The sequence below is a fragment of the Asterias rubens genome, chromosome 3 (genome assembly GCF_902459465.1).
Source record: "Asterias rubens chromosome 3, eAstRub1.3, whole genome shotgun sequence".
Taxonomy (NCBI): domain Eukaryota; kingdom Metazoa; phylum Echinodermata; class Asteroidea; order Forcipulatida; family Asteriidae; genus Asterias; species Asterias rubens.
In genome coordinates, this window is record NC_047064.1 from 160119 (window position 1) to 232207 (window position 72089).

Below are 72089 nucleotides of genomic sequence, written 5' to 3' on the forward strand. Positions count from 1 at the left end.
TAATCTTATTGCAGGATGAAGTAATATTTTATGAATCAGATTGTTTTGGTATGTTTTGTTGATTAAAGTTTGGAGTAATTTACCTATAAGATACAAGTTTGTGTGAAATGTGTACATATTTCATTCCTGTCCATCCCAGAATTTAACTGGGTATACCTAGACACTCCAACAAATGTATGCTCCTATTCCCAACCCCAACCCTAACCCTGGTGTGTAGTTCATGAGGGGTTATCTGAACTTTGTTGGAACACTGTGTTGCTGGGTGATGGAACATAGAAGTGTGGAATTTATAGGGTGTGAACAGTTTTAGGGGTATATTGGAACAGCTTTTTAAACCATTTCAAACAATAGTCAACTTATCACTCATGAAAATAGCAGTTCGACCCCAACATCATCCAAGTGCAGTACAACCAAACTTAAATTTAAATGTTGCAGCACTTGTTGATTTGTGGTTTTGTAGTATGCTCTTTGCAATTGCTATGGTTTTATAACACTGTAAACTTTAATTTTCAAAAAAAAGAACAAATAAGTGGTGGCCAAACAAAGCTTATCATTGAACCAAGATTGCAACCAGCATATAAATACAATTTTTTGCTTTTAAGATGTAATAATTATTGTTTATCAATGACCGCTCGAGGGCGCCCTTCAACAACATGACCCAGAGCCGTATATCCATGACCTTTGCTTGCACAATATGCAGCACATGCATTGTACAGTTTCCTCAAGGACAGATACAAAAGAGGCGGTGGTACTTCAGCACACATACACAGATGCATTATCATAATGACATAACAATTTTAATCACACAGCACATTCTACTTGGAACCACTGAGTGTAAATTTTTTCACGGTTGCTCATTGAAGTTAAAACCCCGAAGCTAACAGCACCAGCATGTCTGTTTTCAGAAGGTTGTTTGGTGGTAAGTTGTTATTCTTTATTTATTTATTAACATCCATTTAGCGCAGGCGGGCGGCTAGAATTTGCGCCCAACATAACAGCAGACACGTGTAATTTAAAATCATTTATTTAAAATAATTGTTTCTACACTTCCGTCACGTCATGCCCGTCCGTGTGATGGTTGTGGTTTCATGCAAAATTATATTGGGCAAATAGGCCATCTGATTCTGATCTCCCTCCACCATATTGCCCAGTTACCAGCATGGTAGGACCTACTTCTAGAAACTATATAAAAAAGGCTAGAAACTATAATATTAATAAGGCTCCCCTTCATCAGCATGCCCAGGGGCAGGAGCCTTATAAGTTTATTAATTAGGCCTATAGTTTCTAGAATTAGAAGTACCAGCATGGCCACATACGGGGGACACCTTGACCTTGTGTTGAGCTGTGCACTCTCTTTTCGTCATCTGTCTCATCACAGTGGCCATATGGGACTGTGATGAGACCGATTTACAGCTCAACAAGGTGGGCTAGGCCTAGGCAGGTGGGCTACCTCCAATTCAATTGTTCCCAGTCAATATTTGTCTCAGTTTTTGTAACACAGACAGGGCATCTGGATGGATAGAGGAAGGAAATACAAACTTGTCAATAATTTAGTTGAAATCCCTCTTACAGACGTCACTTTGCACAACATTCCACTCGACCCTCCAGAAAACACAATCTTCAATTCCATCAAATTCGTCACACAACCAAAACAAAGACTTAAGAGGTACTGTTTCCTTCGATCCTCCATCCATGAGTCCATGGTTGAAATGGTAGAACTGTTCCTAGCCCTTACCCTCCTCCCAACAGCGGGAGGAGGGTTACATTATTGCAACTAAACTGTTCCATGAACAAAACCATGGAGGAAGGAAATCATGTATAACAAAGGCATGACAGGGATTGTGGCATATTGTACAGTTTGGCTGATGTAATGTATGGCAATTGTTGTAGGGGGAACCGTCATGGTTTAGTCGAGTAGTAAATTTCACTAGTCGCCCAGGCTTGTTGTTCAGTGTGTGCAAAGTCTCTTTGATTATATTGCTTTTAAGTTAAACCACGTTTGGCTGATCAATGTATTTTTCTGACATGTTGGTTACAAAAATAAATTATGTTCTCTATCCCTTTTTTTATTTTATATATTTGTACTACTTCTAATACCTTATAATTTTTTTTACTTGTGTTGAAAAAAAACATTATAAAGTGCCCAACAGGTGCCCAATTTGTATTTAAGTGCATACAATTTGCTGAGTTTGCTATGTGCTGGGTTTTCAAGGTGCTGATTTTGTTGGTGCCCAGTGTGTTGTTTCTGAAGTGACCAGTGAAAATGTGCCCTTGAGGTCTTGACAAAATGTTGGATGGCTGAAGGCCAATTGAAGCAACTGACCCGTTGTCATTGGATTTGGGCCCTTGGTCACTACCCCCATCTTGGTCATTGGCTTGGTGCCCATGGTCACTACCCCCACTTTGATTTTAATGAATCGCTGTGAACTAATCCAAAATAAGTAACTGTACATTGGATGTGTATTATGTAAGCTAAAAGTCAACACAAAAATAGAACAGTGGCAAATAGAACTACTGGAAGGGGGAACATGTCTCATTGCAAACAGGAGCCCGGTAGCGTTATCTGCAACATGCCAAACCGGAAGCTCGTCTTTTCTTCATTGTAAAACCAAAAACAAGTGAGGTGTCAAGGGATGACGCAACTTCACATTGGTCGGAGGATCAAGCCGAAACCTGGTATTTTATGCAACACTATAGTAAAGTGTTTTTTTTTTGTTAGTTTATCTTGCACCATGTGTATAGAAAATAATTGATATTTGAATTCTCGATAGTAATATTGGTTACTAAACAAAAATGAACACGGACAAACAACAAAGTAGTGGCATGCAGAGCTCGAGCAGGTTAATGTGGGAAGACCAACATGGGTATAATACATAGATGTGTATGTTGCACACTTAAACGACCTTTCATCGGTTAACTTTGGATCTGCGTCCGTTCACAAAAGGTGGATCAATGCGGGACCGCCACCACAATAAACATGTCTGCGGTTAATCCTTCGGCAGGAGCATGAACTCGTAATATATTTATTGACCAAACCCACAGCGGACGAGCCGCCAATTACAGGAAGGCATAATACACAATTATAAATTACACAATTCTGGATCCAGTGGGAACACTGTCTTATAGTTTATCCAGTGTATGTCCTCAATCCTCCAATTAATGTTCTTTTTTGTCTGTCCACGGGTCCACAACAAATCTGTTGGTATATCTTGTAAGATTAGAATACTTGAAACTGTGATTTAAGCTAATAATTGGCCAAGTCCTTTAGAATCCTTCACTTGGTCAATTGGATTGAAGGAATAAAGCTGTCGTAAATTAATATTTGATAGATTGCAGATGTCATTGTTGTTAAAACCAATCATCCATATCCCTTGACACCTTTATATAAACTATTCATGCCCTGACAATATTATGTAAAGTTAAAAGTTCATGAGGAGTTTAGTTTTATAATCGTTTGCAGGGTCCAACTCCATAGTGCTGCTTTAGAAGCACAACAATGAGCTTCTAGCATATATTACAAAAATAAATGCTTACTACAATAAGGTTACATTTACAAGCCAAAATGCCATCTCACATCATCACATGTGCAATTCGGTCATTTTTGCTAAGCAGGGATATTAAAGCAATGTTTTCAGCTAAGCAGCTCTATCAAATGTGGCCTTGCCCTGTATGCTTTTTGAACGGGCACCAAGACATTTTGTTCTTGGTAAAGGGTAAAGGAAATTGTGTTAGCACTGTTCTAGCACTTGCTTGAGTTCTGTGAGAAGAAACTCTCGGAGTAGACTATTATTATAATACTGATCTGATATCTTTTGTATGTATATTGTAACTCTTGAAAGTTTTTAGTATTACATGTGTAAGTGTTTGCACACATTTGTGTAAGGGTTAAAACCAAGTAATATACAGTTGCAATACAGTTACAGCATTGAGCTTAGTTTCATAAGTCGTTTCAAACTCATTTCAAAGCTTTCTGTTCATAAAGAGTTCAGTTTTGTAAAAATCCATCTATTTATAGTAGTGAACTGAGTCTGACAGACCTTTCAAAAGAACATTTTTTGGCACTTAACCTAAACACTGACAATAGTGCATTCACATCCCAAACACTGATATAGTGCATTCACTTACAACAGTGATGCAGTGCCCTGGTGTGTGACTTGGAATCGTTGTTGATAATTTGTGTAACCTCAGAGCAAAGATTAGAAAATTATGCAACTGAGTGCGTTTGTAGATCTGTACAATTAAATCTTGCATTTTCATTTGAAAGGGGTATCCTAGGTAGCAGCCAGGGGCAAATAAATACTTTATGAGGCCTAGCACACCTGCAAAGGGAAGGCATTTGTTACAGCTGCAAGACATGCTTGCCTTAAATAAACTGGGTTTTTTTTACAATTTGAATCTGAATTTACTGTCCCATACATTCATGAATGCATTTTTCAAAACATCAGGAGCAGTTAGCAAACAGGTGGACTCGTGGAGCTAATTTAAGCGTACAAACCAAATAAATTGTGTCCACGATGAAGACCTAAGTCTAACCCTGGTTTTAAAATAACAAGTAGTTCTTCTATGTACGTATTATCACACTCAAGGGGCGTCTCAATATGCTCATTTGATTTACAACAGCTCCCAGATGTATGTTTGACAATTGAGACCCGTGGGTTCTTAATTGTTAGAGGTTGAGAGATATTGATGTATTGTTTTTGTTTTATTTGAATTACGAGTGACTAACATTGCATTTTATATTAATTTGTTGACCCTTTAGATCTTGTGAGTGCAGTAAGGAGTCAATCAAGTCAATCACCACACCGTGCATTGTCTGCATCTGTAACAGCAACTCAAGATGAACACAATCTTCCTAATACTAAGTATGTCTTCTTAATAGTACTATTCAAATCATTTAAATGGCTTTATCGTCCTGATAGATCTTCCACAGCACAGGTTATATTTATGACAGTTTGCAGAGTGAAATTTTTGAACTTTATGACTCATTTTTTTTCTGGCTTTTGACAGTCAGGAATTACCCAAATTTGACACAGCATTTTTTTCTCAGAATTATGTCCTTTGGATGTTGACAAATTTGGCCTAAAAGGGTAGGCCTATTATATCTAGTGGCAATTGTCACCATTGTAAAGTGTGGTGTAAAAAAGAGACTTTTCATTTTTCCCCACTCACATGTTGACTCTGTTGGAAAAATGGAACATCAGAAAATTGAATTTGAGATAAATTCTCTAGCTCTTAAATTGAGATGTGTAACCGGGTTCTTGTAGTGGAATTGCAGTTAATTGGATGTTCAACTTGAGAAGTTTGCTCTCAGTTGTGGTTAAGTGTCTTTTTTTAAAAGGAAAAACATTCCATGACTTGATGGACCCAAATTAACACCACAACTTTAATGTACATTGTACATGTGTGGATTACACACAGATTCAAGACTAGTCTTATCTGGACTTAGAACGAGAATAGCCTTTTAGTTTTCAATAACTCCTGAAGCGTCCTAGAACTAGTAAGTTAGGACTACTTTGTGAAATTTACCCCAGTTTTTGTTTTCTGTCTAGAACATATTCTCGGTATTAGGTGTGGTATACTCCACACATATAAATGCAGAAACAGGGAACTTTATTTTAATTCATTTAGTTGAATCTGTTTATTTCTGTATCATATATTAATTTGTTAAAATGCTCTTTCATTTGTTCATTGATTTATAAGGGTTTATTCTATGTCTTCTCTTGTTTCTCAGGCCAGCCAAGACTGGCATCATGCTTCTTAACATGGGTGGTCCAGAGACTGTTGATGAAGTACATGACTTCCTTCTCAGGTTATTTCTGGACAAAGATCTCATTCCACTCCCAGCACAAAAGTAAGATACTAAAGTAGGATTTAAAACTTGGCATGGTGGAAATACACTATGGAAAGGTTTGCGGTAACACCATGTAATGACTCTAAATGAGTTGGGTTGGTTCTGAAAAGAACCATTGATTTCAACTCCACATTTCGATCAGTATGCTCTGATTGTCTTCTGAAGAAAGCTGGACTGTGATCTGTGGATGCGGATACTAAAGGTTTATCTAATCACTCTGTGTGCTGGAAACTAATAATAATTAGACATTTTAAACTTGTCTACCTGCTCAGGTTCTCAAAAATTGGTAAATATCAAGAGTTAAATCAAATCAACAATAAACATAAAAAGCATTGAATAGATCAGGATTGATAATAAATACTTTATTTGAACGTCCAGTTTAGACAGACACTAGTCACTAACATCAAACTTTCACGGACAGTCTATTCAAATTATAACAGCTGAGATTCTAAATTGTGAAACACCAAAACTGTTCTTAAATGCCCTGAACACCATGATGTACATAAAGGTTAGCCCTTATACTCTTCAGAAGGTTCCAGATTTTTAACTAAGTGCCAAATATCATGTAAACAGTATACAATTGTTGCACGCTGTGACGGGGTCCATGGCGTTTTGTACACCCGAGGGGGAAAATGGCACCCGAGGCGAAGCCGAGGGTGCTATTTCCCCTCGAGGGTGTACAAAACCCATGGACCCCAGTCACAGCGTGCAACAATTGTTTTGTTATACCTTTGTTTAATTGTTATTCCTCTTCTCAAAGTTTTGTTGTCATCTTCAAACATTATTACGACGGACTATACATTGTTTATTAAGCAGACGAACAAGAAACAATTCCCTCGAACCCGCGGTTGTTTCGTACACGGCGCAGGAAATCGACCAGCGCTGGGAACGATCATGGTGATGTACACCGGTGTACGTGTACATCACTTTTCATGTTACCTGGCTAGTCGCGCCATGTAACATGCGTTTTTGTTGCGCGTCACGTGATTGGTTCTCGACCAATCAAACTTCACAGTTTGTTACCGAGGTATAACAATGCTAATTGCTTTATGGATGTACATGTTTGGATAAAACCTGAAATATTTTGTATGCCATTTCTTTACACAGCAAACTTGCCCCATTTATTGCTAAACGTCGAACACCAAAGATTGAGGCACAGTACAAGAAGATTGGAGGTGGTTCACCAATTAAGATGTGGACCAACAAGCAAGGCAAAGCTCTGGTTAAACTTCTAGACAAAATGTGTCCAGAATCAGGTTAGTATTCTATTTATATAACAGGTTATTGCCAATTTGTATCTGTTGCAGTATTTAGGGAATACTTTACCAATTTGTATCTGTTTCAGAGCTTAGAGAATAATTTGCCAATTTGTATCTGTTTCAGAGTTAAGAGAATAATTTGTCAATTTGTATCTGTTTCAGAGCTTAGAGAATAATTTGTCAATTTGTATCTGTTTCAGAGCTTAGAGAATAATTTGCCAATTTGTATCTGTTTCAGAGTTAAGAGAATAATTTACCAATTTGTATCTGTTTCAGAGCTTAGAGAATAATTTGTCAATTTGTATCTGTTTCAGAGCTTAGAGAATAATTTGTCAATTTGTATCTGTTTCAGAGCTTAGAGAATAATTTGCCAATTTGTATCTGTTTCAGAGCTTAGAGAATAATTTGCCAATTTGTATCTGTTTCAGAGCTTAGAGAATAATTTGCCAATTTGTATCTGTTTCAGAGTTAAGAGAATAATTTGCCAATTTGTATCTGTTTCAGAGCTTAGAGAATAATTTGCCAATTTGTATCTGTTTCAGAGCTTAGAGAATAATTTGCCAATTTGTATCTGTTTCAGAGTTAAGAGAATAATTTGCCAATTTGTATCTGTTTCAGAGCTTAGAGAATAATTTGCCAATTTGTATCTGTTTCAGAGCTTAGAGAATAATTTGCCAATTTGTATCTGTTTCAGAGTTAAGAGAATAATTTGCCAATTTGTATCTGTTTCAGAGTTAAGAGAATAATTTGCCAATTTGTATCTGTTTCAGAGCTTAGAGAATAATTTGTCAATTTGTATCTGTTTCAGAGCTTAGAGAATAATTTGCCAATTTGTATCTGTTTCAGAGTTAAGAGAATAATTTGCCAATCTTGTATCTGTAGCAGATGAACTAATTTGCCCACTTATATTCATATTACTGACCCCTATACATGTACTGTACATGTGTAGCATGTTGATAACTACACTTGAAATTTTCTTTTTTAGGAAAGTTTTTGGTGATGTGTACATGTATGAAAATTAATGTGCTTTTAACTATTAAATTTATTGGTTGTGTTCTCGTCTACTTTTATACATAATTTTTTACCATTTTTATTCAGGAATTCTTATGTGCATGCAATTTTGCTGTCTGTTTGTGTTGTTCGTATTATTTTATGCAAATCTGGCATTGGTAATCATCATCATCATGTTTTAAGCAGGCATGCAATTTTTCCTCGGATCAGCTGATTTCCCCTTTCTTTTTTATCTCAGTTTTATCATTCAAAGTTGAACAATACTATTCAATTGGGGTTGAACAGTCTGTTTTTGTTTGGCCTGTTCTGGGTTGGCATAGTGGTAGCCTTCTCTTCACAGGTACCTTCAAGCTTACAGGTTACAGTGCAAAGCGAACCTTCCATGTCCGAACATTCCTTCATCCCCTTCTCTTCACAGGTACCTTCAAGCTTACAGGTTACAGTGCAAAGCGAACCTTCTATGTCTGAACATTCCTTCATCCCCCTTCTCTTCACAGGTACCTTCAAGCTTACAGGTTACAGTGCAAAGCGAACCTTCAATGTCTGAACATTTCTTCATCGCCTTCTCTTCACAGGTACCTTCAAGCTTACAGGTTACAGTGCAAAGCGAACCTTCTATGTCTGAACATTTCTTCATGGCCTTCTCTTCACAGGTACCTTCAAGCTTACAGGTTACAGTGCAAAGCGAACCTTCAATGTCTGAACATTCCTTCATGGCCTTCTCTTCACAGGTACCTTCAAGCTTACAGGTTATAGTGCAAAGCGAACCTTCAATGTCTGAACATTTCTTCATCGCCTTCTCTTCACAGGTACCTTCAAGCTTACAGGTTACAGTGTAAAGCGAACCTTCTATGTCTGAACATTTCTTCATGGCCTTCTCTTCACAGGTACCTTCAAGCTTACAGGTTACAGTGCAAAGCGAACCTTCAATGTCTGAACATTTCTTCATGACCTTCTCTTCACAGGTACCTTCAAGCTTACCGGTTATAGTGCAAAGCGAACCTTCTATGTCTGAACATTTCTTCATGGCCTTCTCTTCACAGGTACCTTCAAGCTTACAGGTTACAGTGCAAAGCGAACCTTCAATGTCTGAACATTTCTTCATGACCTTCTCTTCACAGGTACCTTCAAGCTTACCGGTTATAGTGCAAAGCGAACCTTCAATGTCTGAACATTCCTTCATGGCCTTCTCTTCACAGGTACCTTCAAGCTTACAGGTTATAGTGCAAAGCGAACCTTCCATGTCTGAACATTTCTTCATCGCCTTCTCTTCACAGGTACCTTCAAGCTTACAGGTTACAGTGCAAAGCTAACCTTCCATGTCTGAACATTCCTTCATCCCCCTTCTCTTCACAGGTACCTTCAAGCTTACGGGTTATAGTGCAAAGCGAACCTTCAATGTCTGAACATTTCTTCATCGCCTTCTCTTCACAGGTACCTTCAAGCTTACAGGTTACAGTGCAAAGCGAACCTTCTATGTCTGAACATTTCTTCATGGCCTTCTCTTCACAGGTACCTTCAAGCTTACAGGTTACAGTGCAAAGGGAACCTTCAATGTCTGAACATTCCTTCATGGCCTTCTCTTCACAGGTACCTTCAAGCTTACAGGTTATAGTGCAAAGCGAACCTTCAATGTCTGAACATTTCTTCATCGCCTTCTCTTCACAGGTACCTTCAAGCTTACAGGTTACAGTGCAAAGCGAACCTTCTATGTCTGAACATTTCTTCATGGCCTTCTCTTCACAGGTACCTTCAAGCTTACAGGTTACAGTGCAAAGCGAACCTTCAATGTCTGAACATTTCTTCATGGCCTTCTCTTCACAGGTACCTTCAAGCTTACCGGTTATAGTGCAAAGCGAACCTTCAATGTCTGAACATTCCTTCATGGCCTTCTCTTCACAGGTACCTTCAAGCTTACAGGTTACAGTGCAAAGCGAACCTTCTATGTCTGAACATTCCTTCATGGCCTTCTCTTCACAGGTACCTTCAAGCTTACCGGTTATAGTGCAAAGCGAACCTTCCATGTCTGAACATTTCTTCATCGCCTTCTCTTCACAGGTACCTTCAAGCTTACAGGTTACAGTGCAAAGCGAACCTTCCATGTCTGAACATTTCTTCATCGCCTGCTCTTCACAGGTACCTTCAAGCTTACAGGTTACAGTGCAAAGCGAACCTTCAATGTCTGAACATTTCTTCATGGCCTTCTCTTCACAGGTACCTTCAAGCTTACAGGTTACAGTGCAAAGCGAACCTTCTATGTCTGAACATTTCTTCATCGCCTTCTCTTCACAGGTACCTTCAAGCTTACAGGTTACAGTGCAAAGCGAACCTTCAATGTCTGAACATTTCTTCATGGCCTTCTCTTCACAGGTACCTTCAAGCTTACAGGTTATAGTGCAAAGCGAACCTTCAATGTCTGAACATTTCTTCATGGCCTTCTCTTCACAGGTACCTTCAAGCTTACAGGTTTCAGTGCAAAGCGAACCTTCCATGTCCGAACATTTCTTCATGGCCTTCTCTTCACAGGTACCTTCAAGCTTACAGGTTACAGTGCAAAGCGAACCTTCCATGTCCGAACATTTCTTCATTGCCTTCTCTTCTTAGGTACCTTCAAGCTTACAGGTTACAGTGCAAAGCGAACCTTCTATGTCTGAACATTCCTTCATGGCCTTCTCTTCACAGGTACCTTCAAGCTTACAGGTTACAGTGCAAAGCGAACCTTCCATGTCTGAACATTTCTTCATCGCCTTCTCTTCACAGGTACCTTCAAGCTTACCGGTTAAAGTGCAAAGCGAACCTTCAATGTCTGAACATTTCTTCATGGCCTTCTCTTCACAGGTACCTTCAAGCTTACAGGTTATAGTGCAAAGCGAACCTTCAATGTCTGAACATTTCTTCATGGCCTTCTCTTCACAGGTACCTTCAAGCTTACAGGTTACAGTGCAAAGCGAACCTTCTATGTCTGAACATTTCTTCATCACCTTCTCTTCACAGGTACCTTCAAGCTTACAGGTTACAGTGCAAAGCGAACCTTCCATGTCCGAACATTTCTTCATCGCCTTCTCTTCACAGGTACCTTCAAGCTTACCGGTTATAGTGCAAAGCGAACCTTCAATGTCTGAACATTTCTTCATGGCCTTCTCTTCACAGGTACCTTCAAGCTTACAGGTTATAGTGCAAAGCGAACCTTCAATGTCTGAACATTTCTTCATGGCCTTCTCTTCACAGGTACCTTCAAGCTTACAGGTTACAGTGCAAAGCGAACCTTCAATGTCTGAACATTTCTTCATGGCCTTCTCTTCACAGGTACCTTCAAGCTTACAGGTTACAGTGCAAAGCGAACCTTCCATGTCTGAACATTTCTTCATGGCCTTCTCTTCACAGGTACCTTCAAGCTTACAGGTTACAGTGCAAAGCGAACCTTCCATGTCTGAACATTTCTTCATGGCCTTCTCTTCACAGGTACCTTCAAGCTTACAGGTTATAGTGCAAAGCGAACCTTCAATGTCTGAACATTTCTTCATGGCCTTCTCTTCACAGGTACCTTCAAGCTTACAGGTTACAGTGCAAAGCGAACCTTCCATGTCCGAACATTTCTTCATGGCCTTCTCTTCACAGGTACCTTCAAGCTTACAGGTTACAGTGCAAAGCGAACCTTCAATGTCTGAACATTCCTTCATGGCCTTCTCTTCACAGGTACCTTCAAGCTTACAGGTTACAGTGCAAAGCGAACCTTCCATGTCTGAACATTCCTTCATCCCCCTTCTCTTCACAGGTACCTTCAAGCTTACAGGTTACAGTGCAAAGCGAACCTTCCATGTCTGAACATTCCTTCATCCCCCTTCTCTTCATAGGTACCTTCAAGCTTACCGGTTATAGTGCAAAGCGAACCTTCAATGTCTGAACATTTCTTCATGGCCTTCTCTTCACAGGTACCTTCAAGCTTACCGGTTATAGTGCAAAGCGAACCTTCTATGTCCGAACATTTCTTCATGGCCTTCTCTTCACAGGTACCTTCAAGCTTACAGGTTATAGTGCAAAGCGAACCTTCAATGTCTGAACATTTCTTCATCGCCTTCTCTTCACAGGTACCTTCAAGCTTACAGGTTACAGTGCAAAGCGAACCTTCAATGTCTGAACATTTCTTCATGGCCTTCTCTTCACAGGTACCTTCAAGCTTACAGGTTATAGTGCAAAGCGAACCTTCAATGTCTGAACATTTCTTCATGGCCTTCTCTTCACAGGTACCTTCAAGCTTACAGGTTATAGTGCAAAGCGAACCTTCCATGTCCGAACATTTCTTTATGGCCTTCTCTTCACAGGTACCTTCAAGCTTACAGGTTATATTGCAAAGCGAACCTTCCATGTCCGAACATTTCTTATATATTAAATCATAACCATCATGATAATAATAACATTTGAATTGTTTGTATTTGCAGCACCACATAAATACTACATCGGTTTTCGATATGTTAAACCCCTGACAGAGGATACTGTAGCCGAAATGGAGAGGTAAATACTTACAGAATAACAGTTGGTAGTTGAAACCTTCTTTGTGCATTTTTGTTAATTGGATTAATAGTCAAATCGAAGGTGTCCCAAATGGACAGTTAGGTAGGCTCATTATGTGGTCATAACTCCCAAAACAAATTGTGTAATGTCTACCATTAGCCTATTTGATATGAAGATGGTAATAGGATCTGAGAAATGATGAATCATTTCAAACAATGAATGATTTCTGATGGTTGATGTCTGTTAATGAATATGTACTACCCTGTCATCACCTAGTAACCACGTTGGGCCAGTAACCCCACTATGAAACAACTGTTGCAGTCTTGTACGTTTTGTTTACAATAATATGATGTTGAATGGTTTAACTATAAATGAAACACTTCAGGTCTTGTAAACAATCATTTCTGGCCATATTTCAGTTCTGAGTTACAAGTAATGTAGTTAAGAATATCTTAGAAATTCAAGCCAGTTATCTAGAGTCTTAATGATTTGTTTCACAATATTTTCTGACCTGTTTTGTATAGAGATGGAATAGAGAGAGCCATTGCCTTCACCCAGTACCCTCAATATAGCTGTTCAACCACTGGAAGTAGTCTGAACGCTATTTATAAATATTATGCAAAGCATCCAGAATTAGTAGCCAATAGCAAGATGAGATGGAGTGTGATTGACAGATGGCCAACCCACCCAGGACTTGTAAAGGTTGGTTGCTACACATTGCTCTTAAATCACTTCACACCGTCCTGACATCTAATAATGCCTGATTGTTCAAACTGAATTAAAGAGACCTTTGTGTCGGTTTTAGAAATGTTCAGAACATCTATTGTTCAGTTGACTTAATGCCCAGATTTTCTGTGACCAGCATGCACTGTGCATGCACTCAAGGTGTGACACCATGTTTGACCTGTACTGGAATTCATTCTCAAAATCTCCCTTTTACTGGGAATTATCCAGACCTTCATTTCATTGTGTGACGATAGCCTGACAAACAAGCATTTTGAGTGATTAATAGGATACCATAATTGTTTCCCTGTCTCAATAGTTACTTGTCATTGGATTTAGTGTAATTTGTAATTGTCTGACTGTATGAAAACAAGCCTGGAATTTATTTTTTGGATATGCTGAATGGCAAGGCGATTTTCGTTTTGCAAAAGGCACTTCCATTGGAAAATCTTATTTGAAGGGGCACCAATGCCAGCCCCAGGGGCAACGTAGGCCATGGCCCTCTTTGCCTGCTTGTAATTCCAGGCTTGTGACAACATTCAAACAGTCTTGATAATGAATTTGTTGGGGCAAGTAAAGTTGTCTGCTTACCGTGCCTTATTTCCCTTATTGAGGGTCATTCTAGTTAGCAATATTCACAGTTTGAAAATCAAATTAATTTTTCATCAGGCATTCACACAACTAGTCAAAGATGAACTTGCGAAGTTCCCTGAGGAGGTTCAAGATGATGTAGTTATACTCTTCTCTGCACACTCCTTACCTATGAGTGTAAGTTGTTTCTTATCTTAACAATCTTACTAATCATTACTATGGTTTCCCATTACAATGTATGTAAAGTGTTTACCAAGAAAGATTCACAGGTGTTAGGCACTCTATATCCATCCTTCCTTTCATGTAAGAGCAGGGCCCAATTTCATGGCTCTGCTTACCACAGAATTCTGTGCTTGTAGAACCCTTGCAGCACACAATTCTATGATGTGTAAGCGCAGAATTCCGCGGTAAGCAGAACCATGAAATTGGGCCCAGATCTCTTAACCACTAAACCACTGAGTGCTGGGTCCAATTTCATAGAGCTGCCTAAGCACAAAATATTGCTTAAGCGAAAAAATCCTTGCTTAGTAAAATCAGATTACGGCCAAGACTCCACTTAATTGTTGTGCTAACTCAACAACAGCTAAATACCAGTCACAAGCAATGTATATGTGTATAAGGCATGAAATTATGGCCACTAACATGTGTAAAATAAGCGAGCTATTTTCGTGCTTAAGCAATTTTGTTTGCTTAAGCAGCTCCATTAAATTGGCCCCTGGTGAGAGGCCAGTTCCAATCCTGTTATAAACCATGTTAATAGTTAGTATTGCATCAACTTGATTTCATGTATTAATTACAAGGGGGTAGAGAAATTTATATTTTTGTAGTTTTGGGGTAATAGCCAATTCAAAATGGCATCTTGTTGAAGCATGCTCAATAATCAAGTGATGATCACACAGTGCAGAATACAGATTGAGTGCACTGGAGAAATACTGAACAATTGCTGTGTGGTTTTGTATTTGTTGGTACAGGTTGTGAATAGGGGTGACCCTTATCCAGCTGAAGTTACTGAACAATTGCTGTGTGGTTTTGTATTTGTTGGTACAGGTTGTGAATAGGGGTGACCCTTATCCAGCTGAAGTTACTGAACAATTGCTGTGTGGTTTTGTATTTGTTGGTACAGGTTGTGAATAGGGGTGACCCTTATCCAGCTGAAGTTGCTGCAACTGTACAACGTGTCATGGAGGCTCTTGACTTTTCTCATCCTTATAGATTAGTGTGGCAATCACAAGTAAGTAGTACCTGTATATACTATAGATTGTATTAGATCAGCACCTACAATAACAACAAATATTCCAGTTTCCAAGGGAATCATTCTTAACACAAAAATAGTTTTTTAGCTGAATCGTTGTCCTAAAGTTTGTAGTTCTAACCTCAGTAGAATCATACAAAAATGTATGTTTCCTCAATATAAATGTATTGTGCCTCCGGGCATGCTTGGTTATGGGTTTGAATCCACCAGAGTTGTATGACCAGGGATTTTTGCATTGGGTCACTGGGCATGCTTGGTTATGGGTTTGAATCCCACCAGAGTTATATGACCAGGGATTCTTGCATTGGGTCACTGGGCATGCTTGGTTATGGGTTTGAATCCCACCAGAGTTATATGACCAGGGATTCTTGCATTGGGTCACTTGGCATGCTTGGTTATGGGTTTGAATCCCACCAGAGTTGTATGACCAGGGATTCTTGCATTGGGTCACCGGGCATGCTTGGTTATGGGTGTGAATCCCACCATAGTTGTATGACAAGGGATTTTGCATTGGGTCACCGGGCATGCTTGGTTATGGGTTTGAATCCCACCATAGTTGTATGACCAGGGGTTCTTGCATTGGGTCACCGGGCATGCTTGGTTATGGGTTTGAATCCCACCAGAGTTATATGACCAGGGATTCTTGCATTGGGTCACCGGGCATGCTTGGTTAAGGGTTTGAATCCCACCAGAGTTGTATGACCAGGGATTCTTGCATTGGGTCACTTGGCATGCTTGGTTAAGGGTTTGAATCCCACCAGAGTTATATGACCAGGGATTCTTGCATTGGGTCACCGGGCATGCTTGGTTATGGGTTTGAATCCCACCAGAGTTATATGACCAGGGATTCTTGCATTGGGTCACCGGGCATGCTTGGTTAAGGGTTTGAATCCCACCAGAGTTGTATGACCAGGGATTCTTGCATTGGGTCACTTGGCATGCTTGGTTATGGGTTTGAATCCCACCAGAGTTGTATGACCAGGGATTCTTGCATTGGGTCACTTGGCATGCTTGGTTATGGGTTTGAATCCCACCAGAGTTATATGACCAGGGGTTCTTGCATTGGGTCACTTGGCATGCTTGGTTATGGGTTTGAATCCCACCAGAGTTATATGACCAGGGATTCTTGCATTGGGTCACCGGGCATGCTTGGTTATGGGTTTGAATCCCACCAGAGTTATATGACCAGGGATTCTTGCATTGGGTCACCGGGCATGCTTGGTTAAGGGTTTGAATCCCACCAGAGTTGTATGACCAGGGATTCTTGCATTGGGTCACTTGGCATGCTTGGTTATGGGTTTGAATCCCACCAGAGATATATGACCAGGGATTCTTGCATTGGGTCACTTGGCATGCTTGGTTATGGGTTTGAATCCCACCATAGTTGTATGACCAGGGGTTCTTGCATTGGGTCACCGGGCATGCTTGGTTATGGGTTTGAATCCCACCAGAGTTGTATGACCAGGGGTTCTTGCATTGGGTCACCGGGCATGCTTGGTTAAGGGTTTGAATCCCACCAGAGTTGTATGACCAGGGATTTTTGCATTGGGTCACCGGGCATGCTTGGTTATGGGTTTGAATCCCACCAGAGTTGTATGACCAGGGATTCTTGCATTGGGTCACTTGGCATGCTTGGTTATGGGTTTGAATCCCACCAGAGTTATATGACCAGGGATTCTTGCATTGGGTCACCGGGCATGCTTGGTTATGGGTTTGAATCCCACCAGAGTTATATGACCAGGGGTTCTTGCATTGGGTCACCGGGCATGCTTGGTTATGGGTTTGAATCCCACCATAGTTGTATGACCAGGGGTTCTTGCATTGGGTCACCAGGCATGCTTGGTTAAGGGTTTGAATCCCACCAGAGTTGTATGACCAGGGATTTTTGCATTGGGCGACTGGGCATGCTTGGTTATGGGTTTGAATCCCACCAGAGTTGTATGACCAGGGGTTCTTGCATTGGGTCACTGGGCATGCTTGGTTATGGGTTTGATCGCCACCAGAGTTGTATGACCAGGGATTCTTGCATTGGGTCACCGGGCATGCTTGGTTATGGGTTTGAATCCCACCAGAGTTGTATGACCAGGGGTTCTTGCATTGGGCGACTGGGCATGCTTGGTTATGGGTTTGAATCCCACCAGAGTTGTATGACCAGGGGTTCTTGCATTGGGTCACTGGGCATGCTTGGTTATGGGTTTGATCGCCACCAGAGTTGTATGACCAGGGATTCTTGCATTGGGTCACCGGGCATGCTTGGTTATGGGTTTGAATCCCACCATAGTTGTATGACCAGGGATTTTTGCATTGGGTCACCAGGCATGCTTGGTTAAGGGTTTGAATCCCACCAGAGTTGTATGACCAGGGGTTCTTGCATTGGGTCACTGGGCATGCTTGGTTATGGGTTTGAATCCCAACAGCGTTGTAGGACCAGGGGTTCTTGCATTGGGTCACCAGGCATGCTTGGTTATGGGTGTGAATCCCACCATAGTTGTAGGACCAGGGATTTTTGCATTGGGTCACTTGGCATGCTTGGTTATGGGTTTGAATCCCACCAGAGTTGTATGACCAGGGATTTTTGCATTGGGTCACTTGGCATGCTTGGTTATGGGTTTGAATCCCACCAGAGTTGTATGACCAGGGGTTCTTGCATTGGGTCACTGGGCATGCTTGGTTATGGGTTTGAACCCCACCAGAGTTGTATGACCAGGGGTTCTTGCATTGGGTCACCGGGCATGCTTGGTTATGGGTTTGAATCCCACCATAGTTGTATGACCAGGGGTTCTTGCATTGGGTCACCAGGCATGCTTGGTTATGGGTTTGAATCCCACCAGAGTTGTATGACCAGGGGTTCTTGCATTGGGTCACCAGGCATGCTTGGTTATGAGTTTGAATCCCACCAGAGTTGTATGACCAGGGATTTTTGCATTGGGTCACCGGGCATGCTTGGTTAAGGGTTTGAATCCCACCATAGTTGTATGACCAGGGGTTCTTGCATTGGGTCACCGGGCATGCTTGGTTAAGGGTTTGAATCCCACCATAGTTGTATGACCAGGGGTTCTTGCATTGGGTCACTGGGCATGCTTGGTTATGGGTTTGAATCCCACCAGAGTTGTATGACCAGGGATTTTTGCATTGGGTCACTTGGCATGCTTGGTTAAGGGTTTGAATCCCACCATAGTTGTATGACCAGGGGTTCTTGCATTGGGTCACTGGGCATGCTTGGTTATGGGTTTGAATCCCACCATAGTTGTATGACCAGGGGTTCTTGTATTGGGTCACCGGGCATGCTTGGTTATGGGTGTGAATCCCACCATAGTTGTATGACAAGGGATTTTGCATTGGGTCACCGGGCATGCTTGGTTATGGGTTTGAATCCCACCATAGTTGTATGACCAGGGGTTCTTGCATTGGGTCACCGGGCATGCTTGGTTATGGGTTTGAATCCCACCATAGTTGTATGACCAGGGGTTCTTGCATTGGGTCACTGGGCATGCTTGGTTATGGGTTTGAATCCCACCAGAGTTGTATGACCAGGGATTTTTGCATTGGGCGACCGGGCATGCTTGGTTATGGGTGTGAATCCCACCATAGTTGTATGACCAGGGGTTCTTGCATTGGGTCACTGGGCATGCTTGGTTATGGGTTTGAATCCCACCATAGTTGTATGACCAGGGGTTCTTGTATTGGGTCACCGGGCATGCTTGGTTATGGGTGTGAATCCCACCATAGTTGTATGACAAGGGATTTTGCATTGGGTCACCGGGCATGCTTGGTTATGGGTTTGAATCCCACCATAGTTGTATGACAAGGGATTTTGCATTGGGTCACTGGGCATGCTTGGTTATGGGTTTGAATCCCACCATAGTTGTATGACCAGGGATTCTTGCATTGGGTCACCGGGCATGCTTGGTTAAGGGTTTGAATCCCACCAGAGTTGTATGACCAGGGATTTTTGCATTGGGTCACTTGGCATGCTTGGTTATGGGTTTGAATCCCACCAGAGTTGTATGACCAGGGATTTTTGCATTGGGTCACTTGGCATGCTTGGTTATGGGTTTGAATCCCACCAGAGTTGTATGACCAGGGATTCTTGCATTGGGTCACTGGGCATGCTTGGTTATGGGTTTGAATCCCACCATAGTTGTATGACCAGGGGTTCTTGTATTGGGTCACCGGGCATGCTTGGTTATGGGTTTGAATCCCACCATAGTTGTATGACAAGGGATTTTGCATTGGGTCACTGGGCATGCTTGGTTATGGGTTTGAATCCCACCAGAGTTGTATGACCAGGGATTTTTGTCTGCAGGTCTTGGGAGTGAAACACTGGGTATACAATGCTTACCACTCATGGTTTAGGGTTATTCAAAACAAGAATACTATCATGCCCCCTCCACTTTTCACAATTGTTTCCATTGTAACAAATATTAGTTATATTAATAGCTATCCGATAGTCTATCTGAAATGTCAAGATCTGCATTGGTGTTAAGAGAGCTAATTAACTATGAAGGATGTTTTTATCTGTAGGTTGGCCCTTTGCCATGGCTTGGTCCTCAAACTGATGCAGCCATCAAAGGATTAAGCAAAAATGGCCGCAAAAATATTTTGCTGGTGCCGATAGCATTTGTGAATGACCACATTGAAACCTTACATGAGCTGGACTTGGAATACGCAGATGAATTAGCAAAGGAGGTACGTGTATAAAGAGATCTCAGAGCCCCATTGTCAGGGGTTGTTTCAGCGGAAAAGAAAATTCATTTTACTTATCAAATATTTCTTGTAGAAAGGCATGTGAGTTTTCAGATTTTTCCTGATGTTTTTACTGATTGCCCTCATATATGCCTTCAGATTTGTTGAAAGATGTAAAGTTACCGTTACATAGATAAGAAACTAAGCCCTTGTTATGATCAAACCTTCAGATTTCTTGTCTTTTTATGTAGAGCAATGTAAAGCTCTTAATTGCCTTTACTGTGTTAGACGAGCATTTCCTGTTATTGTTTGAGGCCATTGTAATGATCACTGTGTGAAATCTTACACTTTATTTTGTAATTTAACTTTTTATTTAAAAAAAAAAACGTTTTGACGTGTTTTTTTTTAACAAATTAATTTCTAAGAAAAAGTTCCCTCTTTACTTTGTTTTTTCTTTTAGTGTGGAGTTGAGAATATTAGGCGTGCTGCTTCACTGAACGACAATCCTATATTTATAGAGGTGAGTATAAGTCCAGTATAATACATAGCAAAGCATTGTTAAGTTGTTGAAAGTCTGAAACAAAGACTTATGGACTCGGTTTCAAACTTGCAGGTCTAAGCCTCAGCTAAATACATTAAGGACAGGGACTTATTTCAGACTTATAGGTCCTGTATTGTGTGTAAGTTGGGAACTTGGGCCTTTTTCATTCTCTTTTGCATTGGGCTCTTTTGCAAGTATTTGTAAGCCACGGGTACAAGTAGAAGAACATGTATGAGGAGACACCATATGAAATAGTTGAATGATAAAATACAAGCATGGCAATGATAGTTCTTCCAACCAATTTTTTCTTGTTGTTCTCTGTTTTAGGCAATGGCAGACTTAGTAACTAAGCACCTTGCATCAGGTCAACCATGTTCAACACAGCTCTCATTACGATGTCCTGTATGTGTTAACGCTGTCTGCGGACAGACCAAGAAGTTCTTTGCTGATCAGAAACTTTAAATCTAACTTTGATGTATTTTATAAATGCACTTACATCTTATTGCTTCCAAGTTGTTATAATTCCAGCGGCCACTCGTTACAGTCAAGATTTTCTATAGCTTCCCATTTCCAACAAGTGACCTCATTCAAATCTAGCCATCATTATACATAGGTCATGGGAGCAATATCTTTAGGTGAGGTTTGTGGTAGCACCATGTGTGAATTTCCTTCAAGTAGTGTTGGTTCTGAAAGGAACCGGTGGTTGACAACTCTTAAAGTATAGCTCGTTAGAATTTTTGTGTTTATGATTTGAAATTTTGATTCTATTATCGCAAGGCGGTATTAGGATTTCTTTTTAAAGATGTTGTGGGGTTAGTAATTGGTGGGGAAAAGGTTGTTTGTAGGACTAGTTTAGAAATGGACATTGGTGTTTGGTGGTCTTGGTTTTTCTTATTGAATGGATCCTACCATCTTATTTAAAAACATTAAGCATGAATGTTAGCACCATTGGCAAAACACTGAGATAAAAACTAAACATTACCGGTAGTCCTCTTCTTCTGCTAATGTGTGTTTGAAAGAGCTAGGTCAGTATTTGTATTTAATCTCTTTGAAACTACCTCCAACAAGGGATATAAGTCCTTAGGTGGATTTTACAAAGAGTTAAGGCTAGTCTTATCTCAAGTTAGGTCAAGTTACTCGTCTTAACGTAGGACTAGCCATTAGTTTTTAACATCTCTTAGGACTTGTTCTAAGTGCTTTGTGAAATCGACCCCTGGGATCGGGTTACAACAGTTGTGAACTATATGGTATATGTCTCTAAACAGTCTGAACATTTATTATGGTTAGATTTGTTATTTAGATATTTATTTATTTTGTTCCGCATATAAGTTACTAGTATGATGTACACCTGTAGTGGCTGAGCTTTGTTTCGTGGCACCTCTACTCACTGAGGTTGTTAATGGGACACCCTCAGCGCCGTTCATACTGACTGTGAATGGGAAGCGAATTTTGACATCACAGCCCTTTTTTCCCTGAGAATGTTTTGCAAGGGTTGGGCACGTTTCGACTGTTGAATCAAACAGTAAAAACTTGTATCAGAAAGTATGAACCGGGCTTATTCCAAAACTTGAACTGGGTCATTTTTAATACCGACAGCCTTTTTCTTTATTTACTTCTAGTGGTTGCACAGTATAAGTTTACAAACGCACAAACTCATTCAATGAGAAACGTAATACTAGTTATACGAATTATAACATTTATTTTTAAGTAGGATTTGAAACTTTGCATGGTGGAATTTATTCTTGTTATAGCGTTATACAGAAAATCTCAAAACGCTATCGAAAAAGGATTTTTTCTGAACAGTCACCCATCATGGAGCAATAAACTTTATTTTATTGCTCCATGCACCCATGCACATTATGTTCACCACCCCAGTATTTGAATCGTCCTAAATGAACCCTAGCCCTCTGGGGTATCGAGTAGGGTTGTCAGCCCCAAAAAATCTTTGGGCGGATCATTTTGTCGGGTCATAGAGCAATACTCGTTGTAATAGCTATGTAATAGTGGAAACGCAATGATGAGCTGAATAAAGTTGTTTCTATGTCACACGAATAGCGTCCCATTGCCTGTTTAAACCTATAGCGTCACGTTGTGCAATGTGTATTGTCACTCGGTTGTGAAGGAAACAATTAATCAACAAGCAGGTTCACAGTACAGTGTAGGTCAAACCCTGCTTCATAATTTGCCTCCCTCTCTCGTCTTGATTGTGGGAATTATTTCTATGCCAAAATAAAATCAGACGGCATGTAATCTTTCCGATTAAACCAACTATCTGATAATTGTATGGTATAAAACTACAATTGTCCATCTTGAAACCACACGCGGCTTTAGCTTTAGATGTTGTTTATGCAAAACTATGTTGAGGCTTGATGATCCAGACTGCATACTACTGCACAAATTGTGTTTTATAAACAACAGACAGAAGAGTCCAATAATTATGTGAAACAAAGTATTAGTACAAAGTTCCGATGCCATTGATAACGTTATTTCAACATTCACTGATCGTCCCCAATCATACAGAACCAAACCAAAAAAGCGCTTAAATAAGATTTGAAAGCCCAAGAGCACGATAAATCCGTCCAAAAGCGATAAAGCACTACCAGTCATTCTGCGTTAGTCGCCCACCCCATCCCATCTTCCCGACGGTTTTCTTTGACCGGGAGGGTGTCGACGAATCTCGGAAACACCTTGGGGCAAAATTGCAACTTTGTCAATTTTGTACCCCGGAGCAATGTTTTCCCTGTTGTTGGTCAGTGACTAGTCACATTGGTTATCAATAAAAGTAGTACATCGACAAGTAAGTCCATGTGTTCTATTATTGAGAAGGTTAACGGTTCCTTGAACTAGGAATGCTATTGTTTACTTTGGCTGCTTTTAAATAGACAAAAAAGTCCACCCCCAATAATACAACATCGATTGATAGAATGTTACAAAAGTTCAGATCGAATTTACACAAGAACGGTAAACCACGAACCAATCAACAAGTGGTATGATAATCTATCACTGCCTTGTTCAGACATCTACGGTATTTGCAACTGATTGGTTCATACAGTAATAAAGAATTTAAACCTCCATTGACGACAGCTCAGTTTTGCCAGCGGTGGCCTGTTCAGCTCGTAGCTATTAAGTACTCTTTGGGCATAACAGTCGCTTTGGGCATAACAGTCGCAAACACCGAGTAGCAGTGTACTTTTTGATAACCAATCAACATGACTATAGAGTATGATAATATTCTGGCCAAAGTTGGTCCTTTTGGGAAGTACCAGAAGATTATTTGTTTAACACTTTGGTTTGTGGCAATCCCATCTGCATGGCATGCTATCGGACAAGTGTTTTTGGCGGCAAAAACAGACCACTGGTGTGCAGTGCCGGAATACCTATCACTCAACTGTTCTTTCCAACAAGAAGCGGAAGAGTGTTTGGATGAGCAGAAATTCATTACCATACCTTCTACTGTCAACAAAGAAGGAAATGTCATATACTCGAAATGTGAGCGTTATGAGTTTGTACTGGATGTCAACGCAACGTCTGGACACCATGGGACACCAATAGGGACAATTAACTGCGACATTGGATGGGAATACGATCGAACTCAGTATAAGACGACAATCATTCAGGAGGTCAGTTAGTAACATTAATGTATTCAAAACTAATTCAAATCATGCCGTTATTTAGGCATATAAACATGATTATTCGCATTGTGTATTAATCGGGGGATGGTGTTGATTTGTTTGGATTTGCAATAAAAACAGTTAAATATAAACCTCAGGCTAAACTAAGACAAAGCATTGTGTAAGGTTCAGCACACTAACACTTTAACTATTTATTTTAGCCTATATCTTACAGATATCTTGAAGAAAAAAAACACTAATTGTATTAACAAATCTATCTCGCTGTGTTTGTTCCATAGTTTGACTTGGTTTGCTCCCGTGGGGACCTCCCTGGTATTGCGCAATCTGTCTACTTTGCTGGTGTCCTGTTTGGTTCTTTACTATGGGGTGCTATTTCAGACTGGTGAGTGGGGCTAGCATGCTGATCATTATTGGTGTGTCAAACAGTGGTATTATTATAACCGGTTTATCCATTGTTGATAACTCTTTAAAAATAAAAAACTATTATTCCGAACACAAATGCAAATTATTTGTTACATTTAAAGGCATACTTTTGGTGATTACTCAAAATAATTATTATCATGATATTGATAGTAATGGGGAGAGGTTAATAGTATAAAACATTGTGAGAAACGGATCCCTCTGATGTAGTTTTCGAGAAAGAAGTAATTTTCAACGAATTTGATTTCGAGACCTCAGATTAATAATTTGAGGTCTCGAAATCAAGCATCTGAAAGCACTCACACACTTCGTGTGACATGGGTGTTTTTTCTTTCAGTATTATCTCGCAACTTCGACGACCGATTGAGCTCCAATTTTCACAGGCTTGTTATCTTATTATGGTGTTCCATATCTTATGCATATGTTGAGATACACAACTGTGAAGACTAGTCTTTGACAATTACCAATAGTGTCCAGTGTCTTTAATGGAAATCTGTGAACATTGTGTTAGGACTCGTCTTATCTCGAATTAGGACGAGTAACTCGTCCTAACTTAGGATTAATCTTAAGGTCTGCATGCTACAGTGCAGGGTTGGGACTCGTCCTAAGTCCTAAGATTAATCTTAAGTTTTGTGAAATCGACACATGGGAGGTTATACCGTTTTTGTACTCTTGTGGGACTTTTGCTTAAAAATAAGTCTTCCCTTATCATCCTTTGTTTCAATTATTGGGCTGCTATTGGGTTGGCTTGTTTGTTTGTTTGCTTGCTTGCTTGCTTGCTTGCTTGCTTGCTTGCTTGCTTGCTCGCTCGTTCGTTCGTTCGTCCGTCCGTCCGTCCGTCCGTCCGTTCGTCCGTCCGTCCGTCCGTCCGTCCGTCCGTCCGTCCGTCCGTCCGTCCGTCCGTCCGTCCGTCCGTCCGTCCGTCCGTCCGAACGGCCGTCCGTCCGTTCGTTCGTTCGTTCGTTCGTTCGTTCGTTTGTGTTTATTGATATGTATTTTTTTTTTTGGGGGGGGGGGGGGGCTATTTATATTCCAGGATTGGAAGGCGAACTGCATTTTTCCTGACTCTTGTAATGTCATGCACAGCTACCGTTGCAACGAGTTTTGTGTCCAGCTTCACTTCGTATACCATTCTTCGCTTTATCATTGCCTCAGATGGAAGTTACCTTATCGCATTTGTTTTAGGTAAATAGTTTGACACTCTTGACTCGTTTCAATGCAGTTATCATAATAATTTCCATTTTGTATAATTACAAACCAAGTAATATGTAAACACAAGGTCTATTGGTGCCACTAAGTTAAGTTTTTCTGTTTGAACGCAACATGTTGAGTCCCGACTCTGCAACTTCATAGGACAATATCCTTTATGTCTGCCAATTCCTACTAGAAAACCCAGGTTTTTTTCACGGCATTATGTCGCCGTATACTTTGCATCATATCGCCATCGTTTATATTAAAACTATTGCTTGATATAGCTGTACACTCTTGAGTTATATCGCAATTTAAATAACGCAACATTATTGTTTGCGATTATTATCATAAATAAGGTGAACGCCGTAAAAAAAACTTGAGTTCTATAGGAATTTGAGAGGAATAAAAACTAATTATTATACATTAACATGACAAGGTGAATCACTTATAATCTGTATCAAAATAGTGTTGAACCTCGCTAATGTTTTATTTTGTCTGAATCAAACTGATTAATCACTTTCTTTGTACTTTTTTTGTCGGGACTCCATAGTGACGGAACTTGTTGGACCCAAGAGTCGTACCATGGTGGGAACCTTGGTAGCTGTTTTTTTCTCTATAGGTTATGCCCTACTATCATTAATAGCATATTCAATAAGAGAATGGCGTCATCTGCAAATGGCTATATCGTTTCCACGGTTCATTTTTTTCCTGTTGTTCCTGTAAGTTATTAATCTTGTTATCACTCAGTTATTTGCTAACAGTAAAAACAAACATGATGTCAAGTGCGACCCGACCCACTCTCTCTTACGATTAGAAAATAGTTTCCCCTTATGAACACAATGTTGCTTTCTACTAGTCCATCTCGACCGTATTAAAGAAAGCCGCCACTGTCATTTTGAGAAGAGATATTTGTTTAGGCCTACACATTTTTTTATTAATATGGTTCTAACACCATTGTATCAGTTCAATTGTTCATACAGTAGTTTCGGCTTTCATTTAATTTATTCGGTAACAGGCAGCTAGTTGATGACTACCATTTCTCACCAATTTACCCTGTTTCATAAATTGACTTAAACCTTCAACCAGATTTCTGCCAGAGTCACCTCGTTGGCTGATCAGTAAAAATAAATTACCTCAAGCAGAGAAGATCACTCATAAGATTGCCAAATACAACGGTGTAAAGGTTCCTGATAAACTGATTGTCAACCAAGACACTCCTCAAGAAGAGGTACACTATAATAAACTCTATTAAAGGCAGTGGACATATTGGTAATTGTCAAAGACTAGCCTTCATAGTTGGTGTATCTCAACATATGCATAAAACAAAAAACCTGTCAAAATTTGAGCTCAATCGGTCATCGAACTTGCGAGATAATAATAACAGAAAAAACACCCTTGTCACACGAAAATGTGTGCGTTTAGATGGTTGATTTCGAGACCTCAAGTTCTAAATCTGAGGTCTCGAAATCAAATTTGTGGAAAACTATATAGCACTTCAGAGGGAGCGGTTTCGCACAATGTTTTATACCATCAACCTCTCCCCATTACTCGTCACCAAGAAAGGTTTTATGCTAATAATTATTTTGAGTAAATACCAATAGTGTCCACTGCCTTTAATCTGGAAAGATGAAAAACTTCTTAGTTTATAAGTTTTCTTATAATTATGTAAAGTTTCCCCTATATGAATTTTCATAATCTTTCAGCATTGAGGATTGGGACATGTACGAATTCCAACAGGTGACTACAATTCACAACATCAGATTTGGTCTATGTGTTAACTTCAAACATTTAAACATTTTCAATATAAAGATATCTTTGTTATTATTAATAACAAATGGAAATTCTGTCAACAATTTCAAATTGCGTACTGGCCCTGGACTTTCCTGGCCTAGATACTGACCTCTACCCGCACGTGTGTAATCATAAACTAAAACCAAAACACATTTATTCGACAGGTTACACACAGTTTCTTTCGTCAAGTGACCCAACTTGACCTCTTTAGAACCCCAAACATGCGGAAGAAAACTATGAACATCTTCTATAACTGGTAAGCATCTTTTGGTTCTGGTAAGCACAAGCCGTTTTCGGACCCAAACTTTAGCCTTTGCAGCAGTGTCAGTATCTGACTCCATTTCGTCTGTCAATTTGAGAAGAAAACGGGCAATGCTGACTCAGAAGTAAGCTTAGTCTGTGGTGGGATTCGATATTCTGTCCGGGGTTATTTTAAGGGAGTGCGGATTTAGAGAGAAAGGACATGGTCAAAAAGAACGGTCAACAGTTATCAACAGACTTTCTAAATATAACATTTTGACATTTCAGAGAGGTAGGACACATAAGGCCATTGGTAAAATACTTTGGTATTTACTGCGCGAGTGTTGAAACGATAAGGTTTATATGACATAATAGGCCTTAACCCCTGCCACCGACGAATGAAACACACTTCACATAATATTGCTGCTTTTTTTCTTCTTTTTCTTAAAAGATAAAAATTTACTTTTTGATTTAGGTTTGTGAATAGTCTTGTATACTACGGCCTTTCTCTAGGAACCTCTTCACTTGGTATCGATGTGTATGTTGCTGCATTTGCATTCGGTGCAGTTGAGTTACTTGGCTATTTATCAAGTTGGTTTGTCATTGAGAGATTGGGGCGCAGACTTCCCCTCTTTCTCTACTTGCTTTCTGGGGGAGCAGCTTGTACAATCTCCTCAATCTTCCGTAAGTTACAGTTTAAAACAAAAATCGTGACTTGTTAAAAAAAAAACGATTGAATGTAACATACACAATAATGTATACCGCCTCAAACACGCCTCAAACAACCGGATTTTAACACCAAGCTTCATCACCAGTGTACTTTAAATCCAGAGAAACGTATGAATGGGTCCGCTATTTAGAAGCGCTAACAAACAAAATTAATTGTCGTAACTTAAACAATTTGGTTTGTAATTGTTTGTTTGCTTTTAGTTGTTCTTGTTATTGTAGTTTGTTGTTTTTGTTTACAGAACCTGGTGTAGCGAGGGCCTGTACAGCAATGATTGGTAAATTTGCCATCTCAGGTTCTTTTAATATCATCTACGTATTCTCAGCTGAGTTGTTTCCAACACCTGTTAGGTAATTAATTAGCACTCAAAGATTAAAGGAACATCATGCATTATAAATATTGACATGAAATCCTTAACATTGTGATGACGAGAAGTGAATGAGTCAACAGTAGCATGCGAAATGGCAGCTGTTTAACTAGGAGATAATAATAACCACTAATCTTTCATGGGGGTTTTCATTCAGTGTCTCAAATGAAAGCTTTAATACAACATCATGGCTTAAATAGAATAGTTTTGTCTTTTATTCAAATCGTGTTTTCTAACATCAATATAAGGCAAATTATTGGGTGATGCAACCTTAAGGCGACCAACCTACGTTGTACAATTTATTCCCATTGTTATCATAAATTAATAATAAGTTGAATGCGACTGTTGAATTCTCCGTTGATGTTTATTTTGTCAGGAGTATTGGGATGGGTCTGTCGTCAATGTTTGCCCGTATTAGTAGCATCTTAGCCCCGGTCATTGTTATCCTCAGCAAGCACTGGGAACCTCTTCCTCTAGTTGTCTTCGGAGTTTGCTGTTTAGTAGCGAGTCTCCTATCACTTCTACTCCCTGAGACTCTAAACCAACATTTGCTGGAAACAATGAAGGATGGCGAAGAGTTTGGAAGTAAGTCTTTCTCTGTTTCAAGTGTCGGTGAAGAAAACAAAGTTGTTTAAAGTTGTCACCCCCCCCCCCTGAAAAATACCCCAAATAAAAAGAAACAAAAACATTAATAAATAAGTAAATCAACTAGGCGTCGTGTGTCTTTTGATAAACAGAACACTTTGCTTTTTCGACTCTTATTTCATTTCAGCTCAAATTTCAGACTGTTGTGATTTTTAACTATGAACGATCAGAACAAAAACAAAACCTGTTCCGGCAAGAGTGCCAGACTAAGTTAATACACAATAATGTACGTAAATAAATCTGCCTAGGCCTATGGGTCTGCCATTTTGTTAGTTAATTTCATGTGAAGATCCGGTGCAAACACGTACACCTTGCCTATATACATTTAAGTATACACTATACAGTATGATTTTATACCGTGTGTAGGCCTACACAAGGAAAATTACCCACAAAATGGCGTAATCAAACCATTTAATGGTGATGACGTCACGGTGCATTGGGCCAACAGCTAATTTGTTTTAGAGGAATGCCATCGCAGTAACCAATGCATTCATATTTTACAGTTATTAGAATTTGACATAATGTTTTAACGAAGAGAGTTAACGTACATTTTGAATCCTTTGACTTATCCACAGAGAACAAAGGCTTTGATATGTCAGCCATTTTTAAAGGCCCATTTACACCGAAACCAACACCGTCAGGGAATGAGCTGACAAAGAGAGCTGGGAATTATTCTAAGGTTTCATCTAAGGAAAACCAGTCGACAGTTAAGGAATCAACAACGGTGTAAAATGTGTATACATGTACCTACATCGTGGCTGATCCACAGTCAAGCGCATCGTGCAAGCTCTTTCAATCCCAGCGTGTGGGTTCGAATCCCGACCTGGCTGGTCGCGATGATTGTGTATTTTGAGCAAAATATTTTAACATAATTGCTTTGTCTTTTGAATCTGGACGTAAGTCCCGTTGGATAGGTAGAACATTACACAAAAACCCAAATAACATATCGGGTAAGATCGGGGTTTATCTCTGTGTTTCTGATTTATTCCAAGCACCCTTGTCTAACAATAATATTATTTCCTCAGTCTTCCGTGAACTACTTGCTTTTATGACATTATTGGTTTCTTTGCCAGTTAAATAATTAATACCAACGACGAGTTTGCTTTCAAAAGTGTTTTAAGTTTAGGTAAGAAAACAGGTTGTGATATTATGTATGTAGGGCCTACTTTATTAGGGAAGAATGCCGATGGAATCATCCAACGAACGAATGGACTGCGTTTGAGAGGATTAAACAATGAACTATAGACAGGCCACTTAGGTGAGGATTGCTTGCGCATGCCAAAACCAAAGGGTAAAAAAGTGACCATTCTTATTGCGCTTGACTGAGAAAGGTTTATGGTGGAGAGAGAAGATCGATCATTTTCAACCTATAGAGACGACCCTAAGGCAGTTTTCATACGAAAACTGGGTCCAAGAATGTGATGATTTTGTTGTGAAGTGCATTTGCAGCTGGGTTTATGATTCTGATTTATGATTGCACACTTTTATTGACAAAATAGGCCTACTGAGTTTATGAAGAGATATATTATTTTAATAGGTACAACAAATCGGGGGAAAATAATATTACGTGTTCGAAGGAAATCATTACAAAACAAAAAACTTCGTCCGAATGCAGACCTATCTTGATTTATTGCACTTTCATCATTGACATGTAGGCCTAGGCCTACGGAGCTAAACAATAATATAAGCTTGATTCGAATGAGTTTCAAAACATGATGCAATTGTTTTATTGTCAATGTGTTTTATTGTGCATAATAGGCCTATTGTATTTTGATAGTCGGTTAAAGTTTAAATTAAAAAGAACCCTAATCTAAAAAATTAACTATAGTGGCAAGCAGAAGATTTTGTCCCTATAATCAATCGATTAGAGCGAATTCCAGCACGGCCTGCTCAGGGACATGCTACAAGTGGTGTTGGGCGGAGACAACTTCGATCAAATAGCTCCTGACCTGTTCACCATACTTTGTTGAGCCAAGAACAAGTCACATCACTTTTGCTGATCTAGAGCCTTAAGTTCTCAGTATCCAAACTCTGGAATAAACTTCCAAATCAGGACCCCCCCCCCCCGGCCCCCCATGTCGCCTCTGACAGCCCATTACATTATTAACTAACCCAATTGGGTTCCACCACAATAAATAGGCCAACAATCATGCGCCAAGCTGATTATCTTTTTGTGTCATCACAATCTTTTGAATAATAACGTTTTTCGGGTCATGCAATTAATAGATTGTGTACTTTGGGCTTTGTGCTTCAACTTTTGAGGATGGGAGAAATGCCTCATGGAAACTGGCAGCAAGTCGGTTGTGGTGTTTTTTTTATATATGGTAATTAGCAAATATTCCGAATGGCTGACCAAAAATTGTGTTTCAAGAGGCTGAGAGACTTTAAATTATTTGTTTGAGTATTTAAATTACCTAGCATTGCAATTATTTTCTATGGAAGTTTCACCCACACAGATAAAAAAAAAAGGTGCACCCCGTGGTGGCGCGCGTCTAAGAACCGAGCGCCCTCAAGCGTTGAATGTAAGTGAAGGGTATTGCCAATCGACGAATAATGATTAAATCATTCATTGTAATGGTCTGTATTGTATTATGTAAGATAAAGTTCTGCAATTGCATCAAAATTGATACTCAAAATGCAAGGTAACGATCGTAAACACCTCCCAAGAAATGGCTGTTTCTTGAGCTCAGACATCAGGGAAGAGTCTATGGAGACTTTGGACCAACCTGGCATGCAACTGAAGTTGGTGTTGATTTTCTTCAGACATGGTGCCAGAACTCCGATTAGGATAACACCGGGAATTGAAGAAGTGAGTTCGTGTAACTGTAAAAACTGTTTTGAATGACAACAAATCTTACTTTTCGAATTCCTAAAATAGAGATTTTTAATAATATTTTAAATTAAATCGGGTAATATTTCCGTATCCGGCCATTTCTTTTTACTCATTGAAATTTTTAACAAATCATAATAAATGAAAAAAGGGATAAGGTGTCGCCACTTTTTCACGCATTTTTACAAAAAGGGATGTCTCATTGAGGTAAATTAGATACTATAGTATTAGTATTTCATAGCGAATGAAAAAGTGGTGGCGTCATACGGAAACTTTTTCTAAAAAAATAAGTAAGTAAGACTACATGATCATGGACTAAGAGGAAACTATAAATACATAGTGAACTTGCAGGTACAACCATTGAGTTGGCTCTGAAAAGTGCCGGTTTGGTCACGACGTTTCAAACAGTATACTCAGTAAATCTGCTCATCTTCATCAGGAGAAGACGAAAGAAGAAAAGACTAGGTCAAATAAAACTGTACTTCATGAAAAGCTTCTGTGTTTCTGCAGGCAAATTGGGACAAAGAAATGTGTGTGGAAGAAGATCATCATAAAGTAGAGTATGACATATTCTCTTTGGACGGCAAATCTGGACCTCATCACTCCCCGATTGAACAATCATATCAAGCAAACGCATTTAAAGTAAGTCAAAGTGTAATTATAATATTCGGCGTTCTGGTAATGTAACTAAGGAATTTCCATTTCTTCTGTAACCGATGAATGAAGAGTTCAAGATGACTGAGAACTCAGTTTTTAGGAAAATGTCAATTTGAGGAAAGCCTACTCCAGAACTATGCGGTTTTGTTTCGCTACGAAGAATAGTTCCCAGACGCGCGCCCATATTTTTGTACACAAAGCACGGATCAGGTATTTATTCTTTACAAGACGAACATTTGGAGATAACTCTCCACGTTTGTCCTGGGAAAAAAATACGCACACGATCGGGGACAATCAGCATTTGTAGTGAAGCGGTAAAACGGAGTAGTTTGGGACTGAATTACGGTAAGAATTTATCATTTTTAAGTATTTTTGAGATTGCGGAGTGGATTTTCTGTCACCCACAGGGCCAATGAGAGTTCAAAGGACACATAGCCTAATTTTGGCAAAAGAAAAAAAAGAAAAAAAAGATTTGCATTCAGAAAAATTAAAACTTTATAAAAGAACCAGAAAAAAAGCAGACTCCTACATGTCGTGAGAGTAACGAAAACCGCATAGTTCTACATGTAGGAGTAAGGAAAGTCATGCAATCAGGAAGTGACTGAAAATCAAATCCACATGCAAAGCTCTGTGTCAGAGGTGGGTTTGAACCAGGGTCCACCGAGTTTACAACAACTTATTTTAATAGGTTTTTCATAGGCCTTCTATCAGTTTTCTGACCCAAAAAGACTTTCCTTCATGATTTATTAATACAGCTATAGATTGTCACAAGGAACGTCACAGTTTTTAACCATTTGGCTTTGAATGCAATGCTGGCAAATCTTTATCTTGTGTTTTCATAGGGTGGAGCTACAAGAGGACAGCTGACGGTGTTAGGAATGAACCAAAGTTATGAACTTGGAACATACTTCAAGAAACACTACATTGAGAAATGTAACTTCTTATCTCCAGAGTTCAGTAGCAATGAATTATTGTAAGTAGTGTACAAAATAAGGGTGTCGTCTTTTGACCAGACAAGTCCTTTTTTAAGCCATGTCTTTGGCTTGGCTCTGGCTTAGGATCTGTCTCTCTGTTGAAAGCCCTCATACCAAATGCAAGTGTTTTCTAAATAACCGAAAGCCTAAGCCGCAGCCTACACCCAAGCCATGGTTCCAGAAATGGCCATTGTACTCACTGGGCCACTGCTGGGCCATTTATTTACTTTCTTAAACCAACTCTGCTTTATTTGAAGTAAACAGGCAGCACTACCAAGTGTATATGTAGAGACCAAGCTCAAACAATTACACAAACCATCTCCGCCATTACTAGTACCTATTTACCTCTTGGTTAGGAGAAGCAATTATAGTTGAGCCTCTTGCTCAGTGACACAAGTAAAAATGTCATGAATGGGACATGCTAAACTATATCGCTTGATCTTTTTTGGATACATTTTAGACAGATCTTAGGAAAGTAGAAAAGGGTTTCCTGCTGTTCATATTCTGAGTGTTGAAATGCTGTTTGGGTTTTCTTTCTTTAATTTATCGACTTCTTATCTTTGGTAACCCATTCACAAACAAACAATGTCTCCCACAGGCATCTAAGAATAACACAAACGAATAAAAAGGTCTTACTTGATTTCTATCTGAGAAAATAGAATTAGCTGTTGCAAACAACTTACCAACCAAATCGACCGAGAGTATAAATGCAAAAAATAGTTAATGGCCTGACGTTTCGACCCTAGCAGAGTCTTTCTCGAAGGCTAAATGACAACACAACAAGCATGAACAGGTAACTAAGTGAAACATAAGGCAATGAGAGAAAGAAAGAACAAACTGTGAAATACAACCAACAAGTTGTTTGCAACAGCTAATTCGATTTTCTCATCTATATTCCTCTGTTGCAGTATCCCTTTGGTGATCCTCCTTACCTCCCTGGTTTCTTGTTACATTTTGTCTTATTTGTTGGTTGTATTTCACAGTTTGTTCTTTCTTTCTCTCATTGCCTTATGTTTCACTTAGTTACCTGTTCATGCTTGTTGTGTTGTCATTTAGCCTTCGAGAAAGACTCTGCTAGGGTCGAAACGTCAGGCCATTAACTATTTTTTGCATTTATACTCTCGGTCGATTTGGTTGGTAAGTTGTTTGCAACAGCTAATTCTATTTTCTCATCTATATTCCTCTGTTGCAGTATCCCTTTGGTGATCCTCCTTACCTCCCTGGTTTCTTGTTACATTTTGTCTTATTTGTTGGTTGTATTTCACAGTTTGTTCTTTCTTTCTCTCATTGCCTTATGTTTCACTTAGTTACCTGTTCATGCTTGTTGTGTTGTCATTTAGCCTTCGAGAAAGACTCTGCTAGGGTCGAAACGTCAGGCCATTAACTATTTTTTGATTTCTATCTCTTAACTTCCCCAGTATGCGCTCAACCAACATCAACAGGAATATAAAGTCCCTTTCCTGTGTTTTAGGTGGCCTTTATGGAGACAGCCTCAGCACCAAGCAGAATGGTAAGATTCTCAAGTAATCTTGGCTTTTTACTAGACACTAAAAATATGTCCGGGGGGTGTGTTCAACTTTGCAGAGTTGCAATAAAACATTCATTGTCATTGTTTGCAGCCGATTTCGCTGGCAAAGATATGGTTGGTGTATAATGCACACACAACACTCGGGACATTTTATCATCAAAGAGAAGGGGTTTGCCTCTGTGTTTTGATCAACTGCATAATGCACCCTCTCTCAGCATGTTTGGAGTATAGTATATTTGAACGAATCAGAGTGGAATTTGTGTACTGTGGGCAATAAATGAGAAATTTAAGATAGTTTGGGTCTATAACTTACAAGATAGTTCTCTCCTTTTTCAGAGTTACTTTTTATACTTTCTTTGTTTCCTTGATTTACAGAGTCACCAAGGATTCATGTGGATCATTCCTCAACAGAAATCCTTTATCCAAATTATCAACATTCCAAACCACTCATGGACAACTTCTTCAAGACGGTTAAGAACACTGATGTTGTTCCTGGTGTACGACATGTCCGATTGCAAATACAGGAACTTCTAGAGCAGAATGAGGATGTCCATTTAGATTTAGTGTCAGTGAGAGACGGAATAAGTGCTAGAAAGGTAAAGTAAAAAGTTAAGTTTAGGCTTGTGCAGCAGCATAGCCACATTGGGGGGTGCCTGGGGTTTGTAACGCCTGGTTCATACTTTCTGCGAATGGGATATGAATGTTGACGTCACAAATTTGCAAAGAATTATTCGCAACAGTTGAAATTTGCTCAACACCTGCGAAACATTCGCTGCTAAAACAGCCCTGTGACTTCAAAATTTTGCAGGAAGTGTGAACCGGGCTTAAGCGTTGGATGGTATGTGGGGATTTGCTTTCTCTATAAGCCTACTAACATTTTGAGGTTTTGAAAAAGCGCATACATGTATACATGTATTAAGGGAATAAATGTGTGGTGAAGAGGGTTTAAACTAGAAGTTTAAACCCGCTGGAAGTTTAAACCCGCCGAGGCCTGGTTTTTGATAACTTTTATAGAGACGAAGAATTTTGAGAACAAAATTCTGCTAGTTTTGCCCCCTCGCCACTGGTACGCAATTTATCCGTTATTTTGCTATCCATGTTAATGGAAATTTGATAAATGAAACTTAAATCTTGTTTCTGCCTCTCATAGGCATTTCGCTCACTAATCTCAGTGCATTCACTTAACTTGTCAAGCTCTTTCTTCAGGAATACCGTCGGAACAGGTATTGTTTTCGTCGAGATTTTTATTATTTTTATTATTATTATTATTATTATTATTATTATTCTTGTTCTCGCCAAAACCCCATTGCATTTGTACACGCTCTTTATTTAAGTCTATTCTCCTAGACCATAACTTCAAAAGAGTGAAATCATATACCAAATTGAAGCTTAGAACATAAGCTTTACTCTAAATGTAAACAAAAGTAAAAATCTTAATTAATTTAGCCACGTAATCTTCATTTGAATATAACTGGATGCAGTCGCTTCCATGTTATTGTTAAATATTCTCTTTGGTAAATGACATACAGTATGTACCTATCATGAGTTGTGACTTCTTGAGATGAGTCTACGCATTTGAATATAACTGGATGCAGTCGCTTCCATTTTATTGTTAAACATTCTCTATGGTAAATGCAATTCAGTATGTACCTATCATGAGTTGTGACTTCTTGAGAGGAGTCTACTCAAGTCTCTTTTTCTTGTTTTTCTACCTACGTTCTGGACCACAGCGCAGTCCCTGTTTCTTCGTTTCGTAACTGAGTTCTGGACCAATATACTTTATACACGAAGGTTTAGGGTTTTCGTTTAACGAACGTGCGTATATAAATAGGGATTTTGGACGACGACGACATACCATGGTGTCCACAGAATTACACTAAACTTTACTGTCATTATCTTCAAACTGTTTAAAAACAGATTGAAGATAATGACAGTTGAAAGCTTCCCTTAAAATATTACTTGATGTGGTGTTGTAGTTTTTGAGAAATGAGTAAAAAAATTTCAAATTTAGACTCCGAGGTGGCGTCGTCCAGGACGAACGTGCGTAATTTAAATATGGGTTTTTGACGACGACGAGGTCGTCGTCAAAAACCCCTAAAGGCATCTAATACTACATTTCAACCCTACTTAAAAGTTATAGTCGTTAGCAGTTCATATTTAGTGACGATGTTCGCAAAATCATGAAACGAGAATTATTTCGCCGGATCATATTCCCCTCTGTTGATAGATAGACACATGTAAACCCTTTATTTATGCATTGGCCCTTATAGCCTAGTGGTCATCAGTCGCGATTACATATCTGATACCTGCGAGTTCAAATGTCTGTACGACTACAATATTTTTTGTTATCCCCCAAAACTAAAAAAATATTTATTTTGTGTAATATTTAAGTTAGATTCTTATCTTTATATCGATAGTGTTGCCTTTTCTTTTTCTCAATTGTTAGCCCAACATAACCTGTGTGCATGCATGACATGATGATGTTTGAAAAACACAGTAAGCGGAAAATGGTGATCATAAGCGCAGAGTTTGGTGGTTAAGAATTCTGTGAAATCAAATCGTACTCGATCAAACATCAAACCACCGACCCCAACAAATTTTTAAAATCGTAATTAATTAACCACGTGACCCATATTTGCATATTTAATTGGGAAATCTTTGAAGCACCATATCTCAAGAAGTACAAAGCCGTTTAACAGAGTTATAGACTCCTTGGGGATTGGAGATTAGATTAATTTTGAAAAACCGTGTCCTCAAGTTGACCTCTACTTCCAGGTCAACCGGAAGTGGGACCATATCTCAAGTACTGTACAACCGATTTTCAAACTTTTTAAAGTTTTAGACCCCTAAGGCGTTAAAAATAAACTTTGAAAAACCGTGACCTCAGGTTGACCTCTACTTCTTGGTCAACTGGAAGTGGGACCATATCTCAAGAAGTACACTGCCGATTTTTAGACTGTTGGTAGTTATAGACTCCTTGGGGATTGGAGATAAATTGCAAAAAACCGTGACCTCAACTTGACCTCTACTTCCGGGTCAACCCAAAGTGGGACAATATCGATTTTCAAACTTTTTTCAGTTAGAGACTCCTTTGGCATTGGAGTTAGCATTAGGTTACCATTACCCCATGTCGACCTCTACTTCCGGGTCAACCGGAAGTGGCACCATAACTCAAGACACTATTCAACATGTTCAAACTTGTTTTCAGTTATAGACTCCTTGGTCATTTTAGCACATAATCCAAGCAAAAGAACACGGAACAGCTTTGTGTTTGTTCACAAACACCTAATGTCTAGTTGTAATTGTTTTGATCAAAAAAAATATTTTCATAGGAATTTGTTTAAAAATTGTCTTAAATATAGTCATAACCCACTACCCTAAATTTCACAAAGCTTCAGAACCCTCCAGCTGTCGGGGATAAATTCAGATTGTTTAGTTATTATAAAATACAAAGTAATGATTATGAACAAGGGTATGGCGTCAGAAATCCAAGTTGTATGCTGGTTCAGGGGCCACACATATGCTAACTGTGATTAAACACTTCTGGCTGCGGTTATATCCTCCGTTTAAACACCTCTGTTTGTCAGCTCTCTCACCCCAAGTGTACATATCACATACTGTGCTTGTTTAATACTACTATAAACTGTTTGGTTCCAACCTTTTCTTTCTTTTTGATAGGTTCATGATGTTCCATTGTCGGCAGTTCTAGAACCATTGGCTAGTGTAATAGAAAAAGCAGCAGTTGGTATCACGTGTCACAGTCTAGGCAAAGGTACAGACACTCTACAGTATGCAATTGGACCACTTCTACAGCTGATATTAAGTAATATAGAGAGAGTCACTTCAAAAACATGGTGAGTTTAGCCTATTGACTTATTGCACTGATGTCACATATAAGCTGTTTGTCCATATCCTGCCACTTTGGGAGTTATAAATGCAGGTAAAGATAGTCCTTCTAACTTGAGAACTTGACTCCAATAATAGCGCAGACAAGATTTATCATGTGCCAACATCAGTTTAGGTTGGTCAATAGAACGTTTGTTTACAACCATTGACAAACATTTTGTGATGAGAAGTCGTGGATATCACAAATTGATATTGATACATAGTGAATGTATCGATTATAAAGACAATTTGCCAATCATTGGTTGGCAAATGGCATGAATGGATGTTACAAAATAAAGGTCTGTTGACCCCATTCAACTGACATCAACCATGATAAGTCTTGGTTATACCATTTTGGAGTTGGATCCCTTGGTCTTGAAGTTGGAAATGAACTGGGATCTACAGAGACGATGGGCAGGGGAAAAAGTCAACCTAAATTCCCTACTCATCAACAAACTGCAGTCAGTCTCCAACTTCTAATTACTTATACAGGTGTATGTAAAGACACAGTTTCATGATCACAAATACCAAAGTCTTAACTTTTTTATTTGGCTTTCCCTTTCTCTTTTGCAGTGAAGACAAGATGCACCTGTATGCCGTCCATGATACAACATTGATCCCACTTCTTATTGCAGTTGGTATCTTTGAAGATGCCTGGCCTGGATTCTGTTCTGATGTAATTATTGAGACGTATCAAGATCAGAATGGAGATTGCTTCATAAGGATCTTGTATCTTGGAAAGGTAATGTTCCTCACAAAGAAGATTAAGACAGAATGTTTCAGCTTCTCAAACAAAGAAGATACTTAATAAACCAAATACACAGATCCATTGTCATTTGATTGGTGGAACATGTACCATGTGCCATCAGCTATTTTGCAAAATAATTAATATTGGATAGGCTTGTCCAATATGGATGACTATGGTATACCTCCATTAACTTAATGTGAACCATGTGATTTTTAATAAAATCATATTCATAATTACAATGCCATAGACGATGGGGGCCTTTCAACTGGGAAATGTTCGCCACAATTTATTGGTTTTGTTTGCTCAATGCATGTTTAAAAGTTGTTGTTATTGTTGTTTTGATTGCAGGAGAAGAAGTTGGGGCCAAACAACAACACTCTCCTTCCCATGCAGGAGTTCAAGGATTTGCTGTCTCCTTGTCTTATAAATAAAGAAGAGTTTGAGAAATCTCTGATTAATGTTGAGACATTTTGATGAGTGTTCCAGCCTCAGAGGGGGAGACTCCTTGTCATATGTTAATGAGGTGAGTGAAGTTCAACTCCAGCAACTATTATGATCCAAATATCAAATTTCAATATTTGGAGCGAATTAAAGGTATGGCCATCAGGCCTGATACTTCACAGGGGCAATGAAGGCGATTGCCTTGGTGCCCTTGAAATGCTCCAGTAGAAATTTACAATTTCATTGTAGGGTGCCCTTTACCAAGGAGAGAATGCCTCGGTGCCCTTGCCCTTTCAAAAATGAAGCTAACAGGCCTGTGTCATACTTTGGTAAAGACCCAAAAAATAAACTGTTTTAATTTTTATCTGAATCCTACTTGTTGTAAAGTACCATGCACAAATATTGTTCTAAAGTGCCCTCATTGATTAGACAGCAATAAACGTTTGTTGAAAACATTTGAGTGTCCGAAGATGCAGTCCCATGCAGGGACTTTTGGACATTTATGTGGTGTTGGTTTGAATGCTGTCCCAAATACAGCTAGAGATGCAATTGGTGCCTGTGTCACCACAAGAATTGCTTAGCAATATATGTCAGCTTTTGTTTTTCTTTTTCTTTAATAGACCAGTAACTATACCTTGACAACTGGCTCTGTACTCAGCATAGAAAGCCTGCCATCATTAACACTTATACGTCACAGATTGATTCAACTTGGCATCATTGTTACATCATGAAATTATACTCGGCAATGTTTAAGATGTTAGGAGGATACACTGAAGGTAATTGACTCTGAATGATCATTAAAGAAGTTATGACTGCCAAACTTGGTTTAAGATTCCATCTTTCATAAAACCAATTAATTTAAAAACGTCCTCCATTGTACTACAATAAGCTGCCACACCATGTTACTTTGATTTGTTATGCCTAAGTCGTCACTTTCCTTCTACACAAAGTGTTTAAAGGGAAGGTACACTATTGGTAATTGTCAAAGACCAGTGTTCTCACTTGGTGTATCTCAACATATGCATAAAATAACAAACCTGTGAAAATTTGAGCTCAGTTGGTCGTCGGAGTTGGGAGAAAAGGATGGAAGAAAAAACACCCTTGCTGGGCGAATGTGTGTGCTTTGACAGATAGGAATAAAAGACTTCTAGCTAGAAGTCTTTTATTATTATTTTAGTGAGAAATTACCTCTACTTCAAAATCTATGCTACTTCAGAGGGAGCCGTTTCTGACAATGTTTTATACTATCAACAGCTCTCCAATGCTCGTTACCAAGTCAGTTTTTAAGTTAATATTTATTTTGAGTAATTACCAAACATGTACTTTCCCTTTAAAACTGAGCAACTTATCATAATTATTAACTCAACGGAAATGTACACAAAGTGTTTAATAATCATAAAAACCCAGTCTAAAAAAAGAGGACTCTGCCTTGGTGAAGCACTAATTGACTTGAAGACGTGCCTATTTCATTTGAAAACATGAATGTGATAGTTACTCTAGTACTATGAGGCAAAACTTTGAGGCACAATTTTGTTTATTATTAAAGGATGCTCATATTTTCATTTTTCATTTAATGGACTTAACAATTAACTATTACCTTGAGCCATTTATTGGTCTGTATGACTATCAGTTATTACTGCTGAACATGAACTAAACTGTTGTTAGATGACAAAAATGTGTATGAAAATTGTACGTCAAAGTTATCTTTTTGAGCAATGATTTTAATAACTTACTGCCAGTGTCTTGCAAATAGACTACACTAGCTATTTGTAATGTGCTTTGGATGGTGCATGGACTAAAGCTAAGGGTGAAATTGAAAAGAAAGAAAAGGAATGAGATCAATTGACTTCTTATTCTTGATTTACTTACTGATCAACTGTTGAAATTTATGATAATGATGAATTGAGTTGCATCACTTTCATTTGATCTGTTAGTGAAACGAAAATATGAAGTTAACAACTTGTACAAATAAAAATTAACAAGATTTTTACCTAACTCATTGTAATTTTGATGATACACATAGTTTATTATTGTATTTATTGGTGGCACTGTACCGGTATGAATTCATTTTATAATATAACCACAGAGGGCGCTGTTTAACGGGACCACATTGAATTCATGATGTCTTTCACCCACCTGCAAATATTGATTTTGAGTTTAGAACCAGTAAGAGGGTTTGTTGCCATGTTCAGTGTAGGTGGGGGCGGTGCCAAAGACATAACTTGGAGAGGGCTAGTTTTTTATCAGTTTTAAATAAAAGGATATCATGATGTTTTAAATGCAGATGTTGATGTCTATGTTGCAATTGTTTCTTATTCCTTGTTGATAGTATATCGGTATCAGGTTTGGGGTTTCTTATACAAATTATATGGTATTCTCGCGTCTCTCTCTTGATTAATTTAGAGGGCGCTATTCAGATAGCTCCGTAAAGTATTCTTGTTTCGGCGCTGTAAAAAAATCGTACCAAATCATACCCACTCGATGACGTCACAATCATGATGACATTATTGGCTAAGGGCTAACCTCGAACATACTAATAAGGACAAACTTTGTTGACCATTTGTAGATATGGAAATGAAGAGAAACTCGGTTATTTTTGTATGTAGAAATTGTAACGGCTTTATTTTCTGTCTTACACCTGTCTATTTTGTCCTGTTAGTGTTGTCCTGTATTTTTAATGTCTGTCTGTTTTTTGGGTTTGTCTGTTCATAGGCTGGGGAACAAAAGATGTGCTTCTCCCCGGACCTAGATGTTGCCTTTTGTTAACTGTTTCATCTTTTAATATATTTTATATTTACTTTTATTTTGTCCATATTACTCTGTATTATACACTATTTGCAACATTGAATAAACGTTTATATCTATCTATCTATAAATCGGTGCTTCGAAATCGTGAACAACAAATTCACCAGCTTAGGTTTATTAGTGCGATACCGGTGTTTTGCTAGCTGTGCCCGATTTCAAAACACGTTTATTCGCCAACACACCAGGCTAACAGCAGTCACACAAAGCAAACAAATCATTACTTCTCCCCTCAGTTTTAATAATATGCAGACTTCACTTGAATATCTCAACTGACGTGTTTTGCAACCAGTGTTCTTTGCCAGACATCGGTCTAAGATTTATCTGACGATTATTCAAGTTTGCAATGTTGACAAGTGTAAGTGGTTGTACCGCTTGATTATCTTCTCCATGTAATACTGTTTCTATTACAGGACCGTAGTTAGTCTGTTGATTTTGGTTGAGTCTTATGGATTTAAATCGTATCATCTTTTAACACTATATGTGTTTGCATTCGATCATTCAAGCAATGCCAAATTGTGATCAAATCTAAGTGCAATTTTCTTCAAGATGGCAACAATTCAGACGGAAATAATTCTCAGGTTTATTGATCCCGGTGCCGTTTTGTATAACATTTTGTAGTTTTCTGAGATGTTTGCACTTTCGATCACTTGGTATGACACAACGTCAGTGAGATAATATCGGAGCGGGAAGTTGGTTGTGGCGATTTTCTAAAGACTATCTGTTCATTAGTTTAAACTGACTTGCTTCACTCATTCGATAAGAATGACCGAGTTTCAAAGGAAATCTCTGATACCACCAATGTTGGATTATTAAATTTCGATTTGCATGAACCGTGCGGGACTCATTTTCAAATTTAGTTTTACAATATCAATTCCCAACACTGGTCACAACACTATTATCATCAACACTGAACATAGACTACCGGGTACCAGTTCCATGAAGCCCCTAAAATAGAACAGATTTGAGTCATGTTCACATCTTGGACTTGTGATTGGTATTGGGAGCATATAGTAGGCCTTTGTTTTGTTTTATAAATTGATATTTAACCTTATGTTTGGTGCACTCAATTCTAACATTTTGATAAATAATTGACTCTCTACGTGGAATGTCCGCGACTGTAAGCATTGTTGATTATCGAGTTGCAGCCTTTTCAAATCTACTGAAGTTTGGACAGGAAAGATGAAGTAAATGACAGCTCCAAATCACAACAGAAGTCGGAATTAAATTGTGTTTTGACCCCGTTTACGTGAATCAAAAAGGCTGCCAGCATTTCCGTGTCGTAAACAGTGACAGAGGACATCTTGAAGTAGCATCCTTAACACTAAGTCACGTTCCGTTCAATGTGACATGTTTTTAGCCCTTGTCCTCCGTTACCATGGTATTCGGGTCTCATTTTAGTATATGTTGTAAAACTGAGGCATGTGGAATTGGATACCTCTAGGCGGTTTAGCGTCTCAAACACGGGGTTCACCGTTAATTTTACACGTATCGGTATTTATCTGCTAGGGTCTGGCCATGGAGGTATGGTCTGGCCCAGTTTAACGAAAAGCGATGCAAAATTATCAGCATTCCTTCGGGTTCAAAATTTAGGAAAGTACAGAACGTGAACGTTTTAGGGCCAGGGGTGATAATCAACCCCCCCCCCCCCCCCCCCCTCGGTAGATAGTTCCAGATGTTATGGGTGACTGTTTTATAAGGGGTTTATACAACTGTTAAGTGCCAGTAATGTTATGTTGTGAATATGGCATTGTTTTTATTTGACTGCGGCATGTTTTAGTGTTTGCTGAGGTGAATCTGAAAGTACGTTCAAATTCAGTCTGTGTTTCTAAATCGTTTGAGTGCTAGTTTCAGGCGTCATGTCAATGGGGATAATAGTGAATTTTAATTTGATGGATTTTTAAAAAACAGGATATGGCAAGCTCTTTCTTATCTTGTTTCCGTTAAGCGACTTGTTTTAACTTAAAATTCGGATGAATGTGTTTTGTCTGCTGAGCTGAAAGGCATTGTGTATCATGACTGCCAACATTGACATAAATTCTAAAAGAATCCACTTGCGGATGGTTATGTCATTGCTGAAGACTAAATACCTTTATTGCCCCATTAGTGCCCCTTTCGGCATGTATCAATTCCTACGGGTGCGATAAATGGCGCTGAGAGAAAGAGAAAAAGAAAGTCATTATTTACATCTCATAATTATGGCTTTATTCCCAACGCTTCCATAAATTCCTCTTATGGTATTATATACATGTAGCCAAGTATATAGCAAACCCAACGTGACCTGCTATGGGACCTATGTGGGCACCCTACAAGGGTAACAGTATTGTTACAATGTGGTTTGTAGGTCTGCCTTTGCGTCTTGCCAGGATTCGTAAATAGATGTAAATTTTGTAATATTTCTTTGTTTTATACGATCCATGACTTTTGGCTGCTGCTCGCACAATATTGAAATCTGACAAACCTATCTTTGTCTGAGTACACTCAAAAGCAATTGTGTCCTCTTATTATAGATACGCAGATTGTCTGTGTCTTCGACTTGGATTCATGTCTTCACGCCAGAAATGTATCTCACATGAAACAAATTATGTCGATGGGTCTGGGTTCAGAAGGAAAGCTTCTAAAATTCTGGGTCGTTGAGCCATAGGGCTGTAAATTTTACCTAAAGATTTACGTCCAGCAATACGATACAAAAACAGATCTGAGACAGATCTGAGACAATATCCTTTCCGATTTCTCTGCCCCCCCTTTTACCCCCCCCCCCCCCCCCGGTGGCAGTCAAGGAGAATGTCATGATTTACAGGCTGTCATAGGAGGGTAGCAGAAACAAATTGGAGGATTTAGACCAAGATGATTATTGCTGGACGGTGACGGGGGAGTTGTCTTATAAGAAATGCGAGAAGAAGTCTACGAAGCGAGAGATGTAGAACAAGGCCATCTCCCTCCTTGGATGGTTAATGGTTAAATAGAGGAAGGGGTTTTTACTAATATTGGAATGTCTGTCATGTCTGTCATGTCAGTGGCATTGCAGAATGATCTGCCTTCTGACAGACCTGTTTGTAAATCTCCAGTAAAAAATTACTCGGAGTTAAAGATAACTGTCGGGAATATTTTTTGAAAACCTCATGCAGATGTAGGAAATGGCATCATTAGTGACCATTCTCTATGGTGTAACCCCCCCCCCCCCCCCGTTCAGAACCCCTGCATGCTCCTCTTGCTCTCCCAAAGTGCGTTCTAAAACATGTTCGATACAATAGATAGCCCCTCCTTGTCACCCATTTTGCGATTAAAAACGTACAAACACGCAAAATAGAAATGTTGTCATGCGCTGATGGGAATGTCCCATCATAATGACTCAATATGCATATTACATAACTCTAGACGTTTCCAGAGTACACAGTCTCTGTCGTCGGATATTGTAGCATGATTGACGCTTGAGTTGTTCCAGCGTCTTTTGGGAATAGCTTTTGATGTTGAGATGACAAGCAAAAAAAATGGAGCACACAAAAAAAGAAGAAACAAACTGGTTCCAAGAGTGGAGCTAAAAAGTCACATTTGATACTCAATATGTGGCATGTGTACTCCCCCCCCCCCCCTCCCACACCCTATTGTGTCTTCTTTGTGTTATTAGAATCTAGGGAATTCTATTGAGGGTTTTAGGATGGGGGGTACAAAAGGATTAGAATGTGTAAAGGTATGGGAATATTTTTGGAGACATCCTCTGCCAACATATTGCACATGGTTTAAATAGAAGGGTGATAGAGAGACAAGCTCGGGGCAACCAGGAAGGAAGGTATTTGAGAGGCCATTTAGCAATGACATTTACTTCTCGACTCCAAAGATCCTACAGAATCAGCGAACGGGATTTAAGTGAGTTTCGTAAATACCTTTTGCAAATGGACTTTGTTTATGGTTAAAGGGCAAGCTTGCCGTATCTGAGCTCGAATAAATGTCCGGCCACATTCTTCCCCTATTTGTTTGTGAGAAAGGTAGACCTTGTTAACATCAATTACACTCTTAAAACTCCCGATCAGAATTGACTAGGTTCCGAGACTCACGGGCCAGACTCATTTCTTGGTCAGTGTGGCCCGAATTCTATGTCCAAATTACACAGAAACCGGTCAACTGACGAAGAAGCCGAGCAAAAATCCCATTTTAAAACCATATTGTGGGTCAGCATGACACCGAAAATGGTCAGGCCCCTATACCCGGATGGTCCTTGAAAGGATTCTCCCACATTCACACAAGAGGTAAATCAGAACCGGTCAGTGGTTGGATGCGCTCATTTGTCCACCATGTATTTTCTAAGATTACCGAAGTTTTGTTTTAAAAGACATCCAAAATACCATGCCTATAATTAACCCATGCCGTATTATGTAATTTTGTGACTTGACACAAACAAGTCTCATGTCTGATGTCATCACTAACAACGAAAACAAATGCATCTCGCCTTCAGGTTCCTTTAAAACAAAATACTTACGTACTCTATTCCAAACAAAATGAACATTCATTGACTTGGACTGGTTCTGACAAATGATCATCTCTATAAAGTCCAACCGTGTATTGGTAACCTATATCTCACAGTCCAATCCAAATTGGTCAAAGTTCTGTCCTTATGGCGTGATAGATCACGGATGAATGGACCAGGCTAGAGTTAACCTCAATTCAAGAAGGTAGACAAGATGTCTACTGGAGCTGCAGTAAGATTTACACATGTCAGGTGCTCCTTTAGGGATGTAAGATGGATGTAAGATGGATGGAAAGATGAATGGATGTTGCAAGAGTAATTACAAGAAGGAAGAGGATACCACTTTGGGTTAGGACTCTCGCCAATGTCTGACCTTTCTTATGATGTCTACATTTTAAGATATTAGGGTTGAGTTATAAACGCGCCCTCTAGTCTCATTGCGTTAATCAGGAATCTGATTGGATGGGTATATTATGTCTTTGTTTTAAGAAACGAAAGAATTCCAGATGAGCTATTTTTTAAACTTGTTTTTTGAGTTGATGCAGTTTTAGTGAATAGTTGTATGTTTTGTTTTGTTGTGAGGTTGTTTTTGGAGGATTTTGTTTGTGTGTTATATACGTGTAGTTGGAGTTTTGTTGTGGTTGGTTGGCTGACTGGCTGGCTGACTGGCTGGCTGACTGGCTGGCTGGCTGGCTGGCTGGCTGGCTGGCTGGCTGGCTGGCTGGCTGGCCGGCCGGCTGGCCGGCCGGCCGGTCGGTCGGTCGGTCGGTTGGTTGGTTGGTTGGAAGGAACACATTTTGTAAACAGTAAGTTATTCACATTACGATTCCTGTTTAGAGGAGTATGTTGACACTGCCCGTTGATTGAATATGTCATTCAGGAGAGATTACAGACAGATCACAATCAAAGAATTGGATTTGCCGAGTTTGATTTGGTCTCCATGAAATGTATCCGAATTCCTAACTGGTTTATTGAACCTCGAATAGAGGTGGAAACTGATGACATACCTTCCTGTAAATAGGTTATACAGCAAATCATCGTATTGTGCATATACCTCAAGAGAGATGGGACTCTAAACTAAGTCAATATAAAAACAACTAAAGAACATAAGCCAAACATTACGTCTTAAGATACAAAACATTCACAGTTCACTAACATAACTAATGTACTTTTTATTTTGTCATTTATTAAACATGGCTATAACTGCCATATGGGATGCACCCTTTTTTCGTCATCATCATCTTCGTTATGTCAATTTAATTCAATGTCCACACATGGATAAACCAACATCTCCTTAATAGATGTGCAAATAATAATTTCATTATCAACCAAATCTTCCACACTAAAAGTGCTCCCGAACCCGAGAAAAAAAACCTACCAATATTCTTCTCGTTTGAGGCTTTTATCTCGATGTAACAAATTAAGAACCGCCACTTTTGTTGTCTTATTTCCAGCTGAATCTAGATTGAGGTTTCGTTGCCTTGATGTAGGCGGTGTGTGACTTTTGGGTTCCTTGTGTCATTTATTGGCGTTAGGCACACCCTCACTCAAGCGGCCAATTTATGCTGGGGTTGTGGAATAAAAGATCTCGGTCTCGAATTGAAGATTTCTGGCGCCAGTCGATTGTGTCCCTCCCTCTTCATGTCGAGTGCTGAGTAAAAATACACACACAGTGGCCAAGTACTCAGTGTAGGAAACACGAGATAAATTGCTGTAGAGGAATTCCGCACACAATCATGAAATTGTAGGGAATTGAGTTGTCTGTATGATTCATTCTCTGTTGAATTTCGTGTCTCAATGATATTGATGTTCATTTTGCTTGAAGACAAACTCATGTCAGCTGGTTCAATAATGGCAACCTCGGAAGTAGGAGTAAAAACGGGGAGGGAATAGTGTTCGCTCAATTCAATTCATGTAATATTAACAAAAAATCAAAAAAAAAAATGTCTATGTTAATACATGTTTTGACAATTAAGCTGTATGTATGTCAGCATCAACTTGTGAGTCAGAGTTGTTTATTGCTAATTAATGCCATCATTAGCAGAGTCATATCATTGATAACCTTGTAAGGCTACAGATGTGTCTGTAGGGAGAAAACATGTTAAGATTCAGGGGAGGGGGATCCAGGTCGCAACACTTTGAAGATTTAACAGCGTCTCAATTATTAAAATCGGTGCCACCCTATTTTTATGAAAACCCCCATAAAACTACATATATGCTGTTTGTTTTTACGGTTTGACAGTAGGGAGGTTCTCTTCCTACTACATCGGATTTCATCAAGATAATGATACATCGAAAGTAAAACTTAGCAACATTTGGATTTAGTTGAGCAGACGCGGTGTCTTTGGAGACTACACACTCTCTGCGACTGGTAATTACATCATTATTTTTAACGAGTATCGTCTGGCTTACATGTTGATTGAAATCCGGTTACGTTGGACAGGCACGGTTTGATTCAAGGAGTCACAAAGGGCTGCGATGGTTTGATTTGACAAACTCTTCATGATAAGATCGTGAAGATAATACGATCGATTATTGTTCATCAATATTGAGTAATTGAGAAAGCGAAACATTACCTGTTGTGAGCAAGACTCTGATTGATTTTACAGGTCAGTGTGTGAAGATGACTTCCAATATCACTGATACGTTATTTCAAAATGTGTTGGTGTTTGGAAGACTCTAAGTCAATATTTAACCGTCTCAAGCTGTACTCATTTATTATGTATTAACACGGCTCCAGTAGTCTTACATTGGTCATCATCGAGCCAAGTTTCCATCTGCCTCGGAAGGTCTGATTTCACTGCAAGTGTGAACGATGGTGTGGACTGTTGAATGAAATGTTAACAATGACTCACTATGAACTTCCGCACAATGTCCGTCCCATGTGGACACAACTTAATAAAGTACCTAACCATAGAGCAATGATATCTTGTCTCTCTTGCCAATTGACTTGGGATAAAACTTAATCAAAATGTTTGCCAGGTGCATCTTGGAAACGATTGTGAACTCTTAATTACACCGTGCTAACTACACCGTTGAAAAGATGATTTTACAAAATCCTGGATCTCTATCCACTTGGATCTCAAACCCTACCCCACCCATTCACCCTAACAAATCAACTAACAAATCAATATTAACGACATAATTGAAAAAGGGGCGCGACATTTCCCAGATACATGCACTTAACAATAGTAGCTATTGTTAAGTAGGCTCCTCAAGAGTACACGTGACGTCATGTTGCACATCGGGATTGAGCATCCCTGGATCACATCAACTCCTTAGCAGTATGCGGCACCGGTTAAATAACCGGGGTGCCCGCATGGCTAATCATTCACACCAATAATTTCCCCGCCCATTAGTTACGCGTGGGTGTAACGACCGGGATTCGAACCCCCACTTCGATGACTCATCCACAGAGCTTGAGTTCGATGCTCTGGACCACTCAGGCGTGACACATCACAATTTGCTTCATCATCATCATTGAAAGAGATTCCCAACTGACTTGCACAAAGTGGCAGAGCACGTGTTATCCACAATCAGTTTAAATTAAACGGTTTAGACATACCCATATCATAGAGAAGTGAATTTTACAAGACTCCCATTTAGTGAATATTGCACCTGGAATGCATTGCATATCCCACTGCACCAACAAAATGGACGCGGTACATCACAGGATTTCATGAACTGTTGAATATTGCAAACTAAAATCTTATAATATTAGCTATCAATGCCACATGACACGCTTAAGGCATTTATTACAGCTACATCCAGCGAGTATTTCAATTACTGTTAAAACGTAAGATTTGCCCTTATTTGGAAATACCAAAATGACTGCAAGAGTGTTACCCCTTCGCCGACCCCCACTGATCCGTGTATGGCTTTCTGCTCATTCTAAGGGGTAATAAAATGTTGTTATGACTTACAGACCGTAGACAAGAATCTTTCTTCGTCTCATCTTGTGATTGATGGAAGACGCAGCTGTTCAATCCTAATATTGACCTTGAGTTTCTCAAGATACCGACACGTGACACAAATATTCCTGCGTTTGGCCTGTTTAGATTTTTTTTAAAGTGCATTTATTTGTTTAATAATATGTATTGTTACTATTAATTTTGCTTGAGATATATAACTATGTTTATAGTGATTAAAACAAAGTCACCATACTTTACGAACAACGAACTCGACATGAAATGACAGAATACATTTTAACACATAACATAGAAAAGCACTTAATTTCAACCACCTAGTTTTGCAAAATGTGCGAAGAACATTTCTTACCAAAGACCAGTTGATGTTATTACCCAAACCTAAGCCTTATTCTCCAACAACATCACCATTTCATTTTAATTGAAGTTTCAAAACCGAGCAAAATCATGATTTTTGCATAGAGTTTATGACACACACTTACAAGCTTTCTCTGCCCGTTCTTCAAGTTTAAACTACACCAACTTATAGATTTTCTTGCAATGTAACTCTATATCCATCAAACATCAATCTCTTAAGTAGGATGCCATCATGCTGGGCAAAATCTCATCTCCGCACACTACATGCAAACATTGATTCAACAGCGTGGATTCATAGAATACACTTACAAAGAAACGTTGGTAGTCTCCTTTCAATGGATTGTGATATGTTCATGTCCCGTTATTATCGGGGGGGGGGGGGTGGGGGCTGTCAACCGGCCGAAGTATTGGATACCCCTCAACCTATTCAATAATACAACCTGACCATCATCATTTCAGACCTAGAAAACTGGCAATGAAAAAACTTCAGTCAATAAAAATGCCTTCACCTATAGGAAAAGGAATGGACTTAATTAGTTTGTACTCCATTCAATATTCGAACAGGTTCTTTTATAGTGACCCATATTCGGTATTGTATAGCCTAATCGGACTGTAGGAGTATTTTTTGAAGCACGTAGACGTCTCGCAAAGATTGCAAATGTTTTAACAAACTCAACAGTTTCAGTTTATGAGGCTGTTTTAGACCCTGGCTCGTTTTAATACGAATAACTTGAGGTGTTAACCTCATGTCGTCATAAAGTAGTCATCGTGTCGTCATAACGTCTTGAAATTCACACTGATCACAATAACGACTACTCCATTTGTAAACAATATTGGAAACAATATTGCAGTCAAAGTAATTTGTTCAAGATGAACTGGCGATGATTGGTAACAATATTATATTGGCGTTCGGTTGATCAAGCAATGATATGGGTCTATAATTATAAATAATATAGTGGTGTTTTAATTCAAATATAAGCTTACAAAATAATTGGTTTATCATTTACAAACTTCGGTTCTTAGTTCAGGGACTAACATGGCTAAAGAGGATGCACTGTTCCGGGGTAACTAGTAACTCGTTATTAACAGGTTTCTATATTGAACTGTAAATAAATAGAACATTCTCACTCAAGAAAGTCGGGTCACTAAACACTTCAAGATTACCACATGGTATCACTGACATACGTATTCATGCACGATCAAGTGTTATGGTAGCATTCAATATAGTTTCATTTCTTAGTTTTTCTTTTTTTTTAACGCACATCATCTTTTTGCCAAACGCCATTGCAGCACACACTCCGCAAGCACACAGTGATTTATCCATTGGCATAAAGAAAATCATTAAAGCTTTTAGAATATTGTGTGGTGTCTCAGTTGAAAGATTTGAATTGCAAAACTATTCCCATTGGAATTGCCTTACCTTTAATAAAGATCCGATCTTAACCACCCATAATACATACAGTCCGGTTTCTCCTGCATAGAAGACTATTCTCAGTGGAATTGCCTCACCTTTAAAAAAGATCCGATCTTAACCACCCATAATACATACAGTCCGGATGGAGGATCAATAGAGAAAATCTTAATAAGAGATATCCACTATCATGTTACAGACTGCCCTTTATTGTCGGTCAATGCCTGTTGTTATCAGACTGCCCACGTCTATCAATGTGTGATTTGTGTTCCCCAGAAGCAAAAACATTGAAATTGTTAGAACCCAGTCTAACCCTCCCTCCCCTTCACACCGGTAGCTCTAGTTTGTTTATCTCCATTCATAAGAAATCAAATGGTCAGTGAAACCTAAAACTGGGTGAATAGAATTAAGGGTAGCTGCTCAGGAATTTTTGCTAAATATTGTGATAGTGTCTTATTAATATATACTTTAGAGAAGTAGTAGTTGAAGGTATAATGGCGGCATTTTCAATATTGCAAAATGGTTTGCTCCATCGATATAGTATAAGTGAGAAGTGTCAATTGCGCTGAATATTTGAACAGTTCATGAATAAATCAGAGAGTTTTCACATTTCACAAGACGTATAACACCAAACTGCATTATTCAGAACAGTACAGCTGAAGAGTTCAACAACGATTCGAGCTCAATTCTTTTTTTTAAATATGTGTGTTTTAGGTGACCAAGCAACTTCAATCATGGTTATTCATTAACATTAGAAATCTGTGACTGACAGAGTATTGTACCCTAAAGTGTAAGGTGTCTTTATTTGAAATTATGCACCGTATAGATTCAAACTACTCTCTCATCACCGAAAGAACAAGTGGTCTATAGCGTGGGAGGTCTTGGGTTCGAATCATACCGGAGATGGACTTTATGTAAATGGAATTAATCATCGGCTTTGTAACTTCCTAATGTAACTGTGGATGTGTTAACTAATATTACGGGTAGCCTATCATGACCACACCTGTCACAACCTGACCAGTCTATTGGCCTCTGTATTTATACTTCTAGGTCTCCCCACAACATCGGAGTGCAATACCTGCATCGATTCGGAATTCCATCATTCTTTTAGTAGTTCACTCGTCGTGACTCATTCCCGTATCAGGTCGCTACCTCTGCCATTTCTTCACTAGTCTGGTAACCTTACTCCACTGTTAACCCATGGGCATTAATAACTTTGATTTGAGGCCCCAAAACACCGAAATGACAACCCTTTAGTTTTCATAATGCTCACTGCAGACAGCCCAGAAGATGGGAGGGTCAATATTTTGATTTGAGGGGATCACCGTAGTAATGGTTGTTATGGTTATGGGGCCTCCTCTAAGCACTTAAGGGCTTGTTCCCGCTTGTCTCTTTCGTTGAGTCCATTCTGTAGTTGTGCATTTACATTATCCCTGGCTACCCTCTCGTCTCAGTGTTTGTATATTGCCTTCTTCTCAAGTATTTTTCTTCTAGTTCTTATGGGCCAGACATCCATAACCCTCAAAATACTAGTAAAAGTAGATGTTCTGCGCTCGCAAATGAATTCTTGGTCGTTGGTAAACTTTGTAAGTCTCCTCAGGAGTGGTCAAAATATATAGTCAGTTAGTTTTGAAGTTAAATTTGATATCTCCTATACACAAGATTTTAATTGATATAATAAATTGTGTCAGTCACTTTAAACAGTAACCTTATTCTGCCCTCAAATTGCACACAGTTGGCTCTTCTGAAATACTATGCAGACTTTCCGAAGACAAGTTCAATGTTAAATTGCGTAAAACTAAATCTACAAAATAGTCCTATTCCGAAAACAGTTATTTGAAAATCACCTCTATATGTGTTTTTGTCGCCTGAGTATCGCAAGGATATAAAACCATATGAGTCAACCCTTTAGCGTGAATACCGTAATCCGAACCAAATGAAGTTTGCTCTCCTCGTTTGGTTGACGTTGTGTTATTTTGGTTATAACGAACAGCTACTATACCGATCAAGTATTTCGCTATTATTGATCCAGACTGAAACAAGGCTATAGGGAGTGGCTTCTAAAACAACTGATGCCACAGCTACAAGGAGTAAGTTATCTAGGTTATTTATAAAGGGTTTGAAAGATCTGAGACAAACATGACAGCATCGGGAGGGAGGGGTGAATCTTGTTGCTTCAGCCGCAATTTCATGGCCTGGAAGTTAGCTTTGCAGACTACATGCTTTAACAGCTGTGCTAAACCTTGGCCAGATCAATTCAAATAAAAACAAGGCCAACAGGGAAGTCCCCCCCCCCCCGCGACAAAAGAAAAACTATGTCAAAATTGTAATTCCCTACAGGTTTTGTCAAGATTGATACCTTCATGACTAAATAACCTATAGGTACATTCCACAAATGGATCAAGTCTGGTTGCCACAGAAACAAGATCATGTTGTGTTTAAACTACGGACGAGAGTGTTTTAGTTTTAAGAAATTTCCTTATTTGTGTATGTGGTTTTTTAGCCTGTGGCCTTTTCAGAGATATTGTAACTTGATTTTATAAATTTGTGAAAGTTGAGACAGTATGGTGAAATGCTGTCCTGCGGCAATTTCATATAATTTGTGGAATGTTTGCGATAGAATCACAGGGTCTTAGCAACATTTTGGATGGAATTTGTGTAGTTCATGATGCTCGTTTTGACAAGAGCAATTTCACACTAATTCAAATGTTACATGTACCTTGGTAAAAAATTGTGTTTTCAAAATTAATTTGGGAAAACAAATTGTTTTTAGTTACGACGTGAATTTGATCACACGTTAACACTTCGCTTTTATTTACCCCCCCCCCCCTTCAAATTTAATCCGGCCAATGTCGTTGTTCCGCAAACAAATGGCAGTGGAGTGTATTCGAAAAGCAAAACTTTGTGGAACCAAGAAAATTGTGAAAGATTTGCATTAAATTTTGAATTTGTTTGTCCGTAGAGTTATCCTTTTAGTGAATCTTCACTGTATATGCCTAGTATGCACTATATAGGCCTAGTGTGCACGCTCTTTCCAAACCAACTACCAGCATAAGTTCAACAGAGAAAGAACTGGCTTTAGAATCTTGATCTGTTTGTGTCCTACGGCAGTGTTTACTGTTGGCTGCTGGCCGTGAACTGAAGAGGTAAAACTGATTGCGAAGAGTAGAACCACAAAGAAACAGAAAACCGTGGACTCAACAAAGAAAGTCATACCAGATACTACTTCCAGTGGCACAGTGTTAATAAATTAGGAGAAATTGTATCTGACCCAAGTCACATTTGCTGTCTGAGATGTAACCATACCCCCTCACCCTGAAAACCTGATTTTGAAGCGAGGTGGATCTTTCTACAATCTGCCTAGGGTGGGGATTAGACTCTTTGTACGGCCGGCTTCTTTGCCTGGTTTACCCGGCATGGTATCTACCCGGCGTGGTATCTATACACGGCGTGCTTGTGATGTTGGTACTTTTGGGCGTTGTGTTTGCTTCCAAGGTATCTGTTTTCAATGTGAGTCAACACCAAGACGTTGATAGCTTTAGTTAGGACAACAGAGGAAGCAGGAGCATTATATTACAAGGAGCATATAAAGAGGATGTGATATCTTCAGAAGATGATTGCCTCTTAATTATGGTAGGCCACTCATTGTAGTCTCATCTTTACTTTGAAGATCATGATAAGTGGATATTGTTTACGCGGGAGACTTTATGCCAAAATTGAAGGTTTGAACTGACTTAAACCAAGAGCATCAGTCATGGTTCAATTTCACCGTCTTCATTCGCTGTAGCCGCTGCTGTCGTTGTCGTCGTCGTCGTCGTTTTTGAATGTTATATTTTGCTTCTGAAGCCAGAAAATGGCGGAAAATTGTGTAATATAGGCCTACTCATCATCTGTATTTTAGGTGAAGCAAAATTAAAATTAAAAGATCATTTTGATGATCAGAAAATATATGGTTCGGTCTGTCCTTCCTTTCTTTATTTGGCCATTAAACAATAACAAATACAAGCAGACAGTATGTAAAATAAATAAAATAAAAACAAAAGTAAATACAAAGCAAGACGAACAGTAAGGGCACAGGAAATTACAAAACAACCCTAATGTGATGGCCAGGATAAACAAAAGTATAATTGTTAAAAACTGTTGCTCGAAAGCCTGTTAATCCAGTCACATCGGTAGACAAACTCACTATATAATATACTCTCATTGGAAAAAATTATAATAATTTAAAATAAATATAAATTATCTGTATACACAAATCACAAATTAAAATAACAAAACCAAAAACAAACGCCAGAAATTAGACAAGCAAAATAAATAAATAAACAAATGAATTGTTAATTAAAAAATTATAAATAAAAAGTATCAATAAATAGTTAGAAAGGTACATGTAAAAAGAAATAAAGCAACAAATAAATCAATATATGGATGGAAAACAAAGAATAGGTCAATAAATAAGTGTAGTAGACAAATTTATAAAATAACAACGCAAGTAACGAAAAAAGTAATTAAACTATCTCCTTTTCCAACATAAATACTTTTACATCAATAAAAGGATGATTAAATATGAAAAAAGCAATCAAAACAACCAAACAGAAAATAGACAAATAAAAATTATAAGGAAAAAAAACCCCAAAAAACAAACAAACAGAAATTAGACAAGCCAATTAATAGTGAACAAACAAATATATTATACTTTGAGAATAGAATGTAAAGTGTAGCACCGATTAAAACAAAGCATTGACTAGCCGAATGTTGGCAATACACGTTCAATCTCATATTATACAGACCGATTTTAATAATAAGCCACGTGAGTCTGGTTCCACTCTGCTAACTAAATAAAGCACATTATTGATGTGTCATCGAAGCTGGCTTTGGGCAGCAGGCTTTACTAACCCTAGGGGCAGTCTAGACCTTTGTGCTTTGTAGATTCATCAACAAAAGAAAAACTGGTGTTTCATTTTAAGCTGAGTATCATTGATTTGTACTGTAGCAAGCTATAGCAAAGTACCAATGGCTCAAAGCGCAAAGCTACCACTTGCTCGACGCGCCAAGCCTAACCGTGATTGGCTGCTTGACAGCTGGCTTGCATATTTTTTTTGCGAATTTACGGAGCTTTGAATTTATTATTTTTTTACTATATATATTTAAATTACATAGATAAAAATGTGGAGAGTCGGCAATCATTAGTTGTTATTGTGTGAGAGTTATTTGTTGTGCTCCAACCTTGTACTCAAATAAAGCTCGACCCTTATAGGCTCGCACTCTTACGATTTGGGCTACATTTAGGTGCGGGTACATTTAGGTACAAAAATGAGGCTGACTGAGGTAGCGGTTTAATAAAGAGCCGCACAGTCATTGTCTGATATTAGTAATCATAGTGTGCTAACATAAATACATCGTTTCAAAATAGAGGATATTCTGTGATCGACGGTGAACTGCAGAAGATCCAAGTCCATCGCTCCCTTACATTAACAAAGAGACACAAAACATTCCATAAAAACATTCGCTCTCACGGCAGCAGGGAACAAAATAAATTTATATGCATTATCCATAATTAAGACTGATTACATTGTCAATCTAGACACAAATGAAAGCCCGTTGAAGCAGACTCTTTATATCCACACTATACAGTCTGCTTATAGGATGAATCCATAAACCCATCCTGTCCTCTCACGATAAGTCTTTGTCAATATTTCAGCTGAGTATGACTTGTTTCGCCACATTAAACAACGGGTTAGAGTACTTTCCATATCTACAAAATCATGTCCAAGAAGCATTATAATTTATACAGACCGGTATTACTCCCCGTGGCTCCTGATTTACATGACAAAGTAATCATCTTGACAGGAATGGTGCAGGGCTGAAGAATTATCATGTTTATGTTGAAGAAATATTGCCTTAGGGTTCTATTATAGGAGGGTGGAGGCGATGGTAGGTGAGTTTCCATCGTCCGTGGCTGGTAGGGTTGGGTGGTAATGGCTCCAGCAGCACTTGTCGCAAATAATCGCCTCGTGTTTTCAATTCCATGAGCCTGTGAAATTTGCCCGTTTAGACCATTTTTAATCGCATTTCTTGAAGGGACATTTTCTTCAAGAAAAACAACTGGTTGTAATGAGGTGTCCCTACGATTGCTGGTGTTGCTGTTCAGTCCAGTGGAAATGACACATCCGCACTGGGTTTGTTTACCCTGTTCCAATTTATCGACGCCTTGCCAAAAAGACACATTTTACTATTTGTCAGCAATAACAATATTTGTTCAAACTACATTCCACATGTTAACCTTTTTTTCTAGGCAAGTATTATTATTGGACGAGTAAATACTGAGCATACAACAATAATTCTTCGCTGGATATCATAGATTCAGTCGACATGCCATCGTGACTGATTCACAGCGTTAAGTTAAGACACAATGCATGCACATAACAGGGACATCTACCCCTTTAAGTTGCGTCCAAACTAGAATGAGTAAACTGTCATGGAATCACATTGATATCCCGAGCACGGTTTAGTTTACAAGACTCTTCCTTCTTGACGGACAATGTTTATATTGTCACATTGATTATACAGGATTGTGTTATGTTTCACTCGAGGTCTCTGAACGTTCAACATTGTCTATTATTAAATATCTCTCTTCTGTAAAGCTGACCACCCCCCCCCCCCCCTTCCGTCTCCACTGAGCTGAGGACTCGTCTCTATTTACTTTGCAATCACATTTTCTTCAATGGTGTGTGCGCGTACTTTTTTGTCTGGTTGATAAGTTGGTTAGTTACATGTATTTTCACAAATTAAGTTGTTAATGATTAGTGTGTATTTTTTTCTCCATCTTACAAGCCGCATTGCAATGTGAGGTTAGCCTAAATGTCTTGGATGGTTTAATTTCATTAACGTGCGTAACATTGTTAGTCTTGGTCGTTGTCCATCTAGATATTCATTAGTTTCGCGCCTTAATATTGTACTTAATCTCGTTAAAGACAAACTTTGCCCATCTGGAGACTGAAAGTACAAACCATGGAGTAGGCCTACCTACCAGAATTAATATTATCTTAATTCATTCAATGAAAAGAAGGCAATATGAACAATAGATATAAAAGATAAGCTAGAATTATTTAGCTCAGGAGGATTTGTACAAAGCCAAGAACTAATTCCAACTAATTTATTCATAAATCCAGCTTAGCTTTTCTAATCAGCTTTATTCCCGCATCCTATTGAATAAATGTCGTAGTCATAAATAATTCAATCGTAAATTGGTATTACTTCAACTTTTTTCTGTGACATCAAATTATCATTACCGCTAACAAGGGAATAAAAATGTCGTTCTACTATTTTTGAAATAATTCACTAATTTTATTAACTAATTAATAATTTTAGTTTTATTTTATTTGGCGAGGACTTATTATTGCTATAAAATTACCATATCAGTAATTTGTTTGGTATAATAGAATAGCGTCGAGCAGACTATAGTACAGTTTGTGTTTTTTAGGCTTTGTGGCATTACCCATATCAAACTTTCGGTTATAACAAAAAATGTCACTTGCCATTTTGTTTTTCCTTTTTGTTGTTGCCATAGAGAACGATATTAATTAGACAGCCCGTTTATTGATTAAAAACCAACTTACTCATCCCTCGACTCATTGTTGCCTGTGTTTGACAGCTATGAATCAAATGACATAAGAACAGACTCATAATCAGGTACATTTATATCAATCAACCTCCTCAAGCACGTGTCACTTTCTGTTTGAATGTTTGTCTAAACTCTCTACTTGGAATTACCACATCCTCTCATAATGAATAATGGATGGTAAGAATGTCACCAATATTCACTTAATGGCAAATTACTATCTTGACACATACTTACATGCAGTATCTCGTTAAAAAATGGTGTTTACTTTCTACTTTATGCTTGCATTGAAGTAATCCATTTCAACCCTTAGAAGATGCGAGTAGTTTGTGTCTCATCATCATTCTCAGGTAGTACTTACACAGTACATTCATTTTGCAGAAGACGTTACCTTTCAATGTTGAGAATGAAGACTGTTCTTTACTTAATAGTATTATACCCTCAGGCATCTAACATTGACGTTGTGGCTGTATTGTAAAGATTGCATGATTTTAGAGTGAAATTATTAAAGAGTATAGAAATTTAAACATCAGCAATAGACACAGCATCGCCTTTTGACTCACCCAATGACGTTTTCTGAACAATTGTTCAATACCGAATTGGGAAATGCTTCATTCGTCACAATATCCCTATGATTTCATAATTAAAAAGGGCCATACATTATGACGGACCTGAAGAACAAACTAATTTTTACACTAATCAAACATGAGAATATACTGGCTTGGCTTGACGTTGTTTTAGACCTATTGTTACCAAAATGTCAATGATTTCCCCGCCAGCGCAACCAACCGCACACATTTTACTTACAACCAACTAGTACTGGTTGATCCAAACGTCCACTGTTGGAAACACATCATTATTGTCAGACATCGTCTTTTATTCTAACTGACATTAATGAAGGAGTCAAGTCGATGACTCATCCAGCAACAATAATAGTCTAATTGTACAAAACCGTAGATTTACGTGCAAATCATCAAGGAATGAATCTTAGCATGATGGCTTATCATTATAGGACTACATCGTTTTTATTAAGTCTTTACTTCTCATTTTTACTCGCTGCATGTATATTGGTCTAGCCATAGGGCGAGCCACAAACTTCGTAAATTGTTGTGTTTGTGTTTGTGTTTGTTATATATTGTTGTCCTTTCATGAAGTCTTGTTGTTAATTACTTTCGTTTGTATCTATCCATTTTTGGCGCTTGTGCTGCCGATGCTGCATGAAGTAAATAAATACATTAACAAATGGAATATTTATTAGCAACTTGATGCAAACAATGAATAATGCAAATAAAGAGACGATTTGGTAATTACTCAAAATAATTGTTAGCATAAAACCTTTTTTGATTACGAGCAATGGAGAGATGTTGATAGTATAAATCATTGTGAGAAACGGCTCCCTTTGAGAAAGAATTCATTTCTCACAAAATTATTTGAATTGAGAGAGGATGTTCTTTTCTTCCACCATTCTCTCGCAACTTCGACGACCAACAGTGAGTTCAAATTTTTACAGGTTTGTTATTTTATGAGATACACCAAGTGAGATTACTGGTCTTTGAGAATTACCCAAAGTGTCCAGTGCGTTTCGAAGCGATTTGATTAGTATTGAACAAAAGTATCAAATAAATTCTCACAAGGACGGTTAACTTTTCATCTTAGAAACAGCCCACTGCGTCCCTCCTTAACTATCCTGGTCTGCGACACGTTTTCACGTCACGAACAAAGTTATAAATAACATTTCGATTAAATTGTTTTAAATATTGGAGGAGATTCTTTTCTTATCGCCCTAAACTACAACAGACCAATGTGGTATTTTGCTAATTGATTGGACGCAACAGCAATCCAATATCTTTGTTAGGAGCACGCTGCCACAGTTGGTATCTGGTTTAATCCCACTGTTTTCAAGATTGGGTTTTGGACCGCGGTATAAAAACTAATTGGTTTTCAAAACTATAGCATTTTACACAGAAATATTTCATGGGAAGTTTTTCCGTCATGCCGTCTTTATAGGGGCCTACTGTTTAAGTTGTGTGCAAAAATTAATCTGTGAACATTCATAAATGTTATCTGACTGTTGGTTTATGCTCATTGTATTGCATTTGTTTCCTGTGATGACGTCATCCCAAAAGATCGGAACAGCGACTTTGTTAAGTAGTAATAGCGACATCCAACTCGAAGACCACCCTCTCGAAACATCCAACACACCATCTTTAAAAATAAAAGACAAAACACGCAAGCCCATCTTGTTGACTTCCCTAAGTGATAACTTCAGCTATTGCCTGGCACTGCCTAGCCCATCCCCTACAATTATCCTATCCGAATAAATAGTTGAATAAAGAACTGCTCTTCAAATAAATGACTTTGCTTTATGCTGATTGATGTTATTTCAATTGCTCATACAAACCTATTCTGAGTACTCTAATGACTAATTGCAATAACGTTCTCCCCTACCTCCATGACTATACAAACCTGCTAATATCATGCTGACTCTGTCACCACCTTGTGTTATGGCAATTCTTCCACTAAATGTGTCTGCTCATCCTCTGTTTAGTTGCAATTATATGATCGCCCATAACTGGGCCAGATGGTTTTCAGCAGGCGGAGTTTGTTGAGTGAAGCCTTCGTTTGTCATCTATACTTGCATTTCATTCTTTGTTTTATCTCTCATGACTCTGTATAAATATTATTGCGATCGCCAATTCCCTATCCATTGATTGTATGTGGATTGTGGAAGTGTTTGGAATGGTTGGGATTGAAGTTGTCATATAATGGGTGTCATGTGGATTTCATTGGTAAGCCACCAGGGCAGATGATTTGTGAGGCAATTTTAATCAGGTATTCTCTGGCATACTGATTACAACGCGATAATTTATCTATAGTATAGCAGGTTTCTTATGTAGCAGACGGAAAAACACACCAGAAAGAAAAACATCTCTCACATATCATTATTTTTGTTTGTTTGACGTACCTGTTCTGACTGGTTATATAATAAACAACCATAACAGGTCAATATAATTATTAACTGGTTATAACCAGTCAATGTAAAACTAGGTTCAAGAGTGACTACCAGCATGTTGTCATTAATGTAACAATGATAAAACCTTCATAACTTTCATTAAATAACGAGGGTTTCCTTTGGACTATACAAGTTGACTATATCGACAGTAAAGTTCTGTACATTTGAGATCTACATCTTCATTCTTTCCATATTCCACGCTGTCTTTCCTAGTTAATGAGTGAGTTCAGTTTCCCTCAGTATTCCTGTGCTCATTTTTGGAACTTTGTGGAGACAAAAGCTTAGGGCAAAACAAAAGAGCAAAACTAAAGGAGTCCATAGGGGATTCTAAAGACTGGGTTGCTTCACAGGGAAATATGTGTACATGTACAAGTCTATGTGAAACGTATTAGATGTAGACACAAAAAAAAAGAACAACAAATGAATGCGGGCTCTGTTTGTGTTCTCAAAATCTTCCATCCCCTTCGGAAGACGGTCACTGGATGTTTCAAGAGCCGGAACGCGGAACACCATTCAGAGCTTGCATCATACAACAGGTTAAAGGAACACGTTGCCTTGGATCGGTCGAGATGGCCTTTGAAAAGCGTTTGTATCCGTTTGTTATAAAATGCATATGGTTAGAAGGATGATTTAAAAGTATAATACAATGATCCGCACAAATTTGCCTCGAAATTGCTTGGTTCTCCTTTTACGTATCGAACTAACACGGTCGGCCATTTATGGGAGTCAAAAATTTGACTCACATAAATGGCCGACCGTGTTAGTCGACGAGGTAAAAGGAAAACCACGCAATTTCGAGTGATACTTTTGTGGATCATTATATTCTACTTTTAATGTATCTTTCTAATCATATGCGTGTAATAACAAACGGTTGCAAACGCTTTTAAAAGACCAACTTGACCGATCGAAGGCAACGTGTACACTATCGAATTGAACATAAACACCACCGCTGAGGGCGCCCACAAAGAGATTGTAGGTTTACGGATCTACTCAGTGTAGTACTCCCGTGTGGTTCAAACAAAGAAAGCTTCCCATATTGCTTCCCGCTATTTATTAAAATAAACTACTTTCCCGCTAAATGAAGCCCCGCGTCTCCACCGGAAACCCCAAAGGTGTGAATAATCCTCAATACGTCACGATGACACCCCGTCCATCCATTCATCAAATCAAAACAAAACATTTTAAAATTAGCTCCAAAACCCCCATTTCCCCCTCTCTCTCTCTCTGCAGTGGTATCGTTATTACCCACACCCCCCACAATGCCAAGAGCATATCACCTGCTACCATTTCGCCCCATGGGATATCAGTGTGTGAGTCTATGTGGGATTGTGTGGTATCCCTGTCTGGGGTAGGCCTACTATATACCCTTTATAGTCCAAATCAACCCCCAGTCGTCCGTTTGCTCAGTTGGTTTGGTGGTGGGCAGACCACGACCAGTAACAGTAGGCCTACTGGTAGTGGGTTATGCTGCAATTTAATTAGTGTGAGATCGACCGTTTACGTTGTGTCCTCGGCTACAGGCCATGGCGCCTAGCAATCTGTTGCAAGATTTAAGGAAAAGAATAAATTATTTAAGATTTTTTTCTTGGTCTTCTTTCTTTGTTATCCTAACCATAGAAAGTCAACACAATGATTTCTACCTTAGGAGATACATGAGTCGACGCATGGATTGACGATTAATCAACGGCTACCGCTAGATATGCCGAGTGCTTTGTTTGCCTTACTGCTGAAATTGTTGTAAATTTCATTGGGTTTTTCGCTTCTGGAGAACTGTTGTTAATTCCTTAGTGACACACAGAACTAGTGTGATTTAGAGAGGTTTCCCAAACTATAAATTGGTTGACATAAAGTCTGTTATCCAATCTATGGGAACAGTGATTACGTTATTGGCCCACGGCGTTTCCCGCCTTTTTAATAGAGTAACACTTAGTCACCACGTGTGCCAACCAAAATCTGAAAACAATTGCACAAACTGAAACGAGTCTGTCAAATTCAGACTGGAAGATATGAGGCATCAGTCATTTGACAAAAACTAACAGAGAAAACCTCAAGAATCTTTGTGAAATGGCTCAAACCAATGTTCATCGTACTTCATTTGTGTGTCATATTCTTTAATAAACCGAGAATATTAAGACTTGTAATGACGTCATGATGTGTTATAGAGAACATTGCCCGAGTGTTTGATTCAAAGGGTGGAAGAGTCACACACATTGATGAGTAATTATTGTTTGCATTTTCTTTTCTTTTCTCTTGAACGACATCTGCCTAGTATCAATTCTTAGTATTGTTGACATTTGTTATTATTATAAAATGCTTACTTCAGGATGAAACTTAACAACTCATAGAGAGACAATGTGCAGTTACCGTAATAAACGACATTAACCGAAAATCCCATCGTAATAAAAGACATTAATCGGATATCCTATTTCAATTCATGTAGCAACCTGTAGATAACCAACTCGACCGGTCCCGACATTTTATGAAAATTATTGAATGTGTATACTCCATGTGCCTACTATACATTCCCAGGCAGAATTATTACGTCACAAGTGTGGATGAGCTTTCCCATTGTCTTCGTCTACCAGAATAGTTACGTGAAGTGTGGATGAGCTTTCCCATTGTCTTCGTCTACCAGAATAATTACGTGAAGTGTGGATGAGATTTCCCATTGTCTTCGTCTACCAGAATAGTTACGTGAAGTGTGGATGAGCTTTCCCATTGTCTTCGTCTACCAGAATAGTTACGTGAAGTGTGGATGAGCTTTTCCGTTGTCTTCGTCTACCAGAATAGTTACGTGAAGTGTGGATGAGCTTTCCCATTGTCTTCGTCTACCAGAATAATTACGTGAAGTGTGGATGAGCTTTCCCATTGTCTTCGTCTACCAGAATAGTTACGTGAAGTGTGGATGAGCTGTCCCATTGTCTTCGTCTACCAGAATAGTTACGTGAAGTGTGGATTAGCTGTCCCATTGTCTTCGTCTACCAGAATAATTACGTGAAGTGTGGATGAGCTTTCCCATTGTCTTCGTCTACCAGAATAATTACGTGAAGTGTGGATGAGCTTTCCCATTGTCTTCGTCTACCAGAATAATTACGTGAAGTGTGGATGAGCTTTCCCATTGTCTTCGTCTACCAGAATAGTTACGTGAAGTGTGGATGAGCTTTCCCATTGTCTTCGTCTACCCGCTGATCATGCTTCCGTGGTTTAGGTTTTTCATAGTTATGAGTGTTATACATAGTGCTAGGGTCATCATGACGCTGTCGCACCATTATGCCAGCACAGTCTCGTGCCGTCCCCGCTCCGTTTTATCATGGAGGTAGAAATAGATAACTTCTACCTCCATGGTTTTCATATAGATATTCAATTTGGTTTGTGAATATCAGGTCCATTACTGCTTACCAGTGCATCTCGATAATGCGCTTGCGTCACACTATAGACTGACATTATGAAGTATCGCTGAGTACACGTCAACTACTATCCTGTACGTACATTTAATGATCGTGTACGTACATATAAACTAGCATGTACGTACATGGTACTTGCTTCAAAATGTCCGAAAGTTTGAACAGATTTTATACTGCATAGCTTTATCAAGCAAATTGAATGATAGAATAAAATTGTGAACTGTTGTGACTCACGTTTTCTTCCCAGCCATTTTGTCACCTTCCGTGCAAAGGTGTATCGTGACACTTGTAAATAGTATATTCTTGCCATTGATTTTTTCTATTTTTGCGTCATTTGTCATCAAGTCACAAGATTTGCCAATTATCAATGAGTTGACAATTTTACCAATAATTATTACCTGCGGCATATAACAACAGACTGCACAGTTTGGTTGCAGGGTTCTCTCCGTTTATTACGTTTGGGTAGTAATTTGGTTTGAATGAATATAGATGCTATCCTAGACACCCACAAGCAGTAACACCTGGGTCCAATGAGAACTGTGTAAACGGCTCTGATTGGTGGCTTCAAAGTAAAGACTGTTGCTCATTGGCTATTCTTGGGCTGTTGAGACAAGGCCGGTGTCTGGTCGCAGGAAGTATATTCACACGCATATTGCAGAATATATTTATGCAGTTTGTGGAGTTGTTGCTATTTCGAGTCTCCGTTTTGTTATTTTGTCTTGAAAGTGGTGACCTGAAAATGAAATTATTTTATGTTCTCAGTCCTTCTTCACTACGTGCTGTACCTGAATGATTATTCAATTCAATGCAATTCAAACTTCCAAGGAGTTGTAAGAGAAATGAGATTCCCTGAAGGATGGTTTAGTGCTTTACTGTCCCGTTGATTTGTCTGACTCTTCTTTAATGTTCAATGTTCTTCCTTTGTTAACAGCTCAAGGCTTCACTCCTCAGCACCAATGTGAGCCAGTTTCATACATGTCTATATCCCTCTGGTTTTGATTTGCATTCTGTCAATAATTAGGTCAGGGTGCCTCTTCACTTTTCATCTTGACATTTCTCTCGCTGTTCTATATTTTGACTTTTATGATGTTGAATTTCACTATTTCTGTCCCATTTCCCCTCAATCTAGATTCTTATTTCTACCTTTCCATAAAGTCAACATTCTCTGCTCCGCCTCTTTCCTCTCGCATGAATTAAGGATCATCTTCCCTTTAGCAATGTGTATCGCAAGTTTAGGATTTCGTAGCTGCGAGGTGTTGATACAAGGTAGAATGGGTTTATGGAACCCCAGGCCCCTTAACTGGGTATGTTCTTGATGGGGGCTTTTGTGTGTTTTGCCCCCGACCATCGTGAGCCTGTTGGACTCCGTGTCCCGTGCTAATACAATATAGCTTTCCCCTTGAGCCGCCGGTTAATGGAAGGAGAACAAACCAAATGGCAAGAAAGAGAAGAAAATGAGGAAGGGTAGGAGCGTCTTGAGAGGAGGTTAAGAACTAAAGTGGAGATTATTTGAGATTAAGACAGAGAGTGCGTCTACTCCAGAGACGATATGACACTCTCAGATAGAGAAAATATTATCAATCGCAACAATATTGCTTTCATGGTTGTCCATACACAGCTTTCCCAACTGACGTTTTACTCGGGACTGTTTTTAGCTTTTCAGGCCTTTTGAGTTGATTGACCGGTAATCCATCAGTTTACCACTGAGTCCCGCTCTGTGGCCAAATCACTATTCCAATCAATACAGACCAAGATTCTACACGTCAGGGTATTCTCATGAAACTTAAGTGTTTGCAATTCTTTCGAGAGATGGATGGAAATCGTTTTTTTTTTTTTTTTTACCGGAGTCTATATATTTGTTGTTCACATGATGTTCACTCAAGAGAACAGTCTAGTTGATATAACATCGTAGGCTGTTGCTGATGATTTTTATGAGTTTCATTTTCATTTTGTGCATGGACTCTTAAAGGGGTTACCAACCATTATTGCCGTCTGATTTAAGGGAACAATTAGCCTTTCCCATAACATATGCTTATTACATTCACACCGTCGTAGAGACACTATTGATAGAGAAACATCATAACATTGTGCACTTGGTACAGACGTGAATGCGTCACGCCACCATCAGCTACATTCAAAATGGGCGCGATGTGTAATCATTTTGCCGAACAGTATGGCCTAGTGTTTGTGTGCACGCGCGATGTGTATTTACATAATATTGCATGTGGAGGGTTAACTAGCCTCTCCAAATTGATTCCCGTTATTATCAACCCCATACAACAAAAAGGCACGATTGTGTTCCTCCTTTTTGTCCCACTCGTAGTGTTAGTGCGCACGCGCGGTGTGAAAATGTGCATATTTCTTGGGAAGATTTCTCTACGTTAACAACAAACTAATTAGACTGTATGAACATGTTTTGTGCACACATAATATCAAATGTTGTGTAACAACTGCACTGTGTAGCACTTAGCTCTGCTATTCATGTGAATCCGTTTACTCTGTGTTTTAAGCAATATGTTTTAATGCAATATTTCTGCTAAGAACACATTAGCTGTAAAACCAGTTACATATGGTACTTGTGACTCGGCACGATGGCTGGTTACCTTATTCTAACAAGCAAAACGTTTGTTGTGCATAGTTATGTTTTGTGCCAGAAAGCAGCTCTTTTGAAAGTGGTCTCTGGTCAGTTAATAATGTTGCATTTTTTCCTACATACAAAAAGATTGTAGAAAGTTTTATATTTTTAACATGAACAAATACCTTTCATTAAATGGACATTTAAATTTTTTTCAATGACAACAGCACATCCAGAATTCAAACATCTCATCTCTGGAATACTTGGAGACATGAACAAATACCTTTCATTAAATGGACATTTAAATTTTTTTCAATGACAACAGCACATCCAGAATTCAAACATCTCATCTCTGGAATACTTGGAGCTGTTTAAGTCTCGAAAAATGAATTGCGTATTGAGTTTCACTTTCTGCTGTCAAATATTCCAATGGTACTCATTTTAATTCTATCTGTAGGGCTTTGCCAGATCAATGACACAATCACTTTTATAAATTTCTAAAATTGCCTGCGGTAAGCTGCAATTATATCACACAGCTTTCTCCAATCTCGTGTGAGAGCAAGAAAACCCTGTGGATTTTGGTTTTCATAAATAACAACAATTTGTAGTGAACCTTACGCGAAATCGATTTTCAGTTTCAACATAGGATCCTCCTCATCCGTAGATATCCTGAGGAACACACAACTAAATCCTTCTCAGAATGACAGGCTAGAGTTTCTAAATTTACTCTAATGTCATCACTTCGTTTGCACCTTTTCCCTCTTCTCATCTAGACTCTCAATCTACCCATCCCAGCTTATCCCTACGGCATTCTTCTCTCATCATCAACACACCCTTGGTCTGCCCGGCCTGCCCGGTCTGCCCGCCAAGCAACAGTTCCACACCCCCTGGTGTGTGTTTTTACTTCATTCATCACCATCTCTAGTCGACCACAGGTTACAACCAATTCTAGTTACCAAGCAGAGTTTTGGTTTCATCGCAGCATCACCAGCAGTGACTTTAACTTATGCAATTAGTATTGATCTGAATGCGTAGTAGTTCCGTCATGACTCATACTCGTTGGTCAGTGCTTGGCGGTGCTCCTAGCGTAGCTGTGGTTGAATCGCCCTGGGGATCCTACAGCACTGACTGTTGATACATTTCAACATTTCCTGGATTGATGTTGAATATTGCCACACAGTGTGGACCGATGTGTGTTTTATATTCCAGGGGTTTGACTGCGAGAAGAGATGTCCAATCCTCATTCCACTCAGCACGAATTCAATTCCAGTCCAGTGAGATGTCTTATTATAGAATCGCATCAGCATTCATGATCTACAATGGTGAATGTGAACGTATCTCGCTTCTCTCTAAGGGTCGATGACTTGACGGGCATAGCATCAGAGTCTACGGAAGGACCTACCATCAGACTCTACGGAAGGGCCTCTATACCTAGGCTGCGAATTCATTAATTTGTTAAAGTGTTGCAGATGTTGAATTCCCGCGAAACCAAAGAGTAATTGTTTAGTTTAGTCTTACGGTATACATTTCAATAGGCAGGAAACAATCGAAGGTTGTCAATATATTCGACCGATCACTTTGTGTGATATTCAGTTCATAAGTTCTTAGACCTAACTTCGTTTGTTAAATAACAGTTGATATTTGTTGGTATGACATTTTGTCTGATGGCTCTAACAAATAGGGCACCTAAACTACCAAGTCGAATAGTAATTATCATTTCTATACAACTGAAATCGGTTCGTCGTTATTTAAACCGAATATCAACATGAGACAGGTTAGTTTACCCTACTGATGAGAGGTCCTGCTAAGTACGAGAGGAACCGCAGAATTCTATAATGAATAAACTAAACATTTCGGCGATATCTCTAAAACGCTTTTAGCACCCGTTCGAAATTAAGTTTGGACAGTTAGTTTTTTATAATCTACATTAATGTCAATATCTACATTAACACAACCGAACAGTTTCAAATCCAAACGTATACGATTCCTTTAATTACAGTTCTTTTTACGCACAAC

General features: G+C 38.9%; 3 protein-coding genes across 3 annotated transcripts; all 3 read left to right on the forward strand.

The window, feature by feature from the left end:
- Window positions 1-685: 685 nt before the first annotated feature.
- Window positions 686-22478, forward strand: LOC117288154 (ferrochelatase, mitochondrial-like). Its single transcript, XM_033768874.1, has 11 exons — window positions 686-919; window positions 4760-4862; window positions 5732-5851; window positions 6959-7107; window positions 12561-12633; window positions 13158-13335; window positions 14026-14124; window positions 15071-15178; window positions 19724-19888; window positions 20346-20405; window positions 20754-22478. The coding sequence occupies exons 1-11, from the start codon at window positions 892-894 to the stop codon at window positions 20886-20888; spliced, it is 1218 nt and encodes a 405-aa protein (XP_033624765.1). The 5' UTR covers window positions 686-891; the 3' UTR covers window positions 20889-22478.
- A 1092-nt stretch (window positions 22479-23570) lies between these two features.
- Window positions 23571-30235, forward strand: LOC117288582 (organic cation transporter protein-like). Its single transcript, XM_033769493.1, has 10 exons — window positions 23571-24046; window positions 24337-24440; window positions 25515-25663; window positions 26220-26388; window positions 26756-26897; window positions 27625-27716; window positions 28176-28384; window positions 28669-28777; window positions 29171-29379; window positions 30015-30235. The coding sequence occupies exons 1-10, from the start codon at window positions 23636-23638 to the stop codon at window positions 30167-30169; spliced, it is 1749 nt and encodes a 582-aa protein (XP_033625384.1). The 5' UTR covers window positions 23571-23635; the 3' UTR covers window positions 30170-30235.
- A 1754-nt stretch (window positions 30236-31989) lies between these two features.
- Window positions 31990-41342, forward strand: LOC117288255 (lysophosphatidic acid phosphatase type 6-like). Its single transcript, XM_033769038.1, has 9 exons — window positions 31990-32248; window positions 32780-32911; window positions 33769-33899; window positions 35319-35410; window positions 35804-36024; window positions 39107-39282; window positions 39887-40055; window positions 40410-40584; window positions 41123-41342. Exons 1-8 carry the CDS (start codon window positions 32075-32077, stop codon window positions 40533-40535), a joined length of 1221 nt encoding a protein of 406 aa, XP_033624929.1. The 5' UTR covers window positions 31990-32074; the 3' UTR covers window positions 40536-40584; window positions 41123-41342.
- The last annotated feature ends 30747 nt before the right edge of the window (window positions 41343-72089 follow it).

What these genes read in the sequence shown, in the direction of transcription:
- LOC117288154 (XM_033768874.1), top strand. Translation starts at nt 892, where the DNA reads ATGTCTGTTTTCAGAAGGTTGTTTGGTG. An exon ending in CCCACCCAGGACTTGTAAAG is followed by an intron (nt 13,336 to 14,025) that starts GTTGGTTGCTAC and finishes ATTTTTCATCAG; the next exon opens with GCATTCACACAACTAGTCAA. An exon ending in ACAATCCTATATTTATAGAG is followed by an intron (nt 20,406 to 20,753) that starts GTGAGTATAAGT and finishes TCTCTGTTTTAG; the next exon opens with GCAATGGCAGACTTAGTAAC.
- LOC117288582 (XM_033769493.1), top strand. Translation starts at nt 23,636, where the DNA reads ATGACTATAGAGTATGATAATATTCTGGCCAAAGTTGGTCCTTTTGGG. An exon ending in TACAATCTCCTCAATCTTCC is followed by an intron (nt 28,385 to 28,668) that starts GTAAGTTACAGT and finishes TTTTGTTTACAG; the next exon opens with AACCTGGTGTAGCGAGGGCC. An exon ending in GGATGGCGAAGAGTTTGGAA is followed by an intron (nt 29,380 to 30,014) that starts GTAAGTCTTTCT and finishes ACTTATCCACAG; the next exon opens with AGAACAAAGGCTTTGATATG.
- LOC117288255 (XM_033769038.1), top strand. Translation starts at nt 32,075, where the DNA reads ATGCAAGGTAACGATCGTAAACACCTCCCAAGAAATGGCTGTTTCTTG. An exon ending in ATCAAGCAAACGCATTTAAA is followed by an intron (nt 32,912 to 33,768) that starts GTAAGTCAAAGT and finishes GTGTTTTCATAG; the next exon opens with GGTGGAGCTACAAGAGGACA. An exon ending in AGAGTCACTTCAAAAACATG is followed by an intron (nt 39,283 to 39,886) that starts GTGAGTTTAGCC and finishes TCTCTTTTGCAG; the next exon opens with TGAAGACAAGATGCACCTGT.